The sequence below is a fragment of the Chenopodium album genome, chromosome 20 (assembly GCF_948465745.1).
Source record: "Chenopodium album chromosome 20, dcCheAlbu1.1, whole genome shotgun sequence".
NCBI lineage: Eukaryota > Viridiplantae > Streptophyta > Magnoliopsida > Caryophyllales > Amaranthaceae > Chenopodium > Chenopodium album.
The window spans coordinates 31964040-32026057 of NC_137853.1; the positions used below are offsets into that span (position 1 = coordinate 31964040).

Consider the following 62018-nt stretch of genomic DNA (forward strand, 5'->3'; position numbering starts at 1 on the left):
GCGATTTACCTAGAATAATCCCAACTAAGGATTATTTTCTAACGGTACCAACTTTGCCTCTTATTTTCTTCCAGCGGTCCCAATGACCGGTAACCTGTTGAAAAGGTAATTTCAAATTTTTTTTTTTAATAAATGACACGTGTCAACAAGTGATTAGTTTAGATTTTAAAAAATTAGAAAACAAAATTAGAAAATAAATAAAATCATAAATTTCAAAAAAAAAAAAAAATTAAAACAGAAAATTAAAAAAATAAAAATTAATAAAAAAATCAGAAAATGAAAAAAAAAAATTAGAAAATTAGGAAAAAATTTTTTTAAAAAAAATCAGAAAATAAAAAAAAAATTAGAAAATTCATCAAAAAAAATTAGAAAAGGATAATAAAAAAAACAAAAAGTTAAAAAAAATTAAAAAAAAAAAAAAGAAAAACCCCCGAAACCTCCCAGCCACCCTACCACCACCTCATAACCCCCAAAACCACCCTCCCTCCCCTTTCCCCGCCGGCGGCCAACCCCCTAAACATCCCAAAATGGCCGGCCGACACCCATCCATCTCGGTAAACACTCAGCCAGCCCAAAGCCACCCTCCGAAACTAACCCCCAAAACCACCCCCTCCCACTTCCCCGGCCATCAAAACAACCCCTCCTCTTTCCCCTACCGCCGAAATGGCCGATTTTGACGGTGGGATAAAGGAGGTGGGGTTGTTTCGAGGGTTGAGGAAAAGGAGATGGTGGTTATGGGGGTCGGGGAATAGTGAGTGGGGTGGTTTCGGGGTTGATTTTGGGCTGACCGGATGGTTTCCGAGCAAGGTGGGTGTCGGCCGGCCATTTTGGGATATTTAGGGGGTTGGCCGCCGACGGGGAAAGGGGAGGGAGGGTTGGTGGCTAGGTTACGGGGTGGTGGGAGGGGTGGCTGGTGGGCTTTGGGTTTTTTTTTCTAATTTTTTGATATTTTTTATTAATTTTTTGAAATTATTCTAAGTGGCTGATTTTTTTTTTTTTTTTTGTTATTTTCTGTTTACTATTTTTTGATTTTTTTTTTAATTTCAAATTTTTTATTTCAGATTTTTTTTTTTAATTTTCTGTTTTTTAATTTTCTAATTTTTTATAATTGTTTTATTTTTTTAATTTCTAATTATTTTTGTTTTTTTTTAATTTTGGACCAATCGTGTGTTGACACGTGGCATATGACTTGTTACAACAGGTTAATGACCCGTAGTTGACTGGTTGGGTCTACTAGAAGAAAATAAGAGGCATAGTTGGTACCGTTAGAAAATAATCCCTAGTTGGGATTTTTCTAGGTAAATCGCCAATAGTTGGGATTATTAAAGTGTATTTTTCCTAATTTCTATTGCACCCAAATGACTTGCAACCGGTTGAAGAGGTCAATCTTGCTGAGTTGTGATTAGTTGCATACGTGTCGCAACCTGATTGATTCAAAAATTTTAAAAAAATTTTTAAAGATAAAAATAAATAAATAAATTTAAAGATTAAAAAAAAAAAAACATCCCGCACCCACCCACCCACCCACAGCTAGCCAGCCAACACTTTCTCGGAGCACCGACCACCGCCCAGACCCCTTCCCCTAGAGCGCCGGTCGCCGCCCAGTCATGTTCCCTTCATCTCCTAGTGTCGGCAACGCCCGACCACCCTCCTCTTTCCCTTTAAAATTGTCCGCTGAAAACAACCACCAGGAAAACGCCGCAACCCCTATTTCTCCATGAATACGACCACCGAAACGGCCGAATTTCAGGCTAGATGGTTGGGTTTAACCCAAAATCGGCCGATTTCGGCCGTTCGTGGCTAATTTCATTAGCGGTGGCTAGGCGGTGGCTAATTTCGAGATTTGGGGAAGGGAAGGGGTGGGGGAGGGGTTTTCGAGGGTGGGGGGAATGGAAGGGGTGGCTAGGCGGCGGTTTCTGGCTGCGGGGGATGGGTTTTCGGGGGTGGGCGCGAATTTCCAGCGGGGTGGGGGTGGTGATGGAGTGTTTTCCGGGAATGGGGGGTGGTGGCTGGGTTTGGTAGTTTTTTTTTTAAATTTTTATTTTAATTTATTTCTTTTGAATTTTTTTTGGACCTATCACGTGTTGACACGTGTCTAGGTAACCTGCTACATCAGGTTGGATTACCTGTTGGGTGCAATAGAAATTAATACCCCCTAAAGTTGGGTGCAATAGATAATAAACTAAAGTTGGGATTAATTTCGGCGGACGAGGCAAAGTTCAGATTAATGGGAGCAATTTTTCCTTTTTTTTCTCTAGATCTATGAAATATTGGTAAGAATTTGTACGTGATTATATAATTATTTTTGGAAAGTAACATAATTATGGTTGTATTATGTTAGAATTTTGAATTATCTAGTGTTGTGTTGAATTGGTTTATGGTATTGTAGGGAATATTTCAAGCATTATGATCCCAAACTTGAACCCCACTGTGATCATACACTAAAGTACGGTGACGTTCCAAAGGGAAAGAAAATAGAGCAAAAAAGTCGCCAACAAGTTTTAGGAACTTGTAAACCCAAAAGACAATCCAAAAGGACCATCAACTCCATAAGGTCTTGAACCAAACAGAATTCGGGGATGAGGGTACGAATCCAATCTACAAAAGAAAGGACCCGCCCTATAAAATAGGCCTCTACTTTGTTCTGCTCGTATTCATGTGCACTTTTCGAATAACATACAAACATTATATTAAACGTACCCTGTTTATCTATGTTGGTTGAATATAAATGCACAAATAAAACTATTATTGGCGATCACTTGTATTAAAATCACATTAACCTAAACCAAATTAATAATTATCTTATTAAGCGTGATTTCAAGTACAAATTCCCTTTAACATGCATAAAAGGTGTACGTGATCAAGCAATAACAATAAATAAATCAAGCAACATAATAATAAACAATAAGCATAACCATAATAACAATAATAATAGTCAAAATCATGTTAAGGCATAATAAAGCTTAAATATAATAGCAAGATCCTAGGCATGATACTAACAAGATTAATAACAAACCCTAGCATGTCACTAAACAATAAAGATCAAAGCTTCAAACCTAACATGGCATTAACATGATATCATAATATTAGAAAAGAATAAAGGCACCCTAAACATGATACTAGAAAGCATAAAATAACATCCTAACATGATACTAGGAATATTAAGCATCCTAACATGATACTAGGAATTAAACATTAAATAACATGCTTTCTACATTGAAAGAGAGTAATAAGATTACATACTTTGAAGCCTCGTACCTCTTTCTAATAACAAAATACACAAGTTAGTAAACATCAATGAAAATAATAAAGAAATTAAAGAAAGTAAATTGAAATCAAATTAAATAAAGTTTTGACTAGACTTGGACCAAACCCTCAGAAAATATCAAACCTTGCATGTCTAGGGCGAAGGCAACTTCGAACTTGGCTAAGTGATTCTAAGTATTGTGAATGCGGAATATTGTATTTTGTAAAAAGGTTGGTTTAGAAAGAGAGAGAGAAAGATTAAGAATTAAGTAATTCTTAAAGAGAGTTGATAGAGAGAATTGATTGGGAGAATTGGATGATAGTTGATGAAAGTTGATGAATAAAAACGAAGGTTTGAGACCCTATTTTTAAGAAAATAGTCCGGAAAATCATAGAATTTGATAAGGAATAAAACTCCACTCTGTCGCTAACAAACCGACCTTGTCGCCAGGCGACAGAGTCTTTCGCGAGGCGACAAACTTGTCGTTTGGCGACAGAGACAGTTTTTGCGGATTTTGTTTTTATCATATCTTTTGATCTAAAAGTCCAAATAAGTCATATATTATGTCGTTGGAAAGCTCTTGAAGTCTACTTTCTAATGCAATTAGAATCAGATTAAAATCTTTTGTAGATAAAAAGATATGGCCGAAATAGTGAAAGGGTTTCAGTTTTGGATAGAGTTTCGTATATCTTTAATATCTTTTTCGTTATAGCTCAAAATTAATATTATAATATATCATTGGAAAGATAATTTCAAGATCTATCCAACCATATAAAATTTAAATAAAATATATGAGACACAAAAATAATATCTGACTATCTTTGAACATCTTTAAATTCGAATAGAATTAGGAAAGTTTTATAAAGAAGGAAAGTTTTATTCACATCAAATTCCATGATCTTATCTTTTCAAAAAAGGATAATTAAGATATTTTAGAAACTTATAAAAGATTCTAATCAATCCTAATTAGTTTAGGAATAGGATTAAATCTTTGGACCCTCCTCATGATCATTGGGTCGTAGGTAAAATTCGGTTTGGGCCCAGTTTAATATTTTGGCCATAACTTCCCCATTATTCATCAGAATTGGGCTTATAATATATCGTTGGAAAGGTCTTTTCAATCCCCATCCAACTACACCATTATTGGACCCTTATCATGGACTAAACTAAACTGGTTTGGACGTTTTAAAATAAATAGAGTTATTTTCGAAAACAGAGAGAAGAGAATTTTAAATAAAACTAAACCGCAACACTTGACTTTCAAATACTTTCACCTCATTCGATTATGGTTCGATGTGAAAGGCATTCATCACTGAGTTTGGTTTTGGGGAGACACAAATGGGTGTCTACAGGTATGTTCTTAAATTATAAAATTATTTGACTCAAAATGTTGAAATTTATATAAACTGTTGTAATTTTCTGAATTAATTGAGTTATTTTGTAGGATTACTAAGAATTTAATTTTTCTTTTTGATAGATGTTCATTCTTGTTTTGATAAATGTTCATTTACGATACTAATATTTTATCATTAACATGTTAACAAATGATGATTAGAATTTTATAAAAGGTTCATTTCTATATGCATCTTTAATTTTTGCCTAAATGTTCATTCTCATATAAAAAGATGTTTATTTTTAATTTAATACCATATTTATTCTTATGTTTAAACAAGTTCATTTAATTTTATACTTGTTCATTCTCACATTAAGACATATTTAATTTGTTTCAATTTAAATACTTGTTTGTTAACATATTGAAAAATGCTCAATTAAATTTTAGTATTTGTTCATTCTTACTTGTAATAAAAGATGTTCATTTAACTTTAGTTATTGTTCATTTGTATATTGAAAGATGTTCATTTAGATATAATAATTGTTCATTCTCATATTGAACTATGTTCATTTTTTGGTAATGTGTTCATTTTTATATATGTAAATGTTTATTTAATCATCTTGTTTAGTTTATAGTGTGTTTTGATTGTTAATAATATTTTATTTTAAAATATTTTGATATTTTATAACACAGAAAATGAAATAAAACAAAAAGTTGAAGACGGTCGCATATATATTGAGAAAATGATAGGTGTCCAAGAAAACTCGCAACACCACAAGAGTGGGAGTACCAATTATTGTATAATAAGGACGATGACTCTATATAAATTTTATTTATATCAAATGTATTAAATTAAAAAAAATGTTGGGTATAGTATATTTTGATTGTTACTTTATTAAATGCGTGATACATTGGATTATGGGTGCAACAAGAAGGAGACTGGAGAATTCATTATTATTAGATGTATTTGATTTAAAGCTAATAAGTACGTACAATTGAGAAGTATGTTCCTTTTTATATTTCAAAAATGCAAAAAAAAATCTTATGTAAATTAATAAAATATAATTGTAACAACACATTTTAAAATCACAAATACAAAAAAGATATTAATTTGAATATTTCACTATGCATTGACACTATTAAACATTTATAGATACAAAATTGAACATTTACTAATACAGAAATGAACATATTATAAATGACTAGAAATTGAAAAATAAAAAAGTGACATCATCGTGATAAGAGGGGGGATTGAAAGCAGCGCTGGCTACTGTAGACATCTACTTTTGCCCCTCTGTCCTGACAGGAAGTGCAATAACGAGAAATAAAACCATCTTCGTCTTGGATCAACGTGAAGAACACTTATGGATAATTGATTAAATCACAAAGATACAAAAATGACTAGCCTAACCCAAAAACAAATGCAATAAGGTCTAATTAACTACGCCCGATCATAATTAGGCTTAAGACTGAGCTTAAGACCTAATAATGACGGATTTAGAGGCGCCTAGGTTAAAAATTAATGATGCCGTAGAAAACCGCACGCATCTCAATGAGTCGCGCTTGTCTAGCGCGCAACTAATTCAGTTGCGCGCGACACCCAGCGCAACTGCTAGTGATGCGCTCGTGGAAGATTCAGAATTTCATAAAAGTAAAAAATCGAATCTTTCCATAATACCGCGCGCAAGACATTCAGTTGTGTTGCCCATAGCAGTACAACCAAATCACTTGTGCTGGGATGCCGCGCGCAACTCATTTAGATGCGTGCGACACGTGCTGCGACAAAATGTTCAAAACCCTAAACGCACCCATTCCCTATAATTAGAGGCTTAATACGAGGCTTAAACAAACAGAAATTAACCTAAAACTCTGGCAGAAACTTTGTGAACTTGTGTGCTACCAAACCCTCTTGTCCTAAACACTCACTCTTCTCATACTTGTTACTACGGTGGAGGTTCCCGAACAAGAAGGAGTCCATAAGTTTTATAAACGAAGATCTTGTAGGAGTTTATAGGTACTACGCAGCGGAAATAAACATGAATCATATTCATACAATACCTAATCCAAGGATCTAATGCATAACACATAAAGAACAAATAATTGTACCTTTGAAGCGTGATTCCACGTGCGATCGAGCAAGAACAAAGGGAGATAAAGAACCCCAAGTGTGATTCCTCTACTTGGTCCACGGGCACAGATTAAACCTCCACTAATGCTAGTTAGTCGTGATTGAACGCTTCAATCAATCTTCAACGGAGAAGAGAGACACGAGCTAACCACAAACCACCACGACGAACACCACGAGCCACCATGAGGGGCGCCGCACGTACGGACGTGAAGGGGAGAGAAGAGGGCCGTGAGTGAGGAGAGTGTTTTAGGGTTTTGGGATTGGTTTCCTTGATGTCAAAATTCACAGTGTGTGAATTATGACTGCTTACGGCAAACCCTAGGCATGGATCTTATTTATAGATCACATCTCTAAATAAGAGCCCATGTCAAAAGCCCAAAACCCTTATCCTAAACACACTACTCTAGCCCAACACTCTACATGGTATGTAATAATCTCATGAGGCCCATCAATGGGCCTCTTACTTGTTTAACCCAATACCCTTGTTGTGTGACCTCATAGGATCCATTCTATAAGGCTTTGGGCTATTTAACTAACCCAAAGATCAATTATCATATCTAGCACCAGATATTGACGACCCTATAGAATGAACTTATTATCTCCATAATAGTGATCCTCGATATATCTAGTAATTGCACTTATTGAAGACATAATTCCTTCAATCTCCCACTTGTCTGAGACAAGTGCGCAATATTCAAATTCCTTAAGTCAATCTGTGTCGATTTGATAATATGATTGCATCTTATGTCGTGATCATATTAATCTACAAATCTTTTCTTGAAATCCGAGTTAGAATTACAAAACAAATGGTTACTATGTAATCCATTTGAGCACGACCATGCATTTTCTGAATTCTCCCTCTTCAAGGGGCCAAGACACATTCCTAATTAAATAGGTAGACTCAATCCAATCTTATGGCAACCAAAGCTCCCACTCAACTCATGAAGTAACCGGGAAACATCCTTTATAATCTCCAGTTACGGCCAGACGTTTGAATGTACCATAGTTAAAACAATCATTGAATGAGATCAATGTTCCACTCATGTCAAAGGAATCCACTAATATATCCGGAAGCTCTATACTTGAACTTCAAAGTAGGTCTATAGTTCGATCATGCATCATTCATGCATATCCATGTGATTGACCGAGCATCACTACGCTCCTATAACCCATGAAACTGCGCTATCCAATCAATCTTAACATGCTAGTCCATTATTAGAAGTCATTTATGTCCAGCTTAATGATTCCGAACTAGGAACTTGAATAATATATGAATTTAGTTCACCTGTGGGGTTTCATTCAAAAGGTCATCAACCTAGTGAGCCCATCAATTCATAATTATTTTGGACATTTTATTTAATCTTGACACCACGATTAAATAAGATTGAAACTTTGTTTCAATTGATAAACATAATTCTGCAAGCTAATGTATTTACTTTTGTAATATGCTTTCTCAAAACATACACAACTAAAATTTCATAACTTGCTTCAACAAAAAACCTTAGTATGACTCTCATACCTTGGTTATGGAAGGGGTTTAGTAAGTAGAGTTCATGAGACATTCTCATAAACATGAATTTTGCAATTTCTAAATCTTATAATCATTTTCATCTCCATACACTAAGAATTTTCCTTCGCCCTTTCGCAAGGAACTTTGGAATTTCTAATTTGTATTCCAACGTTACATGCATTGTATTTCGATTGAAATCTATGATCACTTGTTCTTTAAAACACGTGAATCAAATAGACGAGTATAGTCCATGGCATGCATGATGCATCCTTTGCGAATTGCATAAGGATCACCACTCAAAGTCTTAATTTCATTAACCTTTCTCAAGGTATTGAATCATTAAGCAACGTGCCATGTCACATGGGATTGAAACTCTTTTCAATATAATGTTGAACCTTATAAGAATCTTATCAATATAAGTTTCTTAACCAAAACTCAAACATCCTTCGAGACCTATGTATATAGATCTTGAATCCCAAATGTACTCATCTTCTTCTCCAAGGTTTTCATACAAAATGCATTAACCATTACTTGACTATTCAAGTAACAAATAATCGCTCTTTGTACTAGACCAAGAAGACTTCATAGCTCCCACTAAACGTCTTGTACACTCAAGACCTTTTCCTTCATTTTACGAGAACATCAAACGATTTGACTAACTCGCAAAATTAAGAACATTAACTCCCTGATGCTAACTACAATCCATTATGGATCTTCTATGCATCCCTAGGATTATTGGATCTCCAAACTTTTGATTGTATCATATGCAAATCTTCTTTCATGAACAATTTCAAGAAAGTGTTTTGAAATCCATCTACCAAATCTTATAAGGTAGAAATCACTAAATGTCTTCAATAGATCTTTGCAACATGACTAATGTAAGGGTTTCATCGTAGTCCTAGTCATACTAAGAATTTGTTGAATCCTTAACAAGTCTTTGCTATAGTTAGAAAACATTTTTCTTTCTTGTCTGCTTTGCTTACAATGGGTTTCACCCAATTTAGGCAAATTATTCAAGTGTCATACACTTGCTTACAGACTTAGAATCTATTTCAGATTTCATGGTTTTAAACCACTTGGAGTTATAACTCGTCAAATCATCCTTATTACTTGCATAATCATCATGTCCAAAATGAATATTTTAGAACTCTTAGTCAATATGAAATCATATTTCTTTGGCTAAGTTTTACGCATGCTAGTCATCATTGTGGGTTTTTATGCAACAATTGAAACTCATACAACAACTTTGTTTAGTTTTCAATGAGAAATGACAATAGAGGATTTGCACTTGGAATGTACTACCTTCAACACATGGTTATTAATCTCATTACACTTAATGAGACCACGCGTTGTCATTTGTAACATGAGGTAAATCATGCTCATATTGTTGCTGTTATTCGATAACTTCTCAAATTTCTTTGAGATTTTTGAAATCACTTTTCTTGAACTCTTTCAAGGCTCTCGAACTTTTCAAGATTCTTATACTCCCACTTGCCTTTTGAGGAGGCCATATTTAGCATAGGGTGAACCAACTATGGTTTTGAACCATGTTTGTTTGTTGCTTTTCTCAAACTCTTTTGAGATTTACACTACTCCCACTTGACCTTTTGGAACAATTTCCATAAGGGCACCTACTTGAGCAACAAACATTTTGTGCTAAGTATGGTTTGTGTAGTAGTACCCCGTGCTCTATATAGGAATCGAACGTGCATCAAACGGTTTAATACATGTTTTATTCCTTGCTTTGTAGAAAGACTTAATAAGAACTTTTCTTATCCATATCACATATGAAGCCTTTGCTACATTTGATTTGACGTATGTAGTTTGTTTAGTTTTGTAGCTTATTTTAAAAGTATATGTCTTGAACAATGGTTGGAAGATAGGTAACTTACATCCATTATCAAAATATATCTCATATAGATTGATAACTTCCTTCATAAACACTTCACAAGGTTTTCTTTCGGAGTTTGTTGTAAAACGATTTCACAACTCTTGGATGTTTATCAATGTGTTGGCTTAAATTCTCATTATTACGATCATATCGCAATATTTTGAATAGTTGCCAATTGCATGTCTTGACTTAAATTTTCACAATTACAATCATATTGTAATGTAATCATTTTCTTGTCAAGTTGATACTGAACTTCATGCTGAACATTTTGAACTTTTCAAAATCTTCACTTCCATGCTTCAATTAAGCATAAGTAGTGATCGTATCACAAATGAAATTTCGTTGTCCGTCTCTAGCCTTTGAACCTTTGGTTTTCTTACATCAATATGTATTCGACCTCGAGTTCACATCATCATTTCTCTAAATGGTGACCTAGTCATAATTTCAAATTAGAATGATAATTACATATATCAATAGATTCATAATCCAATGATATTGAAAGTCCATCCCTTTGGATCTTCCGCATGCAATTTTCATTTTCATTTGAATTAATTGACATATTAGAGACAATTTATATATATAGAAATTGTTTAATTATTTCTATCATATAGAATTTTAAACCTATTTAGCAATTCAAAACACATTATGACTCAAAGAAGCATAAAATAACATTTATTCCACGTTTTTTGAATCTTCGATGCTTAGTCATTACTAACATTGAATGGTGTTTTGATAATGGCAAGAATAGATAACATTTATTTAACTCTAGCCAATTATTATTGGTGAAATACTGGTTCTACTTGTAAAGTTGCAACTTTTGCTTCCAGACTTGTAGATTCTACTTGTGAAGTTGCAACATTTGTTTCTAAACTTGTAGATTTATTTCTCCTTTAGCAATAACTTCTTCCTTTAGTTCAATCACATTGTGCAATGAGTGATCTAAACAAGACATCATATGTCCAAGAAGTAGCAATATGCTAAATCAATTTCTATAATATAATTCTTAAATTGGAACATTTCCATTCTTTTACCTTCCAACTATATGAGGTAGTATCTAATCAATTGGAATTGGTCCATTTAATTTGAAACATTTGTTGGTCATAACAACTTTTAGCATGTAAGTAGTTTTAGGTTTGAGAATTAGCAACTTGTTTGCATTTCTTGGCCTATAACATCTTAATGCAATCCTCATATATTCCTAAACCTTTCCCTTTGATCCACTTAGAACACTTCTCTTAGGTTCAAATTGATGCTTTGCTTAACTTCTTTAAGCACTTTTCATGATTTTGCTAAGTATATTCAATCATTTTTCATATTTGAGTTTAATCAAATATTAAAATCTATATGAAATGGATGAAGAATAGTGTCATTTGATCAACTTTTTGATCATAGATATTTCCAATCACTTCCTTATATTCAATCATATTGAAGATAAGAGATTTTATTGGTCTTTTATACTTGTCTTTTAGAGGGTTTGTACCTCCCATCTCATTATATCCCTTGAAACATTTTCCAAAATGATAATGTGTTGGCATTTTACTCAAACATTTTGAATAAAACCAACTTTAGACATGTGACATGAATTTCTAAAACTTGCCTTTTAGAACAATCTTAGCAAAATTGGAATATAGGTTTATGGATTATCTTTTAAACTTTTTGAGAACGTTTCTCAACTTTATTTTCAATCAAGGAGATTATATATAGTAAAATTAGAACGACATGTTACTTATAAGTAAACGCAAAATTCAATTATGTTTATGAAATTTAAAGTACCATAAGCGATTATTAAATTGGTAACTTTAAAACACTCTATTCAATTTAAGTGATCCCATCTTGAATTAAGTGATTCCAAGATCCTTTATTCGTGCAATAATTAACCAGAGTGAGGCTCTGCAATCAACCATTACATTTTCAAGGTGAGTAAACTCTTTGCTGATTACAACTCTTGTAATTCTTGGTTGAATAATTAACCATCGCATGTTTAATTATTACTCTTAGCTTCAAGGTTCTAAACGATTTAGGTAACCTTGTTGAATATAACCAATTAAAAGTGTAGTTATGCGGTCCTACCCCCACTTCCCCAAGATATATTATGATGCTCTGCTGAGGGCTGACCCATCACAAACGATCAAGGTTTTCTTCGGGTTTTTAATTGGAAAAGCTGCATCAATATTACTAGGATCTAGATTTATTATGTTGTGATTAAATAGTGAACTCTAGCGCATCATCACAAAACATCAATAAAATCTAACATGCATAAAATACTGAATGCATAAATAAGACATAGCATGGCCCCTAATCCTAAGAAAACTAATAAAGTAAATGCTCCCACTTGAATCATCATGGATCGCATCCACCTTGCTCCTTTGGGCCTTCACTTCATGGGCTTCTTGGATTAACTGCAACCTGTAATTCTATTCTATTCTATCTACTACTTAAATAAAATAAAATAAAATTACAAAATACTTTATCGATTCGTAGACCGTACTAAGATTACAAAAATACATCACGATGCGCAGATCGTATTTAGCAATCTACTGGGCTATACTAGTCATTATATAGCAATAAAACAACATCATATATTATAAAATTGCCACATAATAAATCACTCATCATGCTTTCCTAAACTACAACATCGAATGTTCACAATTAAGGAAACATGACATCTAAATATCTCATATTTTAATTAATGTAATTAGATAATATCATATGTTATTAATGATCATCAATAAAATATCATATATTCTAAATTAGTCATGAGATAGAATCAAATCTTATTTTAATCTTAAAAGGTAAATCATATTTATCCTCAAAGATTATCCTAAGAAAGTTAGAAAATTCTATCCTAATTACTAGCCAATCACAATATTTTAAATCAATTATATCCAAAAATAATTATGGGATAATCACATTATTTAAATCAATTATTATCCTTTTGGAATATGCTCAGAATATCCTAACAAATCTTATCCATAATTAACCACTTTAATTTAGGATAATTACCAATTTAACAACTTAAATATGGATAATATCAAATATAACAACTTTTGAATATTTGATTTTATCCTAAAATAAAAGATCATATTTTCAAAATATTTTAACTTATCCAAAATAAAACTGATTTTATCCCAAAATAATTCATAATTATCTTGAAATAAATTTTCAAAAACTGATTTTTTTTTTTTTTTTGAAAAACCGTGCACCAGCCACCGTGGTGTGGCCAGCCTAAGCCGGCCACGGTGGCCGTACACCGCAAGGTGTACGCTGCTGCCAGCGGCACACAGCAGCAGCAGTAGCGCCGCGCAACTGCTTCACGGTGCTGATGTTGCTGCACTTCCCCGACCCGAGCCACTGCCCCACCCCGCCTCCCTCCGGACCACCAGCAGCGGCAGCCGCCGTGGCAGCGCCACCCAGCCGCGGTTGCTGCTGCTAAAAATTCTTCCTTTCCTTTTTTTTTTCTTTTTTCAATTTTAATCAACAACTTTTGTTAAATAAAATTCATGTGGTCCATGATAAATTAAAACATAACTTTTATGCTAATTCATCCAATTAAAATTAAATTCACAATCTAATTTTAAAACTAGGGTTCTTCATGAAATAATCCCCAATTTAATTTAACTTTTAAATCAAATCATTGATCATGCAAAATTCACAATTTATACATAAAATCAACTAGATTAAAATCATGAAGCATTAAACAATCGAAATCGAACAAAATCAAGCACAAAATCAGATTTTAGGGCTAATTAGGTTCGAAATTTTCGAAAAATTAGGGTTAGGGTTCGAAAAAATTCGAATAAACTAGGGCAAAATTCGGATCTCTTCATGGCTATTTTGAGCATTATTAAATCACATTTAATCAATTCCAAGAGTTAAATCACATTTAATATAATAATTGACCCATAATTAAATATTCTCCCTCCTAATTGAATTAAAATTGTGGATTATCAAAGAATTATTGGCAATATGCGTAAATGCAATAGGCTAACTGATACCACTGTAGGAGTTTATAGGTACTACGCAGCGGAAATAAACATGAATCATATTCATACAGTACCTAATCCAAGGATCTAATGCATAACACATAAAGAACAAATAATTGTACCTTTGAAGCGTGATTCCACGTGCGATCGAGCAAGAACAAAGGGAGATAAAGAACCCCAAGCGTGATTCCTCTACTTGGTCCACGGGCACAGATTAAACCTCCACTAATGCTAGTTAGTCGTGATTGAACGCTTCAATCAACCTTCAACGGAGAAGAGAGACACGAGCTAACCACAAACCACCACGACGAACACCACGAGCCACCATGAGGGGCGCCGCACGTACGGACGTGAAGGGGAGAGAAGAGGGCCGTGAGTGAGGAGAGTGTTTTAGGGTTTTGGGATTGGTTGCCTTGATGTCAAAATTCACAGTGTGTGAATTATGACTGCTTACGGCAAACCCTAGGCATGGATCTTATTTATAGATCACATCTCTAAATAAGAGCCCATGTCAAAAGCCCAAAACCCTTATCCTAAACACACTACTCTAGCCCAACACTCTACATGGTATGTAATAATCTCATGAGGCCCATCAATGGGCCTCTTACTTGTTTAACCCAATACCCTTGTTGTGTGACCTCATAGGATCCATTCTATAAGGCTTTGGGCTATTTAACTAACCCAAAGATCAATTATCATATCTAGCACCAGATATTGACGACCATATAGAATGAACTTATTATCTCCATAATAGTGATCCTCGATATATCTAGTAATTGCACTTATCGAAGACATAATTCCTTCAGATCTAGCAAAGAGAAGTGGTAAAATCCCGAGCACTTAGATCAATCACCTTTATTTTCTTGTTTAAAATAACCTTAATCAATTAATTAGTGTTGTTTGATCACTTTAAACAGACTTTTAATTAATTTATTCCACATAGTACTTTGCGTTAAATAAGAATAGTATTGAATAATTAATTGTTGAATCTTGTTTATTTTGTTCTTTTCACGAATTTGAATTAAAAAAGAATGACGACTTTGCAATGTAATTCCTACGTGATTGATGCGTGTAAAAAAAATCAACTAACTTAGCCTTTAGGTATCACGTTGCATATATTGTTTGGTAATGAAATTATAAAAAAGAAAGAGCTAGTAGAGGTCGTACTAGGGCTAAGATACCGTCGCTCTCGAACTCATTACTGGTTTATGTAGACCAATTTGGGCATGGGTAAACTTACAATTCGTGCTAATTATCCCTTGAAAACTATTTTGGAGAAAGGCATGAACGAGGTTTATGAGTTTTCCTAAAACTCATTGGCGACTCCTACTTGTTTCTTACAAAAAACTTTGATGATAGAATCAATTCTAATTCAAGGTCCCCCAAACAATTAGGTATTCAAATCCTAATACATCCTAACAAGTGTGGGCATTTAAGGAGAAGGATCCCCTATGAGGGAACACCCTCCTTTCAGTGGCGACTCCACTGAGGACTTAGAGGTTACAAGATTAATTTTTAGTTATGGTCCAAGGTTTTCATCACTAGGTTGCCTATGGATTGTAACGAGAATTAACTTGGATATATAATCTCTAGTTAGAGAGCGAGACTAGAACGCATAATATATATCTTCCTTATTTCACAAAAGTAAAAACCAAACAAGAAACATTGCATCATGCATAATCATAACACACTTTAACCTTTGGGGATTGGCTTATTGACTAGGGGTTGCCAACACCAGGCTTCTATCCCGAAATCAATAACAATCATTCCACCCATATAGCCAACAAAATGTTGGGAGGCTATGTCATGAATCAACACGTTGAGTGACTGATTTGTGCATCGTTCCTTAAGATATGCCAATATGATGCCTTTGGACACCCAAGCTTATGACCTTAGAATGACATTATGTGAACTTTGGATTATTGTATGCTTATATGATTACATGACTACGTGCGACGTGTTACGATAGAAAATAAACCATAAGAGAAGAAAATAAAATCCTCTCAAGGATTTATATTAAAGCCTAATCCTAAGTAAAATAAAATATAATAAGGAAATAAAAATAACAAAAGTCGTCTTGTGATTGGTCGCTTGGAGGATCGAAGTCGGTAGAGGCCGAATAGCCCAAGGTTCGCACGCTAGACCCATCGCCTGATGGGTGGCCAATGGTCGAGTGGATGTGCGTGGGCTGCGATGACGACCATCGGGCTAGGCAGATTCAAGAGCTCGTGTATTCGGCTAAGCCATCGCCCGATGGCTGGCGCTTGACTGGCATATTTGTAGGACTGACTTTGGAAGGCTGAAACTCACAATCTAGGAATCGTATGAAGGCGTGCGACCTATCATTGAAAAGCTCTTCACATCTAGTTTCCAACCCAACTTGAATCACCTCAATCCAATCTGTAAAACTCGAGTTATGGCTGAATTTAAACAGTGCACAAGGGTCCTTTTTGATACTTTGCAAACCTTTGTTTTCCTTTGTTTCTAACTCAAATTCAATTCAAAAAAGTGCATATCGATCCTTCTGGATGCTGTATTCATTTCCCATGCATAAAATCCTTAGAGACAACATCCACGAGCATAAATCCTTCGATCAATGAACTCGATCCATCGATTTCCATTCAAATATCATCCGAATCATTTCCAAACACATCGAAAGCGTCCAAATGACTATGAAATCACCTGAAACATTAAGAAATACACAAATGAAGCGTAATAGAGCGATAAATGATGACTTACGTAAATATGACACTAAAAACAACCAAAAAGACTAAGATAAAAAGTATAAAAACTAACATAAACGTGCCTAAGAACCCTATATAAATATGATTCATCAAGACACTCCTACACTCAATCATGGACCAAAACACACAGACCTTCGTCCTACCATAATCAATTACTAACCCTCCACCTAAAGACACCCTACAATCTGAATTCTCTAACTTTGCAGAGTGAACCAGGCACACACTAAAACCTACCAAACCAGCCCTATAGAGGAAAACACAACCTAACCTCAAACCCACATAAGGTTGAACTACACCCTGAAAAAGACACCAAAATAAAAGCACCTCCCTAGCTATAGAAACAAGATCCATAAACACTTCCCTTGGCCCTCTGTAAACACCTAGGAGCAAACCAATGAAACAGATAAGACAACCCACCCAAGCTGAGATAACCAAACAGGCTAATACAACCAACCACCCCAAACAAAGGCACTCCACTAAGATAAAGCCTAATTACCAAACTAATTAAGGGCAAACAGATACGAAAACTTAACATATAAAACAAGGCAGTAAGAACAGCGTGAGAACACATGGGAGGGCTACAAGAACCTGACAGACCTCACCGGCAGCATCCAAAACTAACACCAAGAAATCGTCAACAGCAACGCAGCAAGAACCCCTCGTTGAACCTTACTTGGTCACACGAAGAAACCCTAGCCTTAACTTCACCGTTACCGTCGGGAATTATTTAACGAAATTCCTTTCAACGGCGGCGTTAAGAGTAGCCTTTGGTTCCTAAGTCGCTGAAATTAGCCGCAAAACACTTGATGAAATACCAGAAACCACAAACCCACCGAAGAAGATGCTCGGCGCTCCCCAAAAATCTTCACCTACGGACCCTAAAAAGCAAAATAAACCTTTAGAAAAAGGAAAAGACGGACATAATAGATTAAATTAGATTAGATTATTATTATTATTATTATTATTATTATTATTGTTATTATTATTATTATTATTAGATAATGAATAATTAATTAATAACATAATATTAAAACAACACCAAGAATAACACGTGTCATATTCGATTAAAATTCTATTAAAAAAACGAATCTTATACAAAACAAGGGAGCCCCGGTTTCTCACAATGAGAAACAAAAAATTGTTTCTCAAGGGGTAATTAAGTAATCTCAACTAATTAATGAAGGACAAATATGTAGTTTTCTTTGTACTTGAGTTAATTTCATGAAACTCTAGTTAACTTGCATTACTCACACCGTCAATAATCATCCTTCTTCTTCCTCCTTCCTCCTTTCTCTTTCCTCCTCCATTGAATCTCACATTAAAGGGAAACACCATAAAAGACAGTGACATTGAACTATTGAAGATGACCCCATCCGGCGCCAATATAAACGAAAAACCCTAGAAAAAAGGGTGAAATTAAGGGCATAGTCAACCCCAAAGGGTAAGGGTGACCATGTCCTCCATTAAAGCTAACCTTGAAACTTGATTTCCTCCATACTAAGTTTCTGAAAATCTGTCCATTACTAAATTTCTGAATTTTCCTTATTACTAGGGCAGCTATCGTGCGCGATGCGCGCGCATAGCTAGTCATATCTAGAAGCTCTTTCGGCTTGTTTTAAAATCACAAATTTAGTTGTTGGCAGAATTAAAACATGTAAACAACTATGTTTATGGGTATAAATGTCCAATACAACTAACATTAATGCATGAGAGCAAATAAGTACATAATTAAATATTTTAGAGGGTATAATTTTCAAAACACTATTCATTAAAAAAAAAAACTTATACATATTAATGAGGGTATATATGTAAATACACATTTTAAAGGGTATAATTGGCATTACACTATTCATAAGAGTAATTTTCTACTTTTTATAAGGTAGTGATAAGCAATAAAATAAATACATTGATTATATTCATAAACTACTCATACAACATTAATTGGGGTATAAAGGTAATTAAACATTTTTAGGGTTAAAAATGTCCTAACACTATTCATAAGAGTATTTTCCCACTTTTTATAAGGTAGGGATTCAAAACACCAAATTGGAACTCATATACCAAATCGACGCTTCAACATCATATGTCGAAGATGCTCGTATAAAGGTGGGCATCATGTCGTGCCGTCGCGGGCCGTGCCTGGGTGGGGCTCGTGCCGTGCCAAATTTTGGCATACCCCAGCCCACGGCACGGCACGACCCATGTGCCTGGCGGGCCGTGCCGTGTCGGCCGGCTGCGGGCCAGCCCGTAAAGTTTTAATTTTTTTATTATTAATATATATATATATATATATATATATATATATATATATATATATATATATATATATATATAGGGGAGGGATCCGGTAAGAACCCCACCTTATATAAGAACCCTTTCTTATGTAAGAACCCTAATTATGTTCTAAACTTTTTCCTATGTTCTAAATTTTTTTCAACTTATGTTCTAAAGTTTTTCCTATAATCGAAAAATTTTCTTACTTATGTTCCAAAATTTTTCCAATGTTCTAAATTGTTTTTTAGATTATGTTTTAAATTTGTTCCTATGTTCTAAATTATTTTTTTCAGCTTATGTTCTAAATTATTTTTTTTCTATGTTCTAAATTTTTTTTTCAGCTTATGTTCTAAAGTTTTTTCTATATTCTAAATTTTTTCTACTTATGTTCCAAATTATTTCTAATGTTCTAAATTGTTTTTAGATTATGTTCTAAATTTGTTCCTATGTTCTAAATTATTTTTTCAGCTTATGTTCTAAATATTTTTCTATGTTCTAAATTATTTTTTTTCAGATTATGTTATTAATTTTTACCTATGCTACGATTATTTTTTTCAACTTATGTTCTAAATTATTTTTTCTTATGTTCTAACTTTTTTGGTTGTTTATGTTCTAAATTTTTGCTATCTTTCAAATTATTTTTCTTATGTTCTAAAATTTTCTGCTTATGTTCTAAACTTTTTCTACTTATGTTCTAAATTTTTTTTCTATGTTCTAAATACTAAATTTTCAAAATTACAGAAATGCCATTACTAAAGGATCATTTTAGATGGTTAGATCAAAACTAATAAAGGGCTTAGATTGGTTCTTATATAAGATTGGGTTCTTATATAGAGGAGGGTTCTTACATGAGCCTTCCTCTATATATATATATATATATATATATTTATATATATATATAATGTATATATATATAATGTTATATATATGTTAATGTTAATATTTTTTTTTCGAACAACTTTACTTTAATTAAGTTTATATAAATAATTTATGTTTAAGTTTATATAAACTTAATTAAATAAGTTTATATAATTGGGCATGGGTCGTGCTGCCCGCCGTGCTCGTGTCGGATTTCAATTTTTTGTTCAGTGTCGAGCCTATGCCGCCCGCATGCCGGCACGGCCCGTGCCCATCTTTATGCTCATACTTCGATCTTCTCGTATCTCGACCTCATCTGTCTCCCCACTACGAAATTTGACCAAAAACATTAACACTTTGGTTTTATGCCATTAACGTTGTTCAATGTTGCAATAGTAGACTGGGTTAGTGGCCAGCTGTGTTTTTTTGTATATTTTAATATTTGTCACGATACCCAAAGCAAGTTAATTACAAAAAATGCCACTTGTGAAACATATTTTGTTTCTCATTCTGATAAACTTGAATTTGCTCATACAAAATTATCTTATACTCCCTCCGTCCCTTTATCACATGCCTATTTCTCATTTTGCACGGGAATTAAGAAAGTTAAATATTCCTTAAAAATAGTATTTGGAAGTATAAATATGTATGTGGGGTTAGAAAGTGATAGAGAGAAAGAATAAGTGGTTGGAAATTAGGAGAGAGAAAGCATTAGGAATTGATGTTAAAGTACAAAAAAGAAAAAGAAAAAGAAAAAGGGTGACAAATCATCAAAAAGAGAATAATATTGTAAAAAAGCACAACTTATAGATAGAAATAGGCACTTAATTTTGGTCACCTCAAAAAGAAATACAGGCATGTAATAGTGGTATGGACTACGGAGGGAGTACAATATAATTAGTAAAAAAAAAAATGATGTAACATATCTTTGACACGAATATTTATATTGCTATAAAAAAAATTCTTAACATAATTTCATTTATTTTCTACATCATTTTATATCTATTGTATCTTTCCTAATATTTTATTTCATCAAAATTTGTCAACTATATTTTTAGATTTTTTTTTAAATAAAAACTCATAATAGCAATAAGGATAGTTTTCAAATGGCTACAATAAAATTGTAGTCATCATATTATTAAATCGCAACCATTCATTTTATATTGACTAATATAAACCGTTGATAAGGTCAACTTTTTAAATAAAAAAAAATATATGTTAGTTTATCTTGATTTCGAGTAGTTATTTTTTGGTTTTTCTTGTCAATCTTGTTCGAAATCTTTGAGGGAAATGGAGAGTAGGATTTACCGCATAATTAAGTTCAGCAAATTCTTTCCTTACTACAGTAGATTGTATACAAATTACGGAAAGAATTGAAGTCTATTTATAATAGATGGAAGAAGATGAAGGTATAGTTTTCCCCAAATTGATTGATTTGGAATACATACACCGCCTGATTAGTTTCCATCATAATGCTGAGAAGATTATCTGACATCATGAACTTACTGTAAACAAAAGACCGAGAAGCAATCCTACTGTAAACAAAATAAACTGATAAACCATGAACCTATTATTTATTTTAATTTTTCTCTTAATTCTATTTTTTAAAAAAGATAAAAAGTGATCTAAATTAACGGTTCACATTAGTCAACACAAATGAATGGTTGTGATCAGATTTTATATGATGGCCACAATCAATTATATTGTAGCCACTCAAAAGTCATCCATAATAATAATAATAATAATCTAATCTAATCTAATCTAATCTAATATATATAAATAAAGTAGGCATTTTTGGAGAGCATTGGGAGCGCCACATAAGAAAAGGTATATTTTCGACCAATTAAAAATTAGATTTCTATTTTATTTTAGAATTAAAAAAATAACTCGCCACCTAAACAAAAGTAACGAATGAAATTTTAAATTTTTAAAAATGACGAATAGTAATTTATTAGGATTTTAATTATTTAAAAACACTATTTTATCATTTTTATTTGCTACAAAACTAAAAATTATCTTTAGATATTAGGATTTATATTATTTAAAAAGCTAAAAATTATATTTTGATATTTAAAAAATAGAAATTATCATTTGATTAATTGTTTTATGTAAATATCTGATGATATGATATTTTCATGCAAAAATTTTAAAACTTATAATGCAAGAAAACAATTAAGATATCACCAAAAAAGTATTTATATACAAAATGTATATGAAAATTCGTGCATCGCACGCCACATAAGAAAAAGTAATATTTCGACCAATGAAAAATTAGATTTATATCTTTTACATTAGGATTTATATTATTTTAACAAATAATTAGAAATCAAAAAATATATTTTGATTTAATGATTTTATCTAACTATCCGATGAATGAGATAATATTTATTTCAATTTATAAATTCAAGTTCTATATACGTAAAATTTTAATAAGAATAATTTAAAACTTAACAAAATATTTTATCTTATTTTAATGTTAAAATAATAGAATAGAATACAAAAAACAAAAAAAAAATTTAAAAAAAATATATACAAAAATGAATATTTAAAAACCGTGCATCGCACGGGCTTACATCTAGTATATATATATAGGGAGTTTTTTTCCCGAGTTTTTAGAGCGCCACGTAGGATTTTTATTTTTTAAAAATTATTAGAGCGCCACATAGGATTAATACTTTTAAAAAACTATAATAGGATTATGCCACCTAAGATAAGTTAACGTGCCACGTAGGATTATAAATTATAGCTATATCCAATAAATAATTCAAGTGTCACATAAGCATAATTGACCAATGAGATTTTAATAGTTACATTAATTATATACGAAATATTATCTTTTGAGATTAGGAATTTTATCTAATATTTTAAAACAAATACGGAGAAAATGATATATTACGTACAACTAATAAAATAACAAATGTAATCACATAAATGTGAAAAATATATATTTTAAAAAAATAGATCAACCCGTGCATCGCACGGGCTTCATCTAGTAATAATGGTTATTGAAAATTAGCGTGATTCTAACCTAATGTTAAGTAAAATCGTGTGTTAGTTGCATGAGAGTTAAACTAGTATAAATATAATTAGGATTTGATAAGAACGTCGAGAGTAGAATATATTCAGAGTTGTTTTTTTTTTTTTTTTTTTTTTTTTTTTTTTTTTTTTTTTTGTTATTGTCAAATATAAAAAATATTGTCAAATATAAAAAATAATTTTTTTTTTATCTTTTGAGGTTTCCACCGACTATTATAATTATCTTTTTGAGGTTTCCTACGACTCATCACATTGTAAACTTTATAAATAGATTGATAGATTGATCAATAAAAATCGGTCTACATACTTTAATTCCACAAAATCTAACGTTTAGCATAATATAAAACCCTTAGCTTGAAATTTAAAATCAATGGCGGAAGAATTGACGATGGATTTGTGGACGGAGATCTTAGCAAGGCTGCCGGCAAAAAGCTTAATGAGATTAAGGTCTGTTTGTAAAAGCTGGTGTTCGTTAATTGATTCCTCTAATTTCACGCTTTTGCATCTTCAAATTTACAACAAGAAAAACAAGTATGTGTTAGGAACAAAATACGGTGAAAGTAGCATTCATAGTATGGATATGTTGAGGAAAATTGATGTATTTTTCAAAACTCCTCAACTTTGTCCAGTTATGGGAAGCTGTAATGGATTGATTTTGATGTTACCCATTAAGGAGGATAAGGGTGATGAGATGATACTTTGTAATCCTTGCATTCGAAAAGCCGTTGTTATTCCCGGTCTTCCCTCGTCGTCTAATCGTATTGATTATTACAGTCGTAAAACAGTATGTTGCCAAGGTTTCGCTCCGTCTTGTAATGATTATAAGGTGTTTGTTGTTGATAATAATGATGGGATACGGGTTTATTCGTTGAATGATAACCTTTGGAGGATCAAAGATAGGTTGAACGTCTCGATTCCAGGAATTTTAAGCTTGTTACGAAACGGGGATGGGCGTGTTTTAAATTTTAAGGGTGGTATATACTGGTTAGGATATAAAAATCAGGACAACTGTCCTGGACCGTATCCGAGTGTGAAAGATTTAAACACTCATCTTGTATCGCTCGATTTTGATTCTGAGGAATTTAAGTTTGTGGATTTGCCTGATGCTCTTAAACAGACATCATGTCTCATTCAAAATTGGTTTGTCATTGATGAGTCTATTGCAGTTTTCGGTATGTCTTCTGAACGCACCTGTATATGGGTTTTGGTCGATGGGAAATCATGGCGGATTTGGTATACTGGGGAATCAAATTTAGAAGCTCTTCGGTTTCTTAGACGAAATCTTCTTATGCGAATTTTCAATGTTGAGAAAAATACGTTTTACGTATTTGATATTGATAGACGACTCTACTCTTATAATTTCAAAACTCACCGGATACAACATGTGGAAAATTATCAAGATCAACACAAGGATTTAGAGATTTATATGGAGAGCTTAATACTGCACAAATTTTTTGTTATGGGTTCGGAGTTTCCAAACGTAAAATAATATACTTCCTTCGTTGTTTATTATTTGATTTAATTTGACTTTTGAAAACATAGCCATGTTGATTTTTTTTTTCAAATTGTCTCAATAAATCTTAACAGAATATCGATTGATTATGATTTTTACTTAATTATGAAGAGTTAGAAATATTGACGATTAAATCTATGCATTGGCAAACATGATAATAATGTAGCAAGTCAAATAAAAAAAAACAAAAAAAAAGTTACCAATTATACAAATTTGGAACTATAGTTATTAAATAAATCCAATGACCAATTAAACAAGGGAATAACAAATAAATTACATAGGCTTGGTTAAAAAAATATTTATATGAATGATTAAATGGAGTTATAAGGGTGAATTACTGAATTTTCAAGCAAAAATTAAATAAATGGAAAGTAAAAAGCCACCAAATACGAAAGAGGGCTAAAAAGCCAGAAAAGGTGGGGGCAGGGATTCGAACCGGTGTTAGAGGTATAAGGTGATACTTCATAATTTGGACGGAACATCACCACTGATCTATCTGCTTGTTTTCTACAAGTAATATTTACCGAACGTGTAAGGATCCTCTAGAGTTGAACTCTATAGATTTCAGCAAATCAAGACCCTTGAAAGAAGATCAATGCCTAATATTTATCATGCATAAATTTAAAACTTAAAAATTAAAGTAAAATAAAAAATATTAAAATACTTTTACTCTCATAACTCTACAACTCTACAAATTTTCAACTCTAGAGGATCCCAACATGAACGGAACATACATTGGTATTAAATCCTTTCTTTTTCTCAGATTTTGCTGAAATTTCAGAAGTCCAGTATGGGTTCGCCACTGAGATGAACATAAGTATTTATAGGAAAGGCTTTGTGTTTGATTGATTAATTGATTGATTATTAGATATAGTAACGGAGTAACTATTTGGTTTTCAATTCAAAAGTGTTTTAATAAATGATATTTTGCAAAAGTACTCGTAATGGTTTTATATCTGATTTTCTTTCTGACATTAGTCAAAGATGTAAACTCAGTCACTGTGTCTAAGTTGCAATCCAAGGAGGTAAAGGTATAACTTATAAGCTAAGTAACTAACATACCTAGAGACTAGTCACCACACACCTTCAGCAAATTTGTAACATGCATTGTGAATTTAATCGTTAAAAAATTACGAGTAATTATAAATATTCCAAAAAAAACTTTCTCTCTCTAACCCCATCCCTATCTTCCACCGTTTTCACCGCCACTCTAAGATCGGACCGATTTAACCATCTCATTGAGTTATCAAATAATATCACTGGAGTTTCAGTTGTACAAAATACACTCTCAATGGTACAAAATATAATCTCAGTGATACTTCAAAAAGTTCCATTAGAGTTTTAGTGGAACAAAATATAAACTCAATGGTAGTGGTCTCCAAAAATTTTTGTCCGTTTTTGCACGTGATATATATCTGAAAAGTTTTAGTGGGGCCCACACCAACTTTTTCACTCTTCTTATCTCTCTCCTCCTTTCTCGCTCTTCCTTTTACTTTTATGTTATTTTAATAGTTGTGAGACACTTTCATTTGACTCACAACCCTTGATTTATACTTTCTCCAATATCTATATCTATACTTAGTATTTAAAAACACAAACCATAATTTTTCATATGACACATGTCATCACAAGTCACTCAATACCACATTTGACACATGTCACCCCTTTTAATCTTTTTGTTTAAATCTTAATGTATTCCATAATTTGCAAATTCAATTAAGAAAATGAAGTGTTTCATTTCCATCATAATAAACTAAAGTTGAACCAATTAATATACTTCACATAAACATATGAATTGAATTATATAAAAATTTCTTTTTAATTCCTAGACTTATAACTTAAACTAATATGTCATTTCATATCCTACAATCTTCATGTATATATACGTAATTAAATTTCATTATTTTTTTCCATTGTTCTACCCTCATTCTTTTTTTCCCTTGAAGTTTTAGCAAAACAAATAATTCGTATTTCATATCAAAAGTTTCAACTATTGAAAAACATATCTACATATGAAATAACTTAGGTAAGAACCCGTGTATCGAACGGGCCAAAAGGCTAGTTATTATTAAAATTAAAGGCAAGGAGTGTCATATCGCCACGTGTCACTTTATTTTTTAGCCACGTCATCAAATTGCCACATAAGCGATCACATCAATATTATCATTAAAAATCAAAGGCAAGGAGTGTTATATCGCCATGTGTCACTTTCTTTTTCTTATTTAGCCATGTCATCAAATTGCCACATAAGCGATCACATCAATATTATTCTTAAAACTCAAAGGCAAGGAGTGTCAGATCATATCTATGGACTTTAGCTAAATACTCTACGTGGAATTTCATGAATCATATCCATAAGCATCTAATCACCAAGATAATTGCATGACACATAAAGAACACATAATTGTACCTTTGAAGCGTGATTCCACGTGTGATCAAACAAGAACGATGGAGACAAAGAACCCCAAGTGTGATTCCTCTACTTGGTCCATAGGCACAGATTAAACTTCCACTAATGATAGTTAGTTGTGACTGAACGCTTTAATCAACTTTTAACGGAGAATAGAGACACGAACTAACCACGAACACCACGCGTCACCAAGGGTGGTGGCCGACAGTCAGATGGGATAGAGAGAGAGGAGGGCCATGAGGAGTGAGAGAGAGATTAGGTTTTTTGGGAACTTGGTTGCCTTGTGTTACATGTCTTATGTAAACCCCAAGCATGGACTTTGTTTATAGATCATATTTCTAAATAAGAGTCTATGTCAAGCCCAAAATCCTAACCGCAATCAAACTACTCTAGCCTAACACTTTTCATGGTATGTTATAATCTCATTGTTTAACCCAATGCCTTGTTGTGTGACTTTTAGGATCCATTATATTAGGCTTTAGACTATTTGACTAGCCTAAAAATCATTTGTCACATCTAGCACTAGACAATGACGAACCTATAGAATGAATTGATTATCCACAATTCCTTTAATCTCCCACTTGTCTGAGACATGTGCGCAATATTCAAATTCCTCAAGTCAATGTGTGTCGATTTGATAATATGATTGCATCTCATGTCGTGATCATATTAATCTACAAATCTTTTCTTGAAACTAAATTGGAATTATAAAATAAATGATTACTATGTAATCCATTTGAGCACGGCCATGCATTTTCTGAATTCTCCCTCTTCAAGGGGCCAAGACACATTCATAAATAGGTAGACTCAATCCAATCTTGTGACAACCAAAGCTCCCACTTAGCTTTTGAAGTAACCAGGAAACATCCTTTATAGCCCCATTTTACGGCATGAAGTTTGAATGTACCGCAGTTAAACCATCATTGAATGAAATCAATGTTCCACTCATGTCAAAGGGATCCACTAATATATCTGGAAGTTCTATACTTGAACTTCAAAGTGGGTTAAAAGTTCGATCATGCATCATTCATGGATAGCCATGTGATTGACCGAGCACCACTATACCCTTATAGCCCATGAAACGGCGCTATCCAATCAATCTTACATGCTAATCTATTTATTGAAATCATTTATGTCCAATTTAAATAATATATAATTTAGTTCACCTGTGGGGTTTCATTCACCAGGTCATCTACCTGATAAACCCATCAATCCATAATTATTTTGGACATTTTATTTAACATTAAAACCATAATTATATAAGAGAAATAATAAAATTCTGATTAAACATAATTCTGCAAATGAATGTATTACATATTGTAGACACCTAAAAATGTCTCCCAAAAACCAAACCCGATGATGAACACCTTTCACCACCATTATTGGTCGAGTTGAGTATTTAATCTTTGGAGTGCTTAAATCTATGTTCTATCCAATACATTTTATAAACCAATCCATTTCCTAGCTCATTTCCTTAAACCATAACCTATTTTCCACTTTTCGTATCCACATCGCAAAATCGAGCTGAACTGATTTTATGGATATATAATTTTGATCCAATTATTATTTTTTTGGATATGAATTTTAATAAGCTTTCCAACCATATATCATAAGCCCAATTTCGAGCTATAACGAAAAAGATATGAGCAAAACACTAAACTTGGCCCAAAACCGACACCCTTCCACTAAAACGGCCATACCTTAAAATCTACAAATCATTTTGACCTGATCCTAATTGTGTTGGAAAGTATATTTGATAAGATTTCCAATGATATATTATATGCCTTATTCCGAGTTACGGATCAAAACTTATAATGATTTTAAAAACGGGTAAAAACTGGAATCACCGCGCAAATTGCAAAAGCACCGTGTCATGGTATAGAACACCGTGTCGCGGTGCATTTTTTTAGGGTTTTTATCTTTTTAGGGTTCCGTGTGTTCTTCAGCACTTTTTTTCTATAAATACCTGTAGGCACGGAAAATTTACAAAAGTGCCACATCGAATATTATATGGGTCAAAAGTCAATTTGTTGACTTAATGGTTTGACTATTAAATTAAATTATTTAATTTGGGTGAAATATATTAAAATAGTACATTTTATTTAATTAAATTATAAAACCCAATATATAAGCTATACCATCATAAATGGGTTATATTGTCAAGCCCAATTTCTAATGAATGTCAAATCCTAACCCTAAGAGTCACTTACTCTATAAATAGAGGTTCTCTATTTCATTTGAGGAAAGAGAAAAAACCGACAGAGAGAAAAAGAGGATGAAATCTTAGAGAGAAAAACCTAGAGTAAACAAGGAGATCAAAATACAGAGAAAGCCTCTCAAATATTCAAAACCTTTCCAAGGAAGCCTCTCAAACACTCTAAACTTCTCATCAAATACTCTAAACCTCTCCGGAGAAAGTCTTTCAAAACCTAGAAGAACAACAAGCATTCGACGTGCCGTTCTACTCTAGAAGATCACCCGTGGAAGAGATCAAGCCTCGACGGCCCTCAAACACTAAGGAAAGAAGGAATTCAAATCATCTTGAACACCAGTTCAACCTCTACATCAAATAGTCATTGATCGAGATCAAGCCTCGTCGGCCCTCAATCAAGAATTCAAGTCAAAGGTCTGCGTCAACAACAAATCAAAGGTCTACATCAACATAAGTCAAAATTCTTTATTAAATCTTCGATCGAGATCAAGCCTCGACGGCTCTCGTTCGAGAATCAAGTCAATAAGTGAATTACGTCAAAGTCAAAGTGGAGATCGAGTTAGAGGAGCAACTTAGAGATTGTACCCAAATTTATCAAATTAATAAAATTAACACTTTGTTACATTCGTTTTAAATCTATATATTACAGATTTAAAATTTGTGTTTACAAATTTTTATTAACACTTTGTTACATTCGTTTTAAATCTATATTTTACAGATTTAAAATTTGTGTTTACAATATCCCCTCATTTCTGATATACGGGGAATCAATCAATTCTCTTATTCTCTCTTCTATGCTCTAGCCTAAACACTAGTCTACCCTTTTCTCTCAAAATACCTTCCTTAAGCACTCCCAGGAGTTCGTACTTTAACCGAGGTTCTATCCTTAAACCACGGCGTGAAAGGCAGAACTGTTTGAGGGTTTGGCCCCAAATCAATTCTATTTAATTTAATTTAATTTCATTTTAATTATTGTTTTATTAATTTTCCTTGAAGTTACTAACGTGTTTATTATTTTTATAGCTGCAAGCAAACAAAATCAAAGTAAGGAATCATGTTCCTTTTATTTGTATTATTTTTCTAACAATTTTATATTGTTGGATTTATTGCTATATTGCTTCCAATATTAATGTTGATTTCTATTATTATTTATGATCACTATATTGCATGTTAAAGGGAATATGTAACTGAAAATCACGACTAATAAGATAATTTGGACGACCAGTTTAGATTCCTTTAATCTTGTTATTTAATCAAGTGATCACTAAATTTAGAATAATGTTGCATTAATATTCAACCAATTTAGCATAATAATAGTTTGAAGCGAATTGAATATTTTGTTTGTATGCCTTTGAGATCGCAGGAATACCTTTCACAATAAGGATCGAGTAGAGGCCAATACGAGCGAATGTGATTCCATGACTCACTTCGTACCATCATCCCCGATCCTTCTTTCGTGGTTCCGAACCATATGGAGTTAGTAATCTCATGGATTATGAATGGGGTGTTACCTTCACGGGTCAATCGTTGTTGCCTATCGTTGTCTCTTATTCGTGGTTGCTTTAAATGATCCGTGAACGGTTTACAAGTTCTTTAAAAACTTGTTGGCGGCTCCCTACTTTCCTTGTCCCTAATCGTGTCCCTAATCTTATATGTCAATTACCACTTCCTATGAATACCAAACATATTCACCACATGCTTTAACGTAGGCGCACTTTGAGCGACCCCTAGTCCCCTACACATATGTAATAAGTTATTCTCAAACAGATACAACTTAAATTACATTATTTTGTACGGGGTACCTTGTAACATGTACCCACATAGACACGTACCAATTTGAATGTTTCAATTCGTTAGTTGCTCGGTTAGACCATTTCTATTGGTGAGACTCAACTTTTAGTATTGAAATAAAAATTGAGTTGTTTTTTTACCTCCAATGGTGATACCCAACTCCCTTCTCAATTAAGCAACTCACGTGAAGTCTAATTTTCCAATGGTAAGACTTTCAAAAATATATTAATGTCACTTTTAATTTATGGGCCCACCATATGACCATATCATACAGTCATACAATAGGTTTTTTTTAGAAGAAAAATTAAATTAAAACTTAAATAAACGACAAAATATTTACTATATAATATTGAGGAATTTTTCACAATCACCTACAATTGTTGCTGTTTTAAGCTTCTAGCAATTATCACCTACAGTTATTTTTTTTTTTTTTTAATTTTACCACCAACTATTTTTAAAAACATCAAAACTTCCCATCTATTTGGCTCTGAACAGAAGCGTGATGTCATGTGGGGCTCACAAACTACTTTCATTCTCACCTTATTTCCTTCCTTTTTCTTTCTTTCTCTCTCAATTTCTCATTCTCCTATATTGTACACCTCTCAAAATCGGGAAAAACCTCAAATTAAATTACATATTCTATTAATTATTTCACGAATTGAAATTTTTCCCCAATTTTGAGAGGAGTACAATATATGAAAATGAGAAATTGAGTGAGAAGGAAAAAAAAGGGAGGGAAAAAGGTAGTAAGTGGGCCCCACTTAATGTGTGGAAGTTTTGTAGTTTAAAAAAAATACTTGGTGATAAAATTTAAAAAAAAAAAATTATAGGTGTTGATTGCTAAAACAACCATTGTAAGTAGTAATTGTCTAATTTTCCTAATATTGATAAGGGCCCACAGTTTTTGTCAAATGAGTATCTAAACTTAGCAACTTTTTTTAGAGTTGCTAAGTTTAGATACCAATTTATTGGTATCCTTTGTAAAAGATATTGTCACTCTCCTAAAAGAAATTACCACATGTCTTATCATTGGAGATGGTCTTAATATGGAATTAGAGAATGAGTAAATAATAACTCCATAACAAAAGTGCTAGCAGCTTTGCTGCATGGTGCGTGCCACTTCCTTGTAAAATATTAGGATGAAAGACTGATGCAATTGATTTCGACAGGATTCATCAACCTTTTCAATTTTTTCATTTTAGATGGAAAAATTTGACAATACTAATATGCTAATAACGTGATAACAAGTCAATTAACACGGTTCGTTGAACTCATTTAAAATTTTAAACTACTCCCTCCGCCCACAATTATCTGCAACATTTGCCATAAATGGGTGCTTCTATTATGTGCAACAAAAAATTTTATTTCCTCATTTAGTAATAAATTAAGTGGTAAAAGACATATGTACCCTTACTTTTTTTTAAAAAATTATATTTAACTCTATTTAATTACACACAATTAACAACTAATGATCTACAACACTCTAATTGTTCCCACCAAAAATTAACACCCTCACACTCTCTCACATCAACAACTTTTCATCTCCCAACTGCCTCATTCAATGTTCTTCATTCAATTTCTCTCGATTATGATGCTTCCTTCATCAATTCTGGAGAAATCTCCAAAATTGATACAAAACCCCTCACTTCTCTTTCATTTTCACACTCTCTCTCCTGAAATCTCCCCTTCTCTCTCTCCTGCAAAACCCTAACTCCTCAATTTCTTTGCTTTCTCTTCTGAAATGGATCAAGATCCAAATCAATCCCCAACAAACAACACACCGCCTCATAGATCTGAAGGATCTATACAAGCTTCAACCCGGATCTGGAAACCTAAAACCTGTTCGCCGCTGCACTTCCTACTTTCGGAGATACGGAAGAGGCAAGATCGGAGCAAAACTCCGAGAATATGTGTCCAGTGACGAAGAGGAGCAGGAAAAGGAGCCTTCAATGGAGGAGGAGGGGGAGGATCTAGCCCTAGGTGGTGGATCTGGAGGGGAGAAGGGTCCCCGGAATGTTGAGGAGGTGGTAGGTGAAGCTTCCTCCGCTGTAGCTGTGCCTGAGAAGTTAGCCGAGGACTCTGACTGTGTGGAGATTCATGTTCAGCCTCCACCAGTTGAGGTTGTGGTGCTTCCAGACTCTCCTGTTTCTGGGGGGAGGGACTTACCGGAGTCCCTGAAGTCAACCGCTTCTTCCTCCAACTGTGTGGGCAAGAAACGAGTCAGATCTGTCTTCACCATGGACTACAGTGACTGGGACCCTGCTTATTTGGCCTTCCTTAGGGACAAGTACCCTAATGATTTCCCTCCCAACAACTGATCTGCGCAGCGTAACTATTTCTTAACCCTAATTATGGTTTTCATTGTTGTTGCATGTTCTGGTTGATTTTTAAAATGTTTTTTAAGCATGTTGAGTCCCTTGGTGTTGGTTTGTGTTGTGTTTGTGTTTGAGGATATGTTGGATTGACTCCCTTGTTGTTGCTTCATGCTTCTGTTGTAATGGATTTGTGTTTGTGTTGGATTTGAGTCCCTTAGTGTTGGTGAGATGTTGGTTGTTGTGTGTTGATGGTTTTGGGTGGCTGGATTCACTAGGGTAGTTGTACTGTACTTTTGAGAATCTGATTATCATGTGGGTTTGTTCTGTTTTGGACTGAGTCATGGATTTTGTTATGTGTGTGGTTGCTGTTAATTGTAAGACTGTACTTATTGTTATGGGATTGTCATTTTGATGCATAATGAGGCCTGTATTGGTGTCTATCCTGTCCCTTATGGTTATTGATGCATGCTGTTCTTGCAAGTCTGTCCCTTACCATATGAATCCGAGTCCCTTTCTGATGTAGACTACATGTATGAGTCCCTCAATTATGCATGTGTTCATATGCCAATTCCAAATGATGAAGGGACTCACTTTGATTTGGAATTGTGAGGGGGCATTGCTCCAACAAGTGTGTTTCACATTTGTTGTAGAGGTATCCCCCTCACATAATTCCAATGAAAACAAAGAAACCTAACTGATGGAATGTACACAACCTATGTCAATCCAATTTTCATTCATATCATGATTTCATTTTACAACACCAAAAGATTGAGTCCTTACCCATTCATTACATGACTGCCTTAAAATGTAACAGGATATTTAACAAAATACAGATAACCAAACCATATTCAGCCAAAAAAAAAATATAAAGTTGCTTACATTTTTAAAAACCATGTTTTGAGCACATGTTTGGTTATGTGTGGAAGTCATGTTGTGTTTGAATGGTCTTCTATACCCTGCCCCTAATCTGCATCCACTTCAAGCTGAGTATTGTCTTGATTGTTGTGATTGACTTCAATAAAAAGTGTGTTGAGGTACTCAACTGATTGTTGAATGAGTCCCCTATCACATTCCAACTGTTCAGGAAGCAACCCCATGCTGTCTAACCTCCTTTTACCCATATGAGGTGGATTGAAATTGTTGCCCCCTACCTTTTCTAGAATCATCTGCATGACACCTTGCAATGTTATCCATGTGTACTTGTTGAGAATGGGATCAAACCATTCATAAGCCTCATACACTTTTTCAATTAACTCCTCAATTTTGGTTGGAAATGATTGGTATTGTATTGACTGTATGACCTTAAAGAGTCCCAAAAGCACATTTAGGTCAGGTGACTGTGCTGGCTGATAGATCAATTGAATATTGAACCTATCTGTAGTGCATGCTGCTGTGAATTCCTCATCCATAGGAATCTGATGTGGCCTTGCATTGTCCCATTGTATGTTTATGTATTTAGGCAGACTTTGGTGCCATTGTCTCTTGATTGCTGGTATGACATTGTTTAGGAGCATCTTCCTGATCTCTTCCTTGTTCACACTCTCTGTGGCCTTAGTTTCCATAACTCCTACATCTTTGTTCTTGCTTCTTTTCTTGGCCCTCTGTTCATAAATGAAGGGAAAAATACCAAACTTCCCATCATGTAGCATGTTCCCATTGCTGTCATACAATGGTTTGCCAATTACCCCCATGAACATTGCTTTGATTTTGTACCTCTTTGACTGCTGACATTTGTAGGGCTTTTCTTCCATAGGTAAGAGGTAGAACCTCCTTGTTTCAGGGTTCATGTAGAACCATTTTTCATCAATGTGTATGTCCTGTTGCATGTCAACAAAAGTAGGATTTCCTACTGGTGGAATTGGGTGAATGTGTGCTAGTGCCCACTTTATCCTTGCAATTTTGTGGTTTGATGTGAGAGATGGATGGTTTGCTGCAGAATGTGTTCTTAATCTGCCCTTTTTCTTCAGTTTGTGGAGAAATCCATGAGATATTTTTAGAGCTGCTGCATAGCTTCTCTCTGTTGTCCTTTTGTACAAAGGGACAGACTGCAAGTACTCATCTGATATGTCCTTTGGTTTTGGACCAGTTTTGCCCAACTTTCTGCTTCTGACATCAATGACATTCCCTTTAGCAATGCTTTGTTGTACAAATTTCCAAACCCTTAGAGATGTGCTTCTGTGTACTCCATATTTTCTTGCAAAATGTGACACAAATCCCCTTCTGAGTTCCCCCCCATGCATGTTCAGTAAAAATTCATCAACCAATTGCCTTTTTATTTGGACAGTAAGTTGTTTTCTGCTTGTTGCCTGGGTTGGTGTCATGTTTTCCTGAGCATTGTTAACTGCTTCTTGGTCACTGTCTCCTTCATCTATGCTTAACTCACCACTGAAATACTCATATGGTCCCTCATTGAGTAGTTGTTGAACATCAAAAAATTCCTGATCAAAATATTCTTCCATGTGTGTGGTCCCCTCTTTAATTTTTTTTTGCAGATTGATGATGAAGGTGATGAAGTTTTTTGCTGGTTGAAGTTTTTTGGAGAAGACCTCAAAGAAGCGGAACCCTAATGCTGCCCGTAGTTTAGGACTAATTGTAGTTTAGGCAGTGTATATTTTGGACTGATTATGTTAGGATTTAAAGGAGTTTATTTTTGAAGAAACATGAATTCTTAATTTGCTAAGCCATGAGGCTTTGGTTGTGTAATTAATGGTCTAACTCTTGGAATGGTGCCCTTTTATATGGCACTTGAATTGCTGAAATGTTGTTTATGTGAATGCTTTTGGCAAAAGTTGTCAAATTTTGAAATTTTTAAAAATTTGGGTGGAAAACTAAAAGTTTGAAATTTTAACACCAAAATATTAGAGGGAAAACCAAATTCCCTCTACTTTTGGGAATCTGATTTCCACCCAAAAAAAGAGAGGACCACTTTCTCTCTCCTTTTTCCCACTAAAAAAGTACCCACTTGCACTTTCCCACCCATGTGCTTCTTTTTTCTCTCTCTTCTTTCCCTCCAATACTACACTTAATTAATCCAACACAAATGTAATTAAACCTCCCTAAAAGTTTCACCTAGGAGTCCGCAAAAAGTACAGTTGTTGCAGATAATTGTGGGCGGAGGGAGTATGTTAATCCTAGTCATTGGATAGTACAGACTACAGAGTACTCGAGAAGGTGACATTGCTGCTGCCATTTGTCAGGCCAACTCATACTTTTGGAGTCAAAGTTAGCCTTGACTAATACTCTATAATTACTAGAGACGACACAAATTAACCAACTCAATTACTCAAATTGTTATACTAAAAGTTGATCCAGTTGAAACCCCAAATTTGTTGCTCGTGTTTTAGTGCTTAAGACACTTAAACATGAGTTACATATATGCACTACAAGAAAATAGATCGTAGAGGGCAATTTTACTCCAATAAAGAGGACGACTTTAATTTTGCTTTCTTAAACACCATCAAATAGGACATATACAACTCACCGTCTCACCCTATTATATTGTTTTAAAAAATGGCGAAAATTCAGTCGTTGTCTTATAGTTAATCATTAAGGGAGACTGAATTAAATTCGCCCTCTTTGATCAAATAATAAGGGCGACTTAAACAATCGCCCTCTTTGATAAACAATAAGAGCGAATTAAAAGAAGTTTCGTCCTTGCTAGCACAAATAAACAAATACTTTAAGGGGGTGTTTGGTATGAGGGAATTGGGGCTTGGGAATGGGAATAGAGGAGGTGGGATTATATATTGCCTTGTTTGTTTGTGGGAAAGGGATTTGTAGGTGGGAATGGGTATATGAATAAAATTGCTCTATTCTCATGATTTTATAACCTGGAGGGGCAAGTAATAGAAAAAAGATATAACATTTTGCCATTATTGAAAGCATAAGGATATAACATTAGTAAGGGTGTTATTGTAAATTTGCTATTTTATTTCCAATCAATTTCCTTTACAACCCAAACAAGGGATTGTCAATATTTTATTAAGGCAAAAGCTAACGAAAGTCCGGGGTTGTTGGATTAGGTAGCTAAAAGTAAAAATATAAAACTAAAAATGAAAATTAATTACACCGATCGACGCGTGATTTTGTCTTTCCAAATTAATACCATTTAGACAATATTTTAAACGGCTATTTCACCAAATGCCACTGAGTAATTTAAAAATTCACCAAATGCCATCGGACTTTTCAGAATTCACCAAATGCCACTGAGTTTTTAAAAAATTCACCGGGTGCCATTAATGACTAACGGCAGTTAACTTCGTTAGTCATTAAGGCTAATTATGCCACGTGGTGTATTCTAATTGGTTGCTTATTAGATTAGTAAATTAATTATTTAATAAAAAACTTTTTTTTTAAAAAAAAAAAAAACAGCCACCATGACCCAGCCCCAACCACCGTCTGTCACTGCCACCACCATATCTCCACCTCCAGCCAGTCCCCACCGCGGCGCAACCCATCCCTGAACAACCGCACCGGCAACGACGCAACCCAGCCTAGCCAACCCACGCCGACGATGCAACCCAGCCGCGATTCACAAACTCTCTTTCTCCCTCGACAATCCCTCCCCTCCCCACCGCCGATGACCAAACTTCCCCCCCCCCCCACGCCGGAGAACCCAAATCAGTTCATCCCCTCCGAGCTCCACCCTTTCAACCATCACGCCGGATCCCTTAATTAAAAACCCCAAAAATCGAAATCTAGGGTTTCGACACCTTAAACCCCCAATATCGATTTCCCTTAATTCGAAGCCCCTTCCCCTCTCCGGCGAACCCAAACCAGCCCTTCCCCTCCCATCTCCACCCCCTGAACCACCTCACTCAAACCCCAAAATCAAAAACCTTAAAATCGAAATTTAAGGTTTTGATTTTGGAAATTTCAATTTTGGGGTTTTAGGGTGTCGAGGATGGTGGTTTAAGGGAGGGAAGTGGATGGAGATGGTAGGGGTAAGGGGAAGGGTGGCCGCCGACACCAAAGAGGATGTTGGTCGTCGGTGGGGGTGGGGGAAAGAGGTTGGGCTGGCAAAAGCTGACCCGACCCGAAAACCCGATACGAACCCGACCTGAAAATAGCGGGTTAGGGTTGAGATTTTCGACCCGAAAAGTTAAATGGGTTGACACGAACCCGACCTGATAAATAAATGGGTTAGGTTAAGGTTGAAAATTCCAACTCGAATATGACCCACTTAACCCGAAAATATTTTGGGGTCATGATAATCGAACCTTCATAAGTAATTTCTTTTAAAAAAAAAACTGAAAGAAACCTAATAAAATAAGCCCAAAGCCCATACATAGCCATATATGTCCATATAAAAACTAAAACCCTAAATTCTATCTAATTCTCACTCCTCTCATCACTCATCAGCCGTTGGAATTCACATTCTCTCCCATATTTCATTTTTTCTCTCTCTTCAACTCTCAAGATTTCAATTCCTAAAATCCTTTGCAAGTGTTCCTCCTTCATGTCTTCTTCACCTTCACGGACATCAAGCTTCAAGTTGCTAGTTTTCAAGAACTTTCATCAATTTTTATTGGAGTTTGCCCATTTTGATTTTTTTTTTTTAACGTTATTGTATTGTTTTGCTTTGAGATTTTTGTTGTTGTTCATGTTAAATTGCAAAAAAATACACTTAAAATTCTGTTATTAATTTCTATTGTTGTTATTTTTTTGATTAAATTTTTACAATTTACCAAATTTATACGGTGTTGTTTATCATATTATTATATGAATCACTTAACCCATATCAGATTAATATTTGAAGAAAAAAAAAATCAAGTCAGTTTCAAGTTAAAGTAAATTGATTCAAAAAAAAAAAATCAGGTCAAATAAGGTCAATATCGGGTTGACCCGAACCCGAAAATATCAGGTTCAGGTTGGGGTTTTCAACCCAAAAATTTAAATGGATCAGGTTCGGGTTGGGGTAGCTGACCCGAAAATTAGTTGACCCGAACACGAACCCGACCCGACCTGATCCATTTGCCAGCCCTAGGCGTAGGGGCGGTGGTGCCGTGGGAAGAGTGGCTGGGGTTTAGTTTTTTTTTTTTCTTTTTTTTTCCTGATTTTAATTTTTTTTTTTTTTTTTGAAAACTTCTGATTTTAATTTTTTTTTGATAAATAAAATAAAAATAATAAAGTGAACCAATTAGCTAGAATACACCACGTGGCATAATTAGCCTTAATGACTAACGGAGTTTAACTACCGTTAGTCATTAATGGCACTCGGTGAATTTTTTAAAAACTCAGTGGCATTTGGTAAATTCTGAAAAGCCCGATGGCATTTGGTGAATTTTTAAATTACTCAGTGACATTCGGTGAAATAGCCGTATTTTAAATGCTTATCCCATTCCCATAAAATAAAAATAATAAAGTGAACCAATTAGCTAGAATACACCACGTGGCATAATTAGCCTTAATGACTAACGGAGTTTAACTACCGTTAGTCATTAATGGCACTCGGTGAATTTTTTAAAAACTCAGTGGCATTTGGTAAATTCTGAAAAGCCCGATGGCATTTGGTGAATTTTTAAATTACTCAGTGACATTCGGTGAAATAGCCGTATTTTAAATGCTTATCCCATTCCCATTCCCATTCCCATTCCCAACCCTCTAACGGTCTAACCCCAAAAGAAAGAATTGTAAAACCCACTCTCTCCTCACTATGCAATAAGGCCGATAATCACACTTCGAATTCTCCATTAAAGTGAGTTTGAGCTTTCTCGATCCTCCATTGAAGCGAATTTGAGCTTTCTCGATCCTCCAGTGAAGCGACTTTGAGCTTTCTCCTCCATTGAAGCGGCTTCTTCTCAGGTAGTATTTCTTAAATTGTGGACTACCAATTTCACAATCTAGGGTTTATTGCTAGTTAATTGCTCGAATATTTTTGTTATTGAAATTTAAATTGTTGTTTGGATTCGAATTTGTTGTATAGCATGCTACTTTTGTCGAGTCAAGCAAGTTTTCGATTTTGCCTGTTAAAATAATTGATGAAATGCCTATCATAATCATACTTAAATGATCCGGAATGGTGCAAATAAAGTGTTTGATGAAATTCCTTAAAGAATCTGGGAAAAATAAGAAAAATTAGTTTTCAAATAGTGCAGATAAATTGTTTGATGAAACGCCTCAAAGACTCTGATTAAAAAATTATAATAATAAAATTGTTTTGTATGAATAGGTATTTATGATGCATGATCATTGGAGATAAGTATATGATTAATTACCTCAGTATCTGATTTCAGAACTAGTATTATATACTCCTGGAGTACTATGGATTATCGTACTCCTTACACAATATATGAGTTATTTTGCGTAAGCTTTATGTTATTTTGTTTAAATGTCGTGTTATTTTGTTACAACAATATGTTATTTACTTATTTATTACTTCAGCTTCAACTCATGCTATTTTTAGTTTATATTAAATAACATGTACTTATTTAAAAATAACATATATATAAATTGAAATAATAATAAATTCATATCAAAATAACATTAGCAGTGTTGAGTTTCAATGCATCGTGAAGAGAATTAAACACGTTTGGACATAAACACGTTTAAACCCTTAAATTACCTTCAAATCAATTGATTTTTAAGAAACCCAGAAAATTAGAAGAAGAAAAGAGGAGAGAGAAAGTGTGTTTGATTTGAGTTGGAGTAGTGAGAGGAAGAGAGGGTGAGTGAGGGTGCCGTTGATTCCTAAAAAACCCAGAAAATTGGAAGAAGAAAGGAGAGAGAAAGTGTATGATTTTGAGTTGAAGTAGCTGAGAGGAAGAGAGAGTGAGTGTGGGAGGAAGATGAATGAGAAAAAGGGCGAATAACATAGATGTATTTAAAAATAACATACATACAATTTGAAATGATAAAAAAATTAACATCAAAATAACATGAGTTTTATAAAATTTGGACTCTAGGAGTATGATAGAAATTGCGCTGATTTCAAAGTATGATATTTAGGTTGATTAATTACCTCAGTATCTAATTTCAAAATGCAATGTGTTCTATGAAATGACAAGCAACTAAGGAAGTGCTACCTATGTACTGGTAATGGTAATAGATAAGGGATTTTTGATGGTCTGATTTCAACTATTTCGGATTGCCTTTCGATGAGATAATGAATCACTGCCTTTCAATGCATCTGCGTTAGTTGAGACATAGAGATGGATTGCAATCCATGCTAAAAGAAGATTACGCAATACTTTTGTTTTCTCATTGTTTGCTGTCTGTTTTTAAATTTGAAGTTGGTTTTATATGTTGAGATTGATTTTTTTTATTTTTTATTTTATTATTTTTTTAAATATGGGTCGGTATGGGGTAAGGGGGTATTGGTGTTTCTTACTTGGTTGGACAGGTTTTTGTAGAGGGTTTCAGCCTAGCAGATTCGGGATTAGCTTAAGACTAATTAACTTTATGTAATTATGAATTATGATGCTTATGCTGAGAATTGTAGTGTGTAGTTACATTCTTGCTAAAGCATATTGTAGTCAGTCCTTGATTTCTCCCAGAAAGCTTGGTTGCACTTTCTTGTTAGTCCTTGAGTTTAAATGTTTTGGGTGCCATTAATTGCATTATCTAGTATTTTACATTGCACATTAGATCTAAATATTATGTTACTGTTTATAGTTTTGTTTCTATCTTCTATTTTTGTTTCCTTTATTATGTAGGGAAAAGAACAATGAACGAGTCTAAAGGGTCTACCTCTCATGCAAGAGTCTCAACAACTTAAAAAAAGAAATGGTAAATATGCTATGATTGCTTTATTTATGAATAAGTGCTATTGCTGAATATTGGTGAGCCAATATGGTTGCTTCGCCTTATGTTAATAGTTTTTCATAGATGCGTCATGAACATGGCCATTGTTGCTGAATACAGATCTTTTAAAACCTGGAATTTTGCAGAAATCTATAGGTTAGTCACAGAGAACTACTTTAATTTCTCCCAGTTTGATCAAATAAATATTGCAACACTTACTCCTAGTTGAATTAATCTCCTGATTGTCCTTAATTATTCATCCTAGTTGTGCACTGATTCATAACCTTCTTGTTTCTCGTAGCCTGAAGAGAGTTCTATATATCTTGTATTCCTTTTATCTTCAGTTTATATATTTATCATATACAGTTACAGTTGCTTCCTTCACTCAAATTAAGTTTGTTAATCATGTAATTAGTTTGGAGAGTATATATCGGTTGTATATTGTATTAGTTCATTCTTAACACAACATAATAAAAATACACATTTTACTCTTTCTTCCTCATCTCTCTTTACTGACCAAAACTCAAGCTCTGCTTTAATGGCTTTCCTCTCTCTCTTCTCTTTTCTTCCTCCTTAGATTCACAAAATTAACAGTTATGTTAGCTTATTATGTTAGAGGAATCTTGGACAACTTCTTATATAATTCAATAGGTATAAGACATGGTGCTCAGGGTTGAGTTTGCATGTTCTGTTGTTGAGTGCTCTGCATATTATGCATTAATCTTGAACTCATAATGATGCTTTTCTGCATGCTGTTATTTTTGCAGTAGCCCATTAGTCCATCAAACACTCCATTTTAGTGTCTTATTCTTGAACTTGACTTCCTGATCATATATTCCCTGACTCTAGAATTTGATCTATGCCTATCATATATCCTTGATCCTTCAAAGCCGAAATTGTAACAGTAAAACTTTGCTTATCCCCTTTCTTCTGGAAGAGGATTAACATCACATTCAAACCTGCAGGACTCGAAACTGTTTCTGTCCTGGTTCTGTCAAGTTTGCTGTCAGGGGATCAAGTCAATTTGCTGATGTTTTGGGGATGGAGACACCAAAAGGCGGGTTGCGTTACAGATGGAAAAAAAAAGGGGATGCTAGAAGCTGCAAGAATGAGAAGATTGCTTGATAGTTCATGTCCTAGAAAAAACATTATTAAATTTTAGTACTCTTTGGCTTAGCTATTTGCTATTTAGAAAAACTTGGTTAATACGAGTACTTATGTATATATAATGACAAAATAATAGGATGAACTTATTAGGGCAACTAAAATCGCCCTCTTTGATCTACCTAATAGGGCGAATTTTTAACATAAGATGGTGATTTACCTCTTTGATCTTATATGTTGTAGTGATGGTAACGAGATGAGATCGAGGATTAGATACGTAAAAGATACTCATACTAATTATAAAGAAAGATATACAATTTGCAAAACCAATGTTCATATAACAATTGAAAATTAATCAAGACACTAAAGAATTAAATCCCAATTGGACCTAAAACTGAGATATCATATTTTTTGACACACTAAGTATCACTAACATGCCTAGATTTGATAGAAGTTTTCTGATGAACCTAAACTAGACTTAAGACGCAAACATATCAACCTAATTCTTCCATTATTTCATCCATAGACATTAACAATAACCTGCGATCATATTTTTTGCCTATGTTTGCGGATATTCCTCCCCACATCTTGAATATCACTGACACACGGTTCCTACCACAATTGTCTATGCGAATGGCAAACCTCCTATTTTCTGGGAAAGGCCACTGTCCAGTGTGAGAACCCCCTGGCTTCAAATATTGATGCCTTAGAGCTTCAATGATTGATGGTCTCCTCTTGCTTGGACCAATGCACTGTCGGATGAGTTCGTGACTGGTGCTGAGTACATGGTCACTGACATCAGAATTGCCAAGACCGGTAGACATATGTAGCAGACAGGTACCGAAAGTATGTGTTTGATCATTTAGGGCCATTTCATATGAGTTATCATCAAGCGGGGAAGGAAAAGTCACAGCCTCGTACAAATTTGATAGGTTGACACACCCGGATACCCCATCAAAGAGCAAACTGTTGCAATTCAATTTGGTAACTACTATCCTAGGCTCTAAAAAGTTCAGGTAGCCAAATCCCTTCAAAATCTGCCTGCCCCATTTTTTTAACATGAGGTTGGCTTCATCGGACCCCAATTTATCGATGTACTCTATCATACTGCCTGAGAACAAGTCGGTTATCAGCACTAATGTATCATCAGACACCCAAAAGTCACGGACCTTGAGTAAATACTCGTTGTCGCACTTCTTCAACAGATTAGCATTCTGAATCAGGTAATCGAGGTGAAATGATCTCTGTGTCACCCATGCCACAATATTTCCCTTGTTGATATCGAATCCATAGTAAGCCTGAGTCGTCTTAGTCATCACTCCTGGACTTATGGGCTTGCTGAACCTGAGGTATCTGTTGGTAGAGTCTCTCTCTACAACGTTGAAAGCAGCAGCTGTGTTACTGTCGACGATATCACCCTCGGCTGCACTAGCAGGCCAGGGCCAAGCAGATGCTACTGATGTGCTGCCAGAAGGCGGAGCAAGAAACAGGTCTTTCTGAAGATCAGTGATTGTAGTTCCAACATCAGGAAACATACACGCCTCAATGAAGCTCCTAAGCCCTCGGTCTTGTACCTTTTTCAATAGGCTCATATCCATTATACGCGATGTGCTGTCTGCAGCATCCTTATTAACCATCTGCAGTGTGCACAACCCAACACAGTACATCTCAGACCACTCCATCCTACGAATATAATCAGCTTTATACTGAGGACTGCTCATGGGTGCAAGAATCTTCGCGACACTCAAATCTCCTAGCTTAATCGTGCCTGAATTTCCAACAACAAAGATGTTTCCACACTTAATATCATCGTGAATAATTGGTTCATTTTGACTGTGAAGAAAATCAAGCCCTGTCAGAATCTGTTGACACCAATTCTTGATTGCTGGGCTGTTTTCTTTAACCTGATGTTTCTGAGTGTAATTCTTCAAATTCCCTGAATAAAGCTCAGTAATCATGTTGAACTCAACTATGGTTTCACCGCCAACCCAATAATGGTAGCATTTAATTATGTTTTGATGATCAAATTTCTTCAACAACTTAGCTTCTCTAACCAAAGTAACAAGATTATTATCTTTAAGAAATTTCTTACACCAAGCAACTTCTCTGCCATTATTGTTGTCATATCCCAAATAAACTTCTTTATGATCGCCTTCATCAATCAGCTTACTGTACCTTGTGTAATGCCCTGTCGAATCTGTCTCCATAACCGTATAGTCGTCGTCTCCTCCGCTTGAACTCGAACCCGCCATTATTAGTTAATAACAACGAACAGCAAAACAGAATTGAACTAAAGAAAGAATTGCAATTAAATCAAGATATATTTCTAGATGGATGGATGAATTTTTTGTTGGATTATTAGGAGCAAAAACAGAATGTTTGTAATAATAGGTTGATGATGAAATGAATTAGAATGGTAAAGGGTCTTGTTTGGGGTTGCTACTTATATCCAAACAGATTAATATTCGGTTAGTTGTTGTAGTTAGTTAAGTCGGTTATCAGAATCAAGAATTACAGAATACCCTTTTCTTGATTTTTTTTTTTTTTTTTTATTATTTTTTTTTAATTTGCCCTCTATTTAAGAGATATTTCTTATCCTATTTCTTTAAAGTGATTAGTAACTACGAGCTATGACTAACACTCATTTTTACTAGGATTATTATTGTTTAATCAGAATTATTAGAGAGAAATCTTATTAAACACTCATTTTAATTATATTCAAATTATGATATATAATTTCTTTAGTTTGTCTATTAATCAAGATGGAAATGGCTGAGATGAGCCGATGGACCAATTTTTTTAGGAAGAAAAAAAAAATGTTTGAAACAATGTTTGAATTGAAATAACAATATGGATCAAAGATGAAATGAATTAGATATTAGAAGGTATTTATAATAGCAAGTGTTTGGGTTGTTACTTATATGTATATCCAAACCGATTAATCTTCCGTTGTAGTTAAATCGGTTATCATTAGGATGCACGGATTCGGGTACGATACGGACACAGGAAAACGGCAATCCTAAAATAGAGGACACGGGTACGGCAAATTATAAAACATGTAATATAAAAAGAACACGAGAATTTGACTACCTATTCAATGAAACACTAAATAATTGACTTTAAAACATACGAGTACCATTTTGTTGAAAACTAGTTAATAACAACGAACAGCAAAATAGAATTGAACTAAAGCAAGATTTGCTATGGAATCAAGCTAATGAATAATGGGTTGAAGATCAAATGGAATTAGAATGTATAGATGGATGGAATTTTTGTAGGATTATTAGGAGAAAAATAGAATATTTGGATTGAATAATGGGTTGAAGATCAAATGAATTAGAATGGTAATGTAGAAGGGTATTTATAACGGCAAGTGTTTGCGTTGTTACTTATATCCAAACCAAGATTTAGAAAATGCCCTTTCTTGATTTTTTTTTTTTTTTATTATTATTATATATATATTCAGGCCCGTTTCTGAGATTTTGGAGGCCTAGGGGCGGATAAAAAAATGAGGCCCTAGTTGGGTGATGATTGAATTTACTAAGAGAAAAAATTGGGTATGCAAAAAAAAAAAAATACTTTATTTATATAATGTAAGAAATTTTAGTAGTACAATAACGCTTATACAAAACATTAGTACAATAAAAGTTAAAGAATAATATCACCGAATCTCGCAAAATGCTAGTAGTAAAGCCGGAAAGTCCAAAAGTTGTCATATATGGTAGAATGAGCAACACCTACAATAGTCAATAACATAAATATTGATAATTCATAATTAAAAATTTATCAATGGACAATTCCATATACTATGATACTGATAATTCATAAATCATAATTAAAAATTTATCTTTATCATTTGACAATTCATAATCATTAATCAAATATCATAATTCAAACAAAATGAGAATTAACTAGAAAAGTATAATCCGTATGAGGTAAGACATCGTATAACATCGTATAAAATTAATATTTCAGAATAAATCATAAAGTAAAATTAATTAATACTCCATAACTTTTAATTTCTGGAAAAAATTAAATTAAAGAACTTACCAATGACATAATAGAAAATTCGTATTGTTTCTGATTTCATCTTCGAACGTTGAAGCCAAACTCCATAATCATGGTGAAAAAATAATTAAAAAATAGAAAAAAGTGATTAAGGAAATTGATATGTGAAGAACAATTGAAAGAGTATAATTTTAGACTTAGATTTGTATCTCATTGAAAATTGATTGCAAAGAAGAACGTTTATGGGGAAATCATATTTTTAGATTTAATTTGGGAAGATGAAAGATCAGAAAAATAAAGATACTGATAAAAATAATTGATTTCATGGATGAAAATTGAATATTATACGGATAAATTTGTTTTGATTATGGGAAATAATTTGGCAATTCCCCAAAATAAAATAGCTATTTTCTAGGAGAAATTAATGTGAGGAGATTATTAAGGGAATAATTTGATTAACTGACAAAAAAGAAATGCTGCTCAATTACTTCGTAACACTCACCATTAATTTTAATATTTTTTTTTTGTTTTTTAACGAATCTGGATTTCAGATTTGGGGGCCCTAGGCGGGTGCCCCGGCTGCCCCGGGCTAGATACGGCCCTGTATATATTTATATATATATATATATATATATATATATATATATATATATATATATATATATATATATATATATATATATATATATATATATATATATATATATACTAGGTTAGATCTCGTGCCATGCACAATAATTTCAATATTTATCATTAGTTTAATACAATTATTTTACTATAAAAAATAATATCAAATTGCAAAATAGGATGAAAGTTCTTTAATTACAATTTTTTTGAATCTTTAAAGAAAACAGAGGAAGAAATGCATGCACGACTAATAAAAATAACCATGGATTACATTACAAAATTATATATAATATTACATTATTGTATTATATGACTTTGTTCCCGTCATAAAATAAATAAATATATAAATCCTTGTTGAAAGTGTAAAAATGAATATACTTGCCGAATAGAAAAGAAATATTATTGTAAAGTAACTATTAAACTAAATACTTCTCTAAGAAGCTTTGAAAAAAAAGGAAAAAAAAAAATAAAACCTTTTGGAGGGAAAAATTTTAATCAGGTTATGACAAGTGTCATTTCTGATTTCACCTTTAGTATAGGTACTAGCTTATGGTCCCGTGCAATGCACGGATTTACCAAATTTTATAAGAAAATTTTATTTCAAGTTTTTCAACAATTTTTTTTTATGTATTCATACTCTTTAATTTATAAAAAGTATGACAAAGGTCAATATTCTTTAAAAAAAAAAAACTTCGTAGTAAATTTTAGGAATATATACCCGAATGATATATATAAACTCCGTACAAATTTATATTAAAAATTATGCATATCATTTTAATAATAATATTTTGCTTAAATTTTCTATAAGTTGTTACAAAAATGTTTTATTATTGAATTTGGAATAGTAATTAGCTTGAATATTATGTATATATATATATATATATATATATATATATATATATATATATATACACACGTAGTATATATATTTTTTGGGGGGGAAATTTAAACGTATATATATACTTGTATATTGGTAATGAAAAGTTGGTGGAAAATCATCTAACCAGATTATAACACATGTAATTTTTTATTCGCTTATCTTATATTGTTATTGATAAAGAAAAAATTATTAGATTCATTCATTAAAATGGTAAATTAAGATATATTTAGATATAGTAACAAATATAATTAAAAGAAGAATTTGGAAAGGAAAAAAAAGGCGGGAATTTTTTTTATCATATAGTGACAAGTGTCATTTAATATTCGCCTTTAGTATAAGTTTATTGATATTGATTGATATATATATATATATACTAGTCCGAGAGCGCCGCGCGCCACCGGTTTGTAAACCTTATTAAGAAAATAAGTAGCAAGACATATAAGTAAGTTAATTAGCTTAGTTCTTTCAAAAAAAAAAAAAGTTAATTAGCTTAGTTTTTGTGAATTTGTACACGATATATGCCTATATATATTATAAATTATTGCATTATTGTGTAAAGTATTATTACTTATTGATATCATACATAAATGATAGGTCTTAAAAAAAAGATTTTATCATATTTAATGTAGAACATTTGTGATGAAAGAGGTATCATCAATTTACTGCATAATCTCTTTTCTCAACCCCTCAAGTAATCCCTGATCGAGTAACTCGAGTAGCACCTGACTGAAGAATTCGAATAATCCTAACAAAATAACTTAGGTAACCCTGCCATAATCCGTTTCATAATAATTGCAACACTACTTTCTTTGGTAAGATTCCACGACTATTTTATTATTTCTCTCTGACCAACCCAATTTACACTTTTTTATTACTAGTTTTCGACTTCCGCGTGCGCGATACGCGCGCTCCATTTGGCGAATCGGAATAGTTTTGTTTTGCATTTAACGTAAATGTGTAATTAATTTTTTGTATTTTGATATAGTATTTGTTGCATTCACAAATATAACGTTATTGCTATATATAGATCTATAATGTTGTTGTTGTTTATGTAGCAATAATTTTCTAATGTGAATATTAATTATGGGGCGTTTCCCTTTCTGTTTATCGTCTCTTCTGGTTGATGTAGACCTTGTTTCGCTAACTCCTTTTCCCTTTCTCTCCTTCTCCCCTTCCTCTCCTCCTCTATCTTAAGTAACCCCTGGTCGACTAACCCCGGACCGAGTAATTCTTCAAGTAATCCTTAAATGAACCCTCATGTAACCGCTGACTAAGTAACCCCTGACTATACTCTTTAAGTAACCCTGACCGAATTACTCAAGTAACCCGTAACTGAACTCCTTAAATAACCCCTTACCTAGTAACTCGAGTAACCCCTGACCGAGTAACTCGAGGAACCCATGACTGAGTAACTCCTCGAGTAACCCTTGACTGAGTAATTCGAGTAACCCCTGATAGAGTAATCTCTCAAATAACCCTTAACAGAGTGAACCTCTCAAGTAACCTCTATCTGAACCCTACAAATAACTCATGATCGAGTAGCTCGAGTAATTCCTGAATGCATTACTTTCGATAACCCTTAAGAAGATAACTCGGGTAACTATGCCACACGGTGTGGCTTGCTGCACCAAAAACTTGTTGTTTGATAATATATGTTGTCACAAAATCGAGTTCAAATAAGTGAGAAAAAATAAAACAATAATTGAAAATTATAGGTCGCACTTACTCCCTTTCTCTCTTTCTCCCTCAAGCCTTTTCCTTTGTTCTTTATTTTTTTTTTTTTTTTGAAAGAAGGATCGTTCTTTATCATATATTCTTATTTCTTTGAGTCCTATTCCCTATTTATCACTCTCTTTATTTCTCTTCTTACCCCCTTGCATTTCTACAGTCCCTATATCTTTTTTTAGCCTCTCTCTATCTCATCTTCCTTCCTTCGTAACCCATATTTCTATCCCTCCCATGTTTTCTAACTTTTTTTCTCCCGGCCTTTATCCCTTCTTCTAGCCTACCACTTATCTCTTTTGAATAGGTTTCTCTATTTTTCAGTGTGCCCTATCTTTTAGCCCCTCTTTGTCTCTCTCTTCAAACCCTTCGCTTTCCAAGTTCCCTTTCTATCTCTTAATGATTCTCTATATTTTGGCCCTTGTTTCTCTACCTCCTTATCCCTTTCTCTTCTTCCCTTCCATTCCTCCTCTATCTTAAGTAACCCCGACCGAGTTACCCCGAACTGAGTAATTCCTCAAGCAACCTCTGAATTAACCCTCAAGTAACTTGACCAAGTAACCCCTGACCGAACTCCTTAAATAACCCCTTACCATGTAACTCGAGTAACCCATGACCGAGTAACTCGAGTAACCCAAACCCTTGACTGAGTAATTCGAGTAACTTTTGATCGAGTAATCTCTCAAGTAACCCTTAACCAAGTGAGCCTCCCCCTATCTAAACCCCACATGTAATCCTTGATCGAGTAACTCGAGTAAACCCTGACTGCATAACTCGGATAACCCCTAACAAAATAACTCGGGTAACCTCTGTCACACGTTGTGGTTTAACTTTTATGATAAATGTGCCCCATAATTCTACCATAATGTTTAGCTTTTATGTTAAATGTGCTACTATTCAGATCACTTGTCCTTATACCATCTCTAAAAGGCTTTGGCAATTATAGCTCACTTGATCCTTCTCTTTAAAGCCCCTTTCCCCCTCTCACTCTCCCCTTTCCCTTTTATATGTCTTGGTTTATCTCTAATGCGAGCGCTCCAAATGGCAAAATGTGATATAGGACATGCTTGTTAACAATAATGTTGGAGTTCTGATTTTATTTTATTTTTTTTCAATTGCATCTTAAATGATTCAATAAGTTCAAATAAGTAAAACATTTTCTAAATCAATGTTGGAAAATTAAAATGTCTATATATGGATATTAGATATAACAAGGAATTGAATTGATCGAAATTTTCATTTAAAACCAATATCCAATCCGGAAAACAAATATCGAATGCAAATTTGAAAAAGAATTTTCAAAATTTTGAAAAATCTAATTGAAAAATCTTTGTATGTGAGGTCGTGAGGTTAACATAACTTAACACTTGGGGGCAACATTGATGATTTTAATCATAGTTAGCTACAAGCTATTCAACATTCACTTTTTATGCCTAACAAATTTGATATAGTTTGCAAGTGTTGTTGTTCGACCCAAAAGATAAAAGATTGTGAAAAATGATACAGTACTATGATGCATTATGGAATATCAATGGAACTCATTTGTTGCCATATCAACACATCGTCATGTCATGGGAATCACCCCATGAGCTATAGAATTTTACTGTGTGGACCGTATAATCAGAGCGTAAAAGACTTGCAAGATAGTAACTGTAATCCCCCGTATTTTTAAATATATTATTAATGAAATTATATTTTATTCATAATATTTATTTGTATTTTTTCAGATTTAATTTTAAAAGTTTCAAATTATTTTTGGGTTTGATGAACGATTTTATTACAAAGAACTTTTATGAACCTTTCTTCAATAATTTATGTCCAACAAACAAACCAAACCCACTTTAATTTCTTAATTGGCCCATTAATTTTATGAGGCTCAATCTTAAAACTAACCCTACACCACTCTCTCTCCTATAAATACCCATACATCCCCAAAATTTCCCCACACAAAGGAAGTAATTATTCCCTAGGAGAATTTTAAGTGATTAAAAGTGGCTCAAAGGATTGTTTGTACGAGGTACGTACATGTCTACTTCGTTATAAGTAGTATCATGTTAGGCACCAGAAGGAAAGAACTTAGTTTCATGATTAGGGAACACTTGGATGGAAATTGTTTGGTTACACATTGATTTAATTCATGTGCTTATATTATGTTTATGAAACATGTTTTGGTGAATTGATTATGTTTGTATGGAATTATGGATGCAAACATGTTGAATTATATTGGATAAAATGTTTGTATTAAATGTTGATACAAGCATAATTTTATTGGATTGGTTTGTTAACCACATTTGGATTATTAAAGGATTGGAATTGAATGGTTTAAGTGGAATGAATTTATTAATTATTCCACAAGGTTATTATTATCTATTTATTACTCAATCATAACTTGTTAGTATGTTGAGTAAAGGTGGATTAAGCCGAAATAGCTAGGTGAGTTGACTATGTTCAACAATTTTGGATAATTTGGAAGTTTAATGGAATTAAAGGTCAATTTGTGATGTGATCACCATTGTCCTAAATAAGATTAAAAATTAATTGATGTATGATTGTTATGTATGGTCTTCTTGATTGAGTCGGATATTAATTAAAATTGTAATCACGTAAAGTGAAACATGGGTGAGCAATAAAACTCTAGAAAGCGTGCACTTCTAGAGTATTGACAATTATGGGTTGGGGTACACGATGGTAGCCCGTGGCTTTTCGAGGCTTGTTTGATCAACATGTCCTCTTCTCTTTTGGTATTTAAATTTTATTTTATAATGAAAGTTAGATGGGATCCTAGACTAACTTTGTGAGAATGGAGTCGCGCCCATTCTTGCATCGCGCTAAACTTTTATTTCAAATGGTCATTTGGGACCAAAATGATTTGGTAAATTGGACAACCTGGTCTATTGCTTACTCCAAATTAAATTAATTAAATTAAATACTACCTCCGTTAACCATTATCTGCAACTTTTACTAAAAATGGACGCTAAAAATTATGTGCAACATGTCCAAACCTTTCCATATTTAGTAAAAAAATAATTAACAAAATTACAAAAATACCCTTACTTAAAACTTTATAACATCAATTACATTCTTAAAAACATAATTAATCAATTACTAATCTAACTTAATTAATCTAACTACTCCTATCAAATTTAATTCATCTCCCCCAATAACTCATTAAAATCAACCAAACTAGTTCAAAATCATCCAATTTCTCCACATTCATACCCTAATTTTTCACCCAATTCATCTTTCCCATTACCTTTCTCCCTCCTCCTTCAAACTCAATCTATCAGATCTGGTATCACCAAGAAGAAGGTGACGAAGAAGAAGACGACGAAGAAGATCTGGTATTCGGTGGGTGTGGTGGTTTCTTTGGTGGTTTTGGGTTCGAATTGGGGTGGGTACGGTCGTAATTCTGAGTTCGAATTGTGGGTTTCGTTTTTGGTGGGTGGTCGTTCTTCGTGGGTGGTTTTCGCAGGTGGTTTTCGTAGGTGGGTTTTCGCAAGTCGTTCTCGGTGGGTGGTTTTGGTGGGTGGGTTTTGGTGGGTGGTTTTCGTGGGTGGGTTTTGGTGGGTCGTTCTCGGTGGGTGGTTTTCGTGGGTGGGTTTTGGTGGGTCGTTCTCGGTGGGTGGTTTTCGTGGGTGGGTTTTCGTAGGTGGGTTTTGGTGGTTCCGTCAGTGGGTTTGGAGGGTGGTCGTCGATCTGGGAAAAGGTGTGTGTTCGTGGAGGTGGTGGTACTGTCGGTGGGTTTCGGTGGCTGGGGTGCTAGATTGTTCTTTCAATTTATTTTTTTTTTTGATTAACTATTAATGACATACCCTTACTTTGTGTTAAACACCATTAAGAAGTTTTGCATTGGAGCCCGTTCCTCACCCCAAAGTTGCAGATAATGGTTAACGGAGGAAGTATAAAGAGTTAAGTGTTTGGAATTGGTTAGTAAGTATGTTGAGTCAATTGAATTGTTTAATTGTAGAGTCTTGATTAATGAATTCGAGTTGTATGTTTATTTACTTCAATTGGTTGAGCGTGCCAGGTTTTGTGCGTTGTAGCTTGTATGTACTCAGCTTTGCTGATTGCGTGCTTTTGTGTGTGTTTTCTTTGGTCATGGCCTTCGCCTTTCAATGACCCTGTGATGATCCAATTATTACACTTGTATTATTGGGGAGCAGTATTGCACAGGTTAGCTTGATGATGTGAAGTTCGGGATTTGACAATCGCATTGTCAAGGGATGGTGTGATTGAGTGTATTCGTTCTTTATGTTGAACTTATTTATGCTTGGCTATTTTAATTATGTTTTGGGATTTTGATTATTGGTATGGTTTTAAATAAGGGCCTTATATGGTTCCAATTTGTAAGCATTGACTTATTCGTTTTCTAAACTATGTTATTTTAAAGACTTAAATTTGTTTTTCCGCTGCGATACTTTGATAAAGCCTTAACGTTTTAACACGTGGCGGTAACATGTCAATAGTTCTCCACTATTTTATTTAAAGTAAGTGGTTTGAAAAAGGGAGAATTATTGGGGTGTTACAGTAACTACATATAGATACTTGACCGCAACCATTTATCTCCGGCTAAAATTTTGATAAGGTCCATCAAGAAGAACCCGCCACTCCAAGAACCACCTCCGCCAGCATCATCATCACACGCGCGGGAATCTAGTTCCTTCATTATAATCAAGCAGTGGTGACTTCTCTTTAACTGCAAACAAATTTAAGAATGATGTCAATGGCACCCAAGAGTCCAACACTATCAATTTTATAATTGATCACCCAAATATATATATTCAACATTCAAAGGCAACATGCAACCTATCTTTACATTTTCAGCAGGTCATGAAATACCTCAAGCAGATAGAGCCACAAATCAAACAATCATATGCATTTCCTTCCCTTAATAAAGTGCCCCATAGATATACGAAAGAGCCTTTATAACCATTGTTTTCTTTCTAAGCAAAAATTCAGATGGTGTTTCAAGAATCCTATCCAAAATCTCGGCCATTTCGTAAATTGCAAAAATGAAAAACTTACCACTTAAAAATCTAAATCAAAACAAAGCATAAGCAATTTACCTAACATGCCGATCATCACTGTAAGCATCTTTTACAACAACAGATTAAGCATTCAACTCATCCCTAATCTGTTTAAACAATGGATATTAACAATGTCAGACAGCAGATAATTACAGCAAGCGCAGCTAACTATGTAAAATTAATGAACCCCAAGCTGTGAGAGTCCAGTAGAAATCGAAAACAAGATAGTAAAAAGCAAAGCATAACAAACTGCGCAAAACTAATACTGTCGACCTCCCTTAACTTGTATAAAATATAAATTATCCAGACTATGGCAAATTGGCAATCACTGATAGTCAAAACTCTAAATTTCACATATAATCACTGATAATTCGAATTTCAGAGAGAAGTCATCAAGAAATGGTGTTAATTAGGGTAACAAATTATCCCAAATAGCTCTGAAAATAGTGAAAAATCAATAAAAGCCTCCCAAATGAATAGTTTGAGCATAAACTCGAATCAATTTTCCAAAATCAAAAGGGTAACAAACTTAAAAGAAAACCCACCTCAAATTAATCATCAATTTCAATTATAACCAAATATTAGATAATAAGAAATCTAATAGTAACCCAAACTATTCAATCAACACCACATCAAACAATCCCTTAAACCACCAATTCATAAATTTGAGTACCCAAATCTCAATTATATAACAATTTGAGAAGAGAGATTACATTGAGGAGGTTGTTGAGGGTGATGAAAATCGGGATCCAAAAGATGAAATATACTTGTTTTGCTATCATTGTCATCAATATCCATGATTCCAAGATCATCATCATCAACGTCAGCCACATTTGATGCAGACTTACCATTGGGAACTCCTCCCGGTAGATTGAGAGCAGGAACTTCAAAGCACATGAAGTCAGCAAAAAAGGAACTCTGAGATTCAAAAGGCTTTTCGTAAGACAAGTTACAAATTAGAATCTATAACTCAAATTTGCTGGAATATAACCTCATCAACAAAGAGTGAACAAATATTGTAAGCATTTTGGCATAAGCATCAGAAACTGCTGAAGTGTCTGCATTGCTCAAAGTTTAACCAGCACCAGCAGAAGCATCCAACCAAACTGTTGGATTTCTTGAAGCCTTAGTACTGGCTCGAAGCTCATTTGCAAACTCTCGAGCCTGCATAACACAACAGGATTATACACACAAGAAATGAGATTAAGGAAAAGAGTTATAGTTTCAACTTAGGTTGATGAAGATATATATTTTTTTTATCCTGCAAATAGATCATCAGTTCAAATTACCTAGGAATCTAGTCTAGCAACAATTCCTTTGCGTTCCTTTTTCTTTTAATAAAGGGCGTTTGGGAAAAATACAAATATGAAGACAAAATGCCACAGCCATGAAGAAAATTCAGTTTTGGACCACAAAAACAAATAAAAAAAAATAATAATCAGCAAAATGTTTCACCATAAAATGCCACACCATGCCTCAACATTACGCCATTGACGCAGCAAGGCACAGGTGAATCATTGGTTAGTCCAAAAGATACTTTGCTGGATGGGTTACGAGAATTAGATAGGAATCATCTAAGTTTCTTAGTGAAATATATTGTTATGAAATATTTCTCAGAAAATTTTTCATTTTCAAATGAAATATATTGGTATGCACACAAAATGCACACAAAGCAGTTGATGTCTCAGATTCAATGTGATTCTCAGAGTAAGTAGAATATTTCTCAGAAACTTTTTCATTTTCAAATGAAATATATTATGTTATAGACTGAGTAATTCGGATTGCTTGAATGTAACAGTAAAATCAGAATCAGAGGAAAGCTTAGGTATTTTGATTGATATTTGTAAATAAGGGCTACAAAAGTTGCTAAGGGCTAAGCTAAGAGATTTGAGTCTTGGAGAATACTACAACTACTACTCTATTGCTACTCTACAACTACTGCTACTCTATTACTACTTACTCCAAAATCCACATGCCTTCTCCTTTCCCCCTCTTTCTCTACTTATAATAAAAACTAAGGACTTAACCTAAAGATTCTAGAATATCCAAAGTGCCCCTCAAATCAGTTTATTACATATTGGTATGCAACTATGCACACAAAGCAGTTGATGTCTTAGATTCAGTGTGTAAACATAATCAAAGTCCTTTTGGGAAAGTTATCAATCATCCCACTGTACCTTAATTTAAAGGCACCCTATTTGTCATTAAACATCAAGGTGGCAGCCAGTATTATAAACAATCCAGAACTATTTAATCCACTCACCTCTCTACGGAGAAGCAAGTTCAGAGAGCTAAAATACGCTTTCCTCAATGGACCCAAGCAATTCTTGTCAAGGCTCTGAAACATCATAAGGAATGAGATTAAACAAGAAAAGAAGCAAGCAAATATGACAACAGATTTCAGTGTTAGAACCTTCAAATGTTGTAGAGGCCGAGCATATGTCCTGCATTTATACCGCAGATCAGTATGGTCTGGTCATTTTAGCTGTCCACGCTGCTCAATGATACACAATGATTAAACTTAACCAAAGAAATAATTTTGCCAAATGTGTGCAGCAATAAGTTGATCCAATTACCTGAGAAAAGTAACTCTTGTCGCTAATCATAAAGTCCACCAAGCTGGAAAAAAGATGCTCTCCGAACAAACGTACTTTTGAGCTTTTCAACTTCTGTTTTTTTTTCTCTAATCTGTAATATAATTTAGGAAAGTAATCAAATAATATATTACAAGGACAAGCAGTATACACAAAAGTGCAAGATACCAAAAACAAGCCTAAGAATATCACTTTACTCAATAAAACCAGTGGAGAGAGCTAAACATGAAGGTGTAGTATACACAAAATTGCAGGAATACATATGCCCAGGTGGGGGCTATCTAATATATCCCAAAAATACCAAATATAAGAATATCACTGTACTCAATCAAACCAGCGGATAGAGCTAGACATGAAGTTTATACGGAATTACACCCAAACATTAGAATAGCCAATCTATATAATTTCATGGTTGGACAGGGAGGAGGCATAAAAGGAAAAGAATCACAATTTCTTGATTTTAAATGCATAGTCAAAGGTCAATTTTTCCTCACTTTTTGTCATCCTATGATTCAGCAATTAGAATACTTTTTATGCTAGGTGAAAAGTTTTCAATTAGAATAAACAACTAAACTAAACTTGTTTTTTACGAAATACTTCTTCTGCCTAAAATATTTTTCTTGTGTACTACTTTGGTCCAATTATCTTTCTCAATTCTCTTTTGGTCCGAAAGAGATTAGGGATTGAGGTAGGATAAATAAGGGGAAAAAAGAATCAAATACAATTCAGTACCCAAAAACGAAATTTGAAAGAAACAACAATATTATTACTGAAAAACGAAAACTAAAACGAATTCAAATTTAATTAGAACAACATTTCGTTAATTTAGGTAACATCAAAGAACTTACCAGAGAAGATCGGGCACAATCTAGTGAGAAAATTAAGATAAATTCTTCCAAATTGCGAATGTCCACATGATTTGCAGTCTTCTTCACCATAATCAACCTGATCCCCTGTCAAGTAATAGAACAATTCCCGCGCTCTGAAAATCAATTACCCCAAAAAACCCTTTAAAATCATACAGTCATAGTTCATACATCTTGTAATCTGTTTGTTTCTGCAAAATTTACAAACCCCCGAGCCATAATTTGCTAAATCATTCAAGAAAAAAACTATAAATTTTGACAAAACCTAGATTGTGAAATTGATACGGGATGATTAATAAGAAAGAAAATCTTACCTCATCAAGGAGTGGAAACCCAGAAGTCGCTTCAGTGCTGGGAATAATGTCGAGATACTATAGGCTTCACCTTGTCGGGAACTTCCTTCACTGTAACACCTCGAAGCTCGTTGATGAATCTACCCAACTCCATTGTTGTTCAATGAGAGAGAAAGAGAGAGAAAATGGGGATCGAATTCAGATGGTAACCCAAGGTCAAAGATTGAATTTTGATTGTAATCTTGGAGAAAGTGATGAATGTGGAAAGCAAAAGGTGAAAAAGAGGGAAAGAGGCAAAACAGAACACCAGCTAGCATTTTGGCAGAGAAAAGAGTAGGAGCCAATAGATCACAAGCAGCAAAAATAAGGGCAACATTGTAATTGTACTTTTTCAGGGGTAAAATGGTCATCACAGTATTACTAAGAGATTTTCAACTTGCCAACTTCTCACTTTTAATAGTTATAGATATAGATTATTTCTCTCTCCTACGAACAAATAAATATATCCAACTAACTATAATTTACATTATAAAGTCACAAATTTTTGCATGCAGCTTATTGTATCGTGCAACAAGGTTTACTTTAGTTTCTCGGTATAGTATAGGGTTACTCGAGTTGTCGGGGTTACTCGAGTTTCTCAGTTAGGGGTTACTCGAGTTGTTGGGGTTACTCAAGTAACCCTTGACCGAGTAACCCCTCGAGTAATTCAAGACTAAACCCCTCGAGTAATCCCTCCCCCTCAAGTAACCCCTGATTGAGTAACCCCTCAAGTAACCCTTGGCTAAATCCTCAAGTAACCCCTTACCGAACTTCTTAAGTAACCCCTAACCAAATTACTCGAGTAATTCCGAACCGAACTCATCATTAAATAATCCTTAACCGAGTAACTCATTAAATAATCTCTAACCAAGTAACTCGAGTAACCACTGACCGAGTAGCTCGAGTAACCCATGATCGAGTAACCTTTGACCGAGTGACTCGAGTAGTTCCTCAAGTAACCCTTGCTCGAGTGAACCCCTTAAGTAACCCTTGTCCCAACCCCTCAAATAACCCTTGAACGAGTAACTCGAGTTACCCATGACTGAATAACTCAGGTAATCCTAACAAAATAACTAATGTAGCCCCTGCCACATGGTGTGGCCTGCTGCACCAAATAGTTGATGTTATAAAATTCACTTTTTGGTCCCCATCTTATTTTTTTCTTTAATTTTGTGCAATACCCAGTATTACGATTATTTGATAACGGGTTCAGAATAATTAGAAAGCTAATATATTTAGCAAGGTCAAGTGATCGGAATGCCTGGGTGGAGGCCGCTTCCGATCAGTAATATTAATAAAATTAATATTACAACTTAATCTTGACTGAACCCTTCGGGTCACACCCAAGCAAAATATAAGAACTGACTCGACGAATTCATTCGGAAGAAATTAATTCGTCGCCCGAGTGTTAAACATTTAGACGTCGGAAATTCGAGCTTGGAGCGTCGAAACCGAGCGTTGGAGAATCTCAAATGTCGAGCCAAAATTTAGGATTTGGCGAGACGGAAAAATGCATCAAGTAACAAGTAAAATCCTAGCCACGCAAAAGGATAGGAATGCATGCCCAATAAGAGCGTGCCACGTGGCAGCACACATGGCAAAAAAACGCCATGTGGATGCACACGTGGCCGCCACGTTAGCAGCCGCCACGTTGGCAGCCACCAAGTGGCAACGTGCCACGTTGGTAGCGCCATGGTGGCGGCACGCCACGGTGGCGACACATGTGGCAATGGCCGTAAACCCGGGTTGATGGGTCATGGACACGGGCCAAAATGAAATGGGCCAACCGAACCCAACTTGAGGTTCAAGATTGGGTGACACATGGTTAGTTCACATTGCATGTGAAATGCCTTGGGGACCAAGTGAGAAAGTGGTCCACTCCTAACCATGTGACACTTGTTACTTGGTCCTTGGTTTATTTAACTAAGGGTTGAATTCACCAATCTTTCCATGTGGGATTTTTTTGTGAAAAGTCCCACATTGAAAGATGAGTAGAATTCACAAAGTATACTTCCTTATAAATAGTCATGGCATGGCTTGATAAATGTCAGAGTAAATAAAGGGGAGGGGGTCGATTACAATGGGGGAATGGGAAGGGGGCGATTTCGGTGGGGAAAATGAGGAGGGAGGTGGTTTCCGGATCGAGGTGGGGGTCGAGGCAACAAGAAGGGGAAAAGGGAGGGGGTGTGGGTCGCCAACGCCGGCCAAATATCTTAGGTGCCGGCCGCCGGCATGGGGGAAGTGTGGCCAATGGGAAGGGGGTTGGCTTTTTTAATTTCTTTTTTGATGGTTGGGTTTTTTAATTTTTTATTTTTTTTGGTGGCCGACAGGGAGGCAGTTAGGGTGGCTGAGGAGGGTGGGGTGGCCGGAATGTGACATAGAGAGTGGCTAGATCTCATTAACGGAAATAATAACGGAGAGTGTTAAGTGGTAGTGAAATTTAGATTTAAGGTGGTAGCAAAATAAAATAAAATTTTAAATGGGTAGCAAATGTGAAATTGGGGTGTTTGAGTGGAAGCAAAAGTGAAATTTTCCATATTAATACTTCGAATTTCAAATGTAACCCTTTTGTTTTTACTATCGATAATAAAAAATAAAAATAAAAATAAAAACTCTACGGTCATAACGAGTAACGCACTTAAGGGTTATAAACGATTTGGTTATAACCGGTAACGGGTTCTAAATTGTTCGGTCATAACTTATTACGGGTATAAACGGTTCGGTCCTAACCAGTTACAGGTGTTAAGCGATTTGGATTTATCGGGTTTTTGTCGAGTTTAAATGGTTTCGGTTTACAATGGGTCGGGTTGCTATCGGGTTCTGAAGTACTCAGTGCGGGTTGTTCTCGGTTTCAAGTTATATCATTTCGGC

The 62018-nt window shown here is 34.1% G+C and overlaps 1 protein-coding gene and 2 long non-coding RNA genes across 5 annotated transcripts; 1 reads left to right on the top strand and 2 right to left on the bottom strand.

The window, feature by feature from the left end:
• Positions 1-34207: 34207 nt before the first annotated feature.
• Positions 34208-35704, bottom strand: LOC145597033 (uncharacterized). Its single transcript, XM_081653215.1, has one exon. It carries the CDS (start codon positions 35702-35704, stop codon positions 34208-34210), a length of 1497 nt encoding a protein of 498 aa, XP_081509341.1.
• Positions 35705-38490: 2786 nt separating this feature from the next.
• Positions 38491-43272, top strand: LOC145599245 (uncharacterized). Its single transcript, XR_014103714.1, has 3 exons — positions 38491-40049; positions 41900-41972; positions 42953-43272. It is a non-coding gene; the product is annotated as an uncharacterized LOC145599245 (long non-coding RNA).
• Positions 43273-54733: 11461 nt separating this feature from the next.
• Positions 54734-59407, bottom strand: LOC145598739 (uncharacterized). 3 transcript variants are annotated; one of them, XR_014103602.1, is made up of 9 exons: positions 59130-59407; positions 58798-58931; positions 57932-58043; positions 57769-57849; positions 57619-57693; positions 56347-56519; positions 56123-56239; positions 55395-55462; positions 54734-55024 (listed from the first exon to the last, which is right to left on the bottom strand). It is a non-coding gene; the product is annotated as an uncharacterized LOC145598739 (long non-coding RNA). The 3 variants fall into 3 exon arrangements; XR_014103601.1 differs by having other exon boundaries at positions 56123-56273; XR_014103600.1 differs by having other exon boundaries at positions 56123-56519.
• Positions 59408-62018: the final 2611 nt, after the last annotated feature.

Excerpts from the sequence above, each read along its gene's own strand:
- LOC145597033 (XM_081653215.1), bottom strand. The coding sequence starts at position 35,704 with ATGGAAGAATATTTTGATCAGGAATTTTTTGATGTTCAACAACTACTC.